Raw genomic sequence first — 72089 nt, forward strand, 5'->3', positions numbered from 1 at the left:
AACATTTTCACAAGGAACACGGGAATAATAGCACCCCAAATTTTACTACCCAACTTCTCCTGAACATGGCAGTACCCCATATGTCGTCATAAACTGCTTTTTGGGCACACAGCAGGGCACAAAAGGAATGCAGCGCCTTTTTTGCATTTTGGATGAGGATTTTGCAGAATATATTTTCTCACACCAGCTGCATTCCCACTATGGTACCAGTACAGTGGAAAAACTGTAAAAATTGCGGCATACAGTACTTCAGATTTTGCTGGAATGGTTTTGGGGTACAATTAGAAAGTTTGTGGCATACTGTACCGCAGATTTTGCTGGAATGGTTTTGAGGTATAATGAGAACTTACGGCATACTGTACCGCAGATTTTGCTGGAATGGTTTTGGGGTAACTTACGGCACACTGTACCACAGATTTTGCTGGAATGGTTTTGGGGTATAATGAGAACTTACGGCACACTGAACCGCAGATTTTGCTGGAATGGTTTTGGGGTAAAATTAAAAGGATTACGGAATGGGTTATGGGTGCCAAATTGAGGTTGGATTTTAGATGTGGGGACATATAGAAACTGCAGAGAATGGGGATAAAAAGGTGATATTAGGGTTAATAAAAGAAAAATTTAGTAACTTAGGGATTTGGGAAACTCTTTGAAACAATCTTTGATACACAATCGGGGCAAGTTTCACAGTGGAAGTGGTTTGCTTTCTGATGCCTTTTTTGTAGCAGACTCTACATCTCTTTTGGGTCCTTCCTTCTTTTCCGCTATGGGGGATAACATTGGGAAAATGTTGGCCAGGTACAATACGGTTGTACGCCGCTGATGAAGTACTGGGGCGCTCCTCCTCTTGGTCTTCAGAAATGAGGGCCTTAATAACAGTTTCTTGAAACTCAAGAAATGTCCATGTCCCACCTGCATTACGTGAGAGCACGTATGTGTTGTACAGTGCCATCTGCACAATGTGCACCACAAGCTTTTTATACCAGACCTTCGTTTTTCTCGTGGCACTGTACGGTTTTAGGACTTGGTCAGATAAGTCCACCCCTCCCATGTGTTTGTTATAAGCCAGAATGCAATCTGGAGACGGTGGAACTTGTGCCTCGTACTGGGACAGTGGAAGAGCCACTGCCATGGATGGATGTCTCTTGTCTTTGTATTTTAGCAGCAAGATGTTATTGCTGCAAAGTGCCCTGCTCTCGCCTCTTGCCAGTGGTTGCGCAATATGTGTCTTGGGGAGGCCTCGCTGGTTCTTGTGAATAGTGCCACAGGCGACAGTAGCCCTGGCAGCAAGGCACTGAAAGAGAGGCAGGCTAGAGTAAAAATTATCCATGTAAAGGTATACCCTTTGTCCAAAAGTGGGTACACCATGTCCAAGACAATTTTACCACTTACTGCAAGAGAGAGGGGGCATTCGGGGGGCTCAATAACGGAAACGTCTTTTCCTTCGTACACTCTAAATTTAAGAGTGTACCCCGATATGCTTTCGCACAGCCTATATAATTTCAATCCGTAACTTGCCTTTTATTGGGCAGGTACTGACGGAATTTCAGCCGGCCTTTGAAGTGGACTAGGGATTCATCCACACAAATATTCTTTTCTGGGATGTATGCCTCTGAAAACTTGGCAGCAAAATGGTCAAGTATTGGCCGAAGTTTATAGAGGCGATCAAAAGAGGGGTCATTTGGGGGTGGGCATTGGGCATTGTCATTATAGTGGAGGAATTTAAGAATTGCCTCAAATCTTTTGCAGAGCATAGTGTTGCTGTACAGTGAGGTGTGGTACAGAATGTCCGCACTCCAATACTGCCTAGCTTCCGGCTTTTTCACTATGCCCATGTGGAGCACAAGGCCCCAAAACTTCAGCATTTCATTAGAAGTGACGGAGGTCCAGTTTGAAAATGATGACGTGGTATTCTAGGCCAAAAATTGTTGCGCGTATCAATTGGTCTGTTCTACAATCAAGTTGACCAATTCATCCGAAATTTTTTTTTTGAAATAATCTATTTCAGTAAGGCCATCTGTATTGAATTGGATACCTGAGCTGGCCACAAAATCAGGAATCTGGACCTCATAACTTTCAGGGACTGGGGTCCAAACAGGTTCACTTCGTTGTGGTGCAGGCTCAGGCAGTGTCCTGCGGCACCTTTGTCTTGGTTCCTCATCACTACTGGAGGAGGATGAGGAGGAGGACGGCAAGAGGAATGGGGCGTATTCCTCTTCTGAATCATAGTCCGTCTCCGTATCAGAGGCAAGAATGTTGTACGCCTCTGCCACTGTAAACATAGTTTGCGCTGACTGGGTTGGTCGGGACATTATATAGGGTGGGTTTTTCAAATTTGGGATGGGGGGTATGTAATGCTTTTTTACACGTGTGGGGGGAATGTCAGGTAGGGGTGTATGTGGTGATTTAACACGTGTGGGGGATGTGAAAAATATAAGAGCTTTTTTTTGCTAAAGGTCCCTAATGCCCTACCTAAAATAAGAACCCAAACTAAACTAATTTATTTATTTTTAAAACGGACAACGCCAATTCCTATCACATAGACTAAACGTTGTCACCCTAACTGCCTATAACTGGAACCTAAACTAATAAACTAAGATGAATTTATGAAGAAAAAAAAAATGGACGCCAACTCCTATGCACCTAACCTAGACGTCCGCCACCCTAACAACCTGCCTATCCACAGGAACCTAAACTCCTAACTACTAAGATGGATTTATGGGGGGGAAAAAACGGACGCCGACTCCTATGTGCCTAACCTAGACGTCCGCCACCCTAACAACCTGCCTATGTACAGGATCCTAAACTCCTAACAACTTAACAACTTTTTTTTTATATATATATATATATTTTTTTTTTTTTACTTTTTTTAAAACTTTTTTTTCAATAACAGAGAAAGAAATCTGAAGCTGCAGACTTTGACCTGTAGGGGGAGCTGTTATAACAGCTAAACAGCAAACGCTGGACTTTTTTTATGTTCTTTACTACACGGAAGAACACAGGAAGGAGAGCAAGCTGCCAGAGCTCAACAGGCAGGACGGGGGACTCCGGTAGGACACTGGGGGCTACTGGGGGATACTGGAGCACACTGGAGGACGCTTTTCTCACAGATAACACCGCTCTGCTCAACAAGGAGAAACAGAATGAAGCTGAGCAGAGCGGTGTTTAGTATTTACATTAGGTGGTTTGGCTGCAATTGGTGCGGTCCCTCCGGTCCATCCAATCACAGCCGGACCGCCACAGAAACTTGTAATGTAAACATCGGTGGTGATTGGTGTTGTGATTTACAGCACCTAACAACACCGATGATCCCTGTTACTGGGCAGGGTAACGGGATTTTCCGCGCAAAATGCTGCAATCAGCTTGTCAGATTTGACTAGCTAATGGCAGCGATCGTGGTGAGGGGGGCGACAAAATCCCCCTGGGTTCCGAGGTTATGTGGCTGGCTATCAGTGATAGCCACCATCTTACCGGCACCAGAGCAGTGCAGCAAATAGCGGCGGGTATCCTCATGACGTACAGGTATGCCATAGGTCGGGAACACCTTCCCAGTCATGACGTACCTGTATGTCATAGGTCGGGAAGGGGTTAATGGGGTACTCCACCCCTAGACATCTTATTCCCTATCCAAAGAATAGGGGATAACATGTCTGATCGCCCCCTCCCATAGACCTGCATTAAGGGGGCATGGTGTGATGTCACGAGGGGGAGGAGCCGTAACATCATGATCCTCCGGCCCCTACATCGCCAGTCATCAGGCACCGAGCAAAGCTCGCTCCGTGCACCAGATGACAGGGGTGCTGCAGGAGAGATCGCTGGGCTTCCCTGCAGTGCGACCCCTGTGATCAGACATCTTATCCCCTATCCTTTGGATAGGAGATAAGATGTCTAAGGGTGGAGTGCCCCTTTAAACCACTGGAGATATTAGTGTGTAAGGAACTCTACTTAGTATCTTGAGATATTTCATTGTCTCAGAAACTGAGACAAACAAGTCAGAAACCAGGTGAAGGGTCATGAGCTACTAAGAGATGGATCGGGATATAATAGAACAATGGCCCGGAGCAAGAAAAAAAACACGGCCCAAGGACGATGGAGTAAGAACCAGGAGAAGAAAAGACAAACATATCACCTGCTACTGAAAGTGATCCAAACCCTAAGGCACCAACTGTTCAGACTGATGACCTACACTCCACTGACCCTCCAATGACCATCCAACAAGATAAATAAGAGCAACAGTCTCCTCCACCATCAGATGTGCCAGAGAATAATGAACCACAGGTAAAGGACACTTCAAAAGAGACTTCTTCATATTTATCAGACCATCCAAAACGGGTAGTTTATCGTCCCGTTATTTAGATAGTTATGTCATCTAAGAGGGGAGGACTTAAATTGTTATGTCTTTCACCTAATTATTGTTGATAATTAATATGATGTAACAGCACTAGTTTATGCATTTTACTGGTCACTCACTGGACTTGTTTTTACATGTGTGACAAGATACACATAACTGACCTTGCCATACTATTTCAGAACCTCTCCACTACAGAGTCATCTAGTGGCACTAGACATACATAAAAGACAATACACAACAGACAAGGCATAACATATCTGAAGCTGCATTTGCTCCTGTATTTTACATGACTACTAGCAAGTGGCAACTTAAATGCGAGAAACACCTTATAGACTTTAAAGGGGTATTTCGGGCAAAAACATTTTATCTCTATCCAAAGGATAGGGGATAAGATGTCTGATCATGATCCCTGCAGCACCCGCATTCTATGCGGGTGCTGAATCTCCAGTTTTGGAAACCTCCGGGTTTCCGATACTGGGGACGTGACATCACGCCACGCCCCCTCCATTCATGTCTATGGGAGGGGGCGTGGTGACCGTCACGACCCCTCCCATAGACATGAATGGAGGGGGTGTGGATTAACGTCACATCCCCAGTACAGGAAACTGGAGATTCAGCACCCGCATAGAATGTGGGTGTTGCAGGGAGATCGCGGGGGGTCTCAGCAGTGGGCCCTCCGCGATCAGACATTTTATCCCATATCCTTTAGATAGGGGATAAAATGTTTTTGGCCGGAATACCCCTTTAAGGGATATTAGTTTTCTGCTACCAAAGCATCCTTAAAGGGGTACTACGGTGGTCAACGTGTTTTTCAGTTTTTAACTTACCCTATTTGTTTTGTTTCATTTCTATTCTTGTTGTTTGGCCTACTCTATTTCCGTTCTTTGTTGTCTTTTTGTCCCCTACTTTGTTTTCCTATCTTTGCTTCTATTTCCTGTTTCTTGCTGTGCTGAAAACTACAAATCCCAGCATGCCACATGCCTTGCTGGTTTGGGGCGGCTCCTTTTTTTGTTTGTTTGTTTGTTCCGCCCTTTACCCACCCTACTATTTTCCCGGGTCGGCCCCCTTATACACAGCACACTAATATAATCAGCCCTGGTTGGGATACACTGTCATACACACTCAAAAGGGACTACAACTCCCAGCATGTGTCATTCAGGAGCCTTCAGTCTGTGGTATAACATCAGCATGCTGCCTCTGTAGTCTCCTGGGGAGTTGTAGTTCACCACCCCTCTATAGGGCATACACCAGTGTTTCCCAACCAGGGTGCCTCCAGGTGTTGCAAAACTACAACTCCCAGCATGCCTGGACAGCCTTTGGGCATGCTAGGAGTTGTAGTTTTGCAACAGCTGGAGGCACACTGGTTGGGAAACACTGGTGTAACATGATGTGTATGCTGAATAGGCTAGAACAGTGTTTCCCAACTAGTGTGCCTCCAGCTGTTGCAAATGTACAACTACCAGCATGCCCAAAGTCTGTCAGGGCATGCTGGGAGTTGCAGTTTTGCAACAGCTGGAGGTACACTGGTCTGGAAACACTAGCATCACTAGCATACACACACATAACAGGGACTACAACCTACAACTCCCCGCATGTGTCATTCAGGAGTCCCCCTCCCCCTTCACATATAGAGATCCAGTATGAGATTTCTTCCCCTGCAGTCTGTACATCCTCGGTCTGTGCACCTTGTAATCCTTCCCTTCAGATAACACATTTATCAGTTCTCCTGTGCAGACCTGCGTCCTCAGGAGCAGAGCAGGGGGGGGGGGAGGGGAGATAAGGAGCTGTGTACTATGGCTTCTCATGCAGAACTCCGGGAGGGGGGGGAGATGAGGGGGCGTGGCTTATTCCTGTCATGCAGACAGAGAGAAAAACAAAGCTCTGACGTCTTGTCCACAAGAGATTCAGAAGATTCAGAACATGGTGGACAACAGTAAAAGAAAATCCTCTGAACTACAGAACTTCCTGTCCAACAAACAGGTAAGAAAAACACACACATGCTGCCAAAACATATAACACATGTATATTGCAAAAAAACAAAACTTACAAAGAAGATGCCATATAGTCAAAAAAATTAACCACCAGAGTACACCTTTAAATGGGCACTGTCACCAACTTTATTTTTTGATATGTTGTAGTACTTATGTACTACAACATACCTCTAATATACTTTTTTTTTTTTTTTTATTAAAATGGTTTAATTTACATTTGAAAACCGGCCACTAGGGATCTCCCTCCTAGTGGCCGGCTGCAGCCTGGTGTGATGTCATGCCTGAAAAAGGACTGATTTTGGCCTGGCAATCAGTCCTTTTTCAGTTAGGCTGCACTCGCTCCCTGCCTGTCAATCAGACAGTCAGGGAGCGAGCGCATTGGCTCCGCGGCCACTGGCTGGGAGGCCACTCCTCCCGCACATCGCCGCTGCCGCCTCGTCATTGCCGCTGTCCCTGCACGCCCGCTGCCGGACTCTGCAATAAGTGTAATGAGGGAACGGAGTATGCGGGAGGGGAGTTTGTGATGGAGGGAACGGGGTATGCGGGGGGGGGGGTTGTGATGGAGGGAATGGGGTATGGCGGGGGGGGGACACAGAGGGAACGGGCTAGCACCGTAGCGCCACAGCGCCGCATGTAACTAACTAATAGTTTATCTACACAGGATGCCTCCAGCTGTTTCAATACTACAACTCCCAGCATGCCCTGACAGCCAATAGATGTCAGGGCAAGCTGGGAGTTGTAGTGGTGAAACAGCTGGAGGCACCCTGTATAGATGAACTAAGGGCGGAAGTCCCCCCCAGCAGGCATCAGTGATGTGGTGCATGCTGGGGAAGTCTGCCTGGTAGTGAGCATACTACCAGGCAGAAAAAAAGTTATTTTTAATATAGTAAAAATAAAAATTTAAAGCAGGGGGTAAGGGATAGATTGGCAATAGGCAGGGACAGAAAAAAAAAGATAGGATGGTAGGAGCTACCCTTTAAAGGAAACAGTGACTGGCTTTTCATTCATCTACTTGAAGACTGTAGCCTTTTAACCCTATGCCGAAGTGACTTTTTTTTATGCACTTGGATTGTGCACAGTGACTTTAAGTCATTTAGCACCACACTTACAACCCCAGGCACTATATCAAAAGTACTTGTATTTCCAGAAGTTTTATAGAGGGATCCATTAGGTTAACTAGACTACCCTGCTACATGTGACACTGTCCTACATTTGCCCACAGGTACTACCACCCGTAGCTATCTTGGACTACTCCACCTATCCTCCTCACGGGTGCCATATTACACCTCAAAAAATATCATAAGCACATCATAATAAAATATATCTAAAATAATAGCAAATATATAAATGTAAAATCTACAGTAAAACTATAAAAAAGCAGGATGGAAATAATAATTGATCCAACATAAAAAAATGTACATATATAGAGTATGAAATGAACCAAACATCACAGATATGAAAGAATAATAATGTAGAGAAAGACTTGTTCCTGATATTAGAAATATTTGAGGTCCACCAGTTACAATTTGCTGTGTGACTGCTCTGAAATGTTGTTTTCCTTTATTGCTTACTGTTTACATGAAACACATTTCATTCATCCATGTGTGAGAACAAAAAAGTTGCACTTTTAGGTTGATTGATAACATGTGACTGAAGCAGTTTGGGTTTCCTAGGAAACAATTTTCGTCGGCAATGTCCTCTGAGGACAGTACAGATTTTTAGGAGTATATTTCCAATATGCAATTTTCTGGGCAATTGTAATTTATCATTTTTATTATTTTCTTTACTTCATCGAGCATTACTATTTTATACTTCTAGAACATCCTAGGTACACACTACAGATAACATGATTTATTTACCACTATTTACACTTCAACTTCTAAACTATTTTGACTTTGCCCTATGTGATTGTGTGAGATCCTTATTTTGGGAACCGTGTGACATGTTGGATTTAATTAGGCGGTTTTACATTGAATGACAGAAGGCTAATGTCAAGCCATAGACTTTAATCTGAATGGACAGATCTGTATCAGCATTACCCATGTTGGCATTGCACTTGTTCCCCCTTTACTTTGCAAAACTGTTTAATCTCTGTCATGGGTGCTACGTGTGAACAGTAGAAATGACTCAAACTATAATACAGAATGAATAATATATATATATATATATATATATATATATATATATATATATATATATACACACACACACACACACACATATATATATATATATATATATATATATACATATCGTGTGTGTGTGTATGTGTGTATGTTCCAGCATCACGTCCAAACGGCAAAAGATATTAACATGAAACTCGGTACACATGTTACTTATATGACAACAACAAACATAGGATAAGCAATTTAACCCTTACTCACCCCCATTTGCCAGGGTCGGGGTTTTTGTTTAAAGTCCCATAAAAGTCTATGGGAAATATATGTGACTGCATAACTTCCAAAGGTCTGGAGATATTTCGATAATACTTGGTAACATGTTACTTATATGTCCACTTAAAATATAGGATAGTTAATTTAACCCTTAACTACCCCCATTTGTGAGGGTCAGGATTTTTGTTTAATGTCCCATGCAAATCAAAGGGAAATGTATGTTCCCACATTACTTCCATACGGTTGGAGATAGTTCAATAATACCTGGTACACATATTACGGGTCGGGATAGGAGGTCGAGATATGAGGTCGGGATATGAGGATGGAATATGAGGACAGGATATGAGGTCGGGATATGAGAATGGGATATGAGGACAGGATATGAGGTCTGGATATGAGGACAGGATATGAGGTTGAGATAGGAGGTCGAAATATAAGGACAGGATATGAGGATGGGATAGGAGGTCGGGACAGGAGGTCAGGATAGGAGGATGGGATGCGAGGTCGGGATATGAGGACGGTATATGAGGTTGAGATAGGAGGACGGGATAGGAGGTAGATATATGAAGTCGGGATATGAGGACAAGATATGAGGTCGAGATAGGAGGATGGGATAGAAATATGGGATAGGAAGATGGGATATGAGTAAAGGAGAGGAGGACACGATAGGAGGTCAATATATGAGGACAGGATAGGAGGTCAGGATATGAGGTTGAAATATGATGACTGGTTGTGAGGACGGGATTTGAGGTAGAGATATGAGGACAGGATATGAGGTTGATATATGAGGACTTGATATGGGGTTGGGATATGACAACAATATCAACCCTGGATGTAAGAGGCAGTACTGAAATAAAAATGGTCTTAATATTCCATCTAATAAGATAGAAGTATTACTGAGTATAGAATTTCTGCCGGACACAATGGGTCTGCCCGGAGGATCATTGAATCAAGGAATTTTTGGTGGTGAAATCTTTGGTTACACCGGTTATATATACACTGCCAAAGAATCATAAATCCCTCAATGATCCTCCGGGCAGACCCATTGTGTCCGGCAGAAATTCTATACTCAGTAATGCTTCTATCTTATTAGATAGAATATTAAGACCATTTGTTTTCAGTAATACCTCTTACATCCAGGATACAAGTGACTTCTTATCTAAAATAAGAATTGTCCATGTTCCAGAGCAGACCATCCTTGCTTCCTTGGACATCTCTAGTCTCTATACCTCTATCAGTAATGATAGAGGTATGGCAGCAGTCAAAAAGGTTCTATTGACTTCGGAATTCCCCATGGCAGACCAAGATTTTCTTTTGCAGTTGTTGGAATTGATTTTGTATAATAATTATTTTGTGTTTAAGGACAAATATTATTTACAGTTGGTCGGGACCGCCATGGGGAGAACATAGCCCCTATGTATGCAAATTTCTTTGTCGCAAGGATAGAGGGAGGCGTCATCTATCCATCGCACCACTTCAGACAATGTCTGAGGTGGTGTTGATTTATAGATGATGACTTCCTACTGTGGACAGACAGTAAGGAGGCATTACAGGAATTTCATGCATTCCTGAGTAATATGGACCCCAATATAAAATTTACAATGTTCCATTTTTCTACTGAAGTCAACTTTTTGGATGTAACTGTCACAAAAATGGGTAGACAACAGACAAAATTATTTACAAAACCGACAGACAAAAATACATTACTACATCATTCCAGCCACCATCCTAGGAAGATGGTTACCTCCTTGCCATACAGCCAAATGCTGTGGGCAAGGAGGTTGATTGAGGACCCTACTGACCTACAGACATCTCTCAATAAAATGACTCTTAATTTTCTAGATTGGGGATACCCTAAACAGATAGTAGAAAGACAAAGAAGGACAGTAGAAAACATGGATAGAGAGACAGCACTAAAGAAAAAAACAAAACAGACAAACAAACACATTCCTTTTACATCTACATATAATGCAAAGAGCAGTGAGATTGCAAACATACTCAATATACATTGGTATATTTTAAAACCAAGTTTTCCAAACATAGAGACATTTTCCTCAAATCCCCTAATGTCATACAAAAGAGGTAAAAATCTGAAAGATAGATTGGTGGGTCCACTAACCAAGACGGACAAAAGACAAGGTCAGACATTTATTGCCACAAGAAGGTTGGGTTCATTTCCATGTCTCTCCTGTATTAATTGTACATTGATAGTGAAGGGTCCAAACTTTATACATCCTGGAACAAGACGTTCCTATTCTCTCAGACACTATTTAACATGCGATTCCACTTGGGTCATCTATGTTCTAGTTTGCCCTTGTGGAAGATTTTATGTAGGTCTAACTACATGGAGTTTAAAAACAAGAATCAATAACCACCGTTACAGTATAAGAAAGAAAAAAATGGGATTCCCTGTGTCCAAACACTTCTCAGAAGTAGGACACACAGAGCAGGATCTGAGATTTGCAGCTATAGATCACGTACCTTTCCCCACCGAGAGGGACAGACCGATTGGGATTATTAAGAAAGAGAGAACTGTAGTGGATTCACCAGCTGAATTCCCTACAGCCCCATGGTCTCAATATAGAATTTAATGTAGTGTAAATATGTTGCGTAGCGTTGGTAGTGTGGGGGCTAGTGAGTTGCGGGGCCACGTGTAAAAATGCACTGTATACACAGATCTATTATTTTCACTATGAATATATATGTGTGGATATTGAGATGTCCACTATGAACATTTTGCACTTTATGAGAATGTTTGTTTACAAGATACATGCACTTTATTAGATGATTGTTTTCACTTTATGAGCACTTAATTTTGTACTGTGTAGTGAGCACTTAGTTGTGTATTTAAAGGGATACTCTGGTGCTTACACATTTTATCCCCTATCGCATTGCGCCAGAAATTCTGTCTGCGCCAGATTTTGCGCCAGAATTGAAAAAACCCAACTAACTAAACCAGGGGCGTGGCCACTGAGAAAGGGGCGTGATCTCTGAAAAGGGGTGTGTTCCCAACATTTTCACAAAAACCCAACATATTTACTAAGGTTTCCACATAAAATGTGGTGGATTTGAGCTGAGGAAAACCCCACAGATCAGAGCATGTGTAAAAAAAAGCAAAGTGTAGGGAAAGTGGAAAATGTAGGGAAACCTTAGTAAATACAGTGGCAAATAAATTGTGGGAAATTAAAACCCACAAATAAACCTACACTACACTCTTAGTAAATCAGTGCATATATATATATATATATATATATATATATATATATATATATATATATATATATATAAAGGGAAATATGCAAGGCAGCTCATTACACCACCTAATTTATATATATATATATATATATATATATATATATATATATATATATGTATATATATATATATATATATATATATATATATATATATATATATATTTCTCCAAAATGACAAGACGGCACTCCAGCATGCTTGAAAAAGACCTAACTGAGCAGGTTGAAATGTCGAAATTCACATTTGGGTGAATAAAATCACTTTTTGTATTGGATCGCTGGAGTGCCGTCTTGTCATTTTGGATAATTTTATTCATTGGGACGTGGTCAAGTCTGACGCAGGACTGAGCACCCGCCTGGATCCTGGGATATTAATCCCACACAGTGCCACTTTAACTCTGTAATTATCATATATATATATATAGATATGGCTTTAAACATTGAAATTGCAGTACCAAGAAGGAAAATTTGTATTATAGAACTATGGAAATCACAGGATTTATAGGCATATTAACCCCTTAACGACACAGGACATAAATGTACGTCCTGGTGAGCTGGTACTTAACGCACCAGGACGTACATTTACGTCATATACATAAACGCGAGCATCGGAGCGATGCTAGGGTCATGTGTGGCAGGTCTCGGCTGCTGATAGCAGCCAGAGACCCACCGGTAATGGCCGGCAACCGTGATTGCACGGATGTCCGCCATTAACCCCTCAGATGTTGTGATCAATTTGATCATCCGCGGCGATCCAATCATCCAGAAAGGCAGACGGAGGTCCCCTCACCTGCCTCCGCTGCCTTCCATGGGTCTTCTGCTCTGGTCTGAGATCGAGAAGACCAAAGCAGAAGATGACCGATAACACTGATCAGTGAAATGTCCTATGCATAGCACTGAACAGTATTAGCAATCAAATGATTGCTATAAATAGTCCCCTATGGGGACTATTAAAGGGGTTCTCCGCTGCCCTGCCTCCGGAGCTCTGCTCGCCAGCGTCCGGAAGTTTATTATTCAGAACGCTGTGTGTGGGCTTCCGTGTTCGAGGCCGCCCCCTCGTGACATCACGCCCGCCCCCACGTGATGTCACGCCCGCCCCCTCAACGAAAGTCTATTCTTTTACTTTTTTAGAATGTTAGAGGGTTTATAATTTAGCAGCAATTTTCCAGATTTTCAAGAACATTTCATAATCTGATTTTTCAGACACCAGTTTAGTTCTGAAGTGGAATTGAGGGACCTGTATGTTAGATACCCCCATAAATCTCCCCGTTTAATAAACTGCACCCCTGAAAGTAGTCAGAATGACATTAAAGAAGTTTATTAACCCTTTAGGCATTTCACAGAAATGAAAAAAAAAGTGGAGGCTGAATTTTTACATTTTATTTTAATCAATTTTTATTTCTGTAACACAGTAGGTATTGACAAAGAAATACAACTCAAGATTTATTCCCCAAATTCTGACGTATTTATAAATACCCCGTATGTGGCCTTTGTGCACTACTTGTCTCTCACATAGGCCTCAGACACGAAGGCGTGCTGTGTGGATTTAGGGGCGTCCTTTTAGTTTGTGATCATATGGCATCATATAAAGTTTCAGAGGCCTTGGGGTGCAAAAAAATTTTTGGAGACAAGTTGACACTTTTATTGGTGCCATTCTGGGGTACATGTGACACTGATCATTTTTTATTTTATTTTTTATGAGGTGGTATATATAAAAAATCTATTCTGCAGTTATTTTTTATTTAAAAAAAATAGGTTGTTTGTCATGCGGTATAAATTACATGTTAACTTTACTCTGCAGTTTGATACGGTTATGGCTAGAGATGAGCGGATCGAAGCTGGCGAACCCAAATTTGTTACGAATTTCATGAAAAATGTAATTTGCAACGAATGTGAATATCACCACAATTCTATTGCGCAAATTGCTTCATTAAACTCCATTTAGTGTGGTCCAGGCTCCAGGGCATCAAAAATGGTGGATCCATATGTCAGTACATGGGGCAAGGAATGCTGGGAAGGTGGGAAGGCAAGGCTGGAAGGGAAGTAGGTGGTATGAACCTGAATCACATGCAAGAAGCAGCCAGTCACCCCTGTGATGTCACAGCCCTATATATTCGGCAGAGAGCTGTGTGTTGCCTCAGCTGCAGAAACGTTTTCACAGAAGGGAGAAATAATTTTTTAAGGCAAATCTGTGTCTTTGTTCCACAACAACTGGTCTGCTGGTTATACTAGTCTGTAGATGGTATAATCCATACCCAGCAGTACATTCCTAATAGTATTTGAGAGAGAGTCTTTTTGCAATTTTGGATTTAGCACACAGTGACTGTGTGCTCCAGCATTGTTGTGTACTGTTGGTGCTGTGGGCAAATTATTATTTTTTTTTTGTGTACTGTAGCGCATTTTTCTGCAATAACAAGTAGTGTACTATTTTGTACCTATTAATCTGTCAAGGGCCTAGATACTGTGAAAGTCCAGGCAAAAGAAATCACTGGCTGGTGTTTTTACTCAGATACTTTTTTAAGTGTACTGTAGCTCATTTTTTTGCCCTCATAAGTGCATACCACTTAAGTGCATACCAACAAAGTAGTGTAATATTTTGTACCTGTTAATCTGTTTAGGGCCTAGATACTGTGAAAGTCCAGGCAAAAGTAATCACTGGCTGGTGTCTTACTAAAATACATTTTTTTAAGCCTACTGTACCGCATTTTTCTGCCCTCATAATTGCATACCACATACCTACATCTAAGTAGTGTACCATTTTGTACCTGTTCATCTGTCAAGTGCCTACATACTGTGAAAGGACAGCCAAAAGTATTCAATGGCTGGTGTTTTACTCCAATACATTTATTAAGCATACTGTAGTGGATTTTTCGACTCTCATAAGTGCATACCACATACCTACATTTAAATGGGCACTGTCATGAAATCAAAAAATTGATATGTTGTAGTACTTAAGTACTACAACATATCTCTAATATACTTTAATTAAAAAAGTGATTTTAGACCAGTTTAAAATCACTTTTAAATTCGGCCACTAGGGGTCGCCCTCCTAGTGGCCGAATGTATTCGGCAGGGACGTCACTACAGAATTTCGACTCATTTAAGCCTGGCAACAAGTCGAAATTCAGTCACTGCGGTGCTCGCTCCCGCCTGTCAATCAGACAGGTGGGAGCGAGCACTTTGAAGGAAGTGGATGCGCGCAGGCTCCCGGGGACAAGGTAAAGTATTCACCAATACAGTATGCCTCCAGTTTCCCCACTACAACTCCCAGCATGCCCTGACAGCCAATAGATGTCAGGGCAAGCTGGGAGTGGTAGTGGGGAAACAGCTGGAGGGACACTGAATAGGTGAACTAAGGGGGGTGGGGAGGGGGAGTGGGTTGAGCGGAGCGGCGGGGCTGGGGGGGCTGCGGGCTGCTCAGCGGGGAGCGGTATGTGCGGCCATCACAGATCTGGCGTTCACCTATACAGGGTGCCTCCAGTTGTTTCTCCACTACAACTCCCAGCATGCCCTGACAGCCAATAGATAGCAATGCCTGTAATCTGCATGTCATACTGAATAACAGTATTATTTCACTACCCCAGCACTCTCCCTATGCGTGTTAGAACAAAGCAAAGTGTTCTACACCCCTATCGAGGCTCTATGTAGGCCAGAAATAGCTGTTTTTAATATAGATCCACCGCAAATAAATTTTACCTGAACCAAATTATTTCGGAAAATTCTGCGAATCGGCCAAATCAAATTTTTGAAATACTTTTTTTTTTTTTTTATACTTATAAAAATTTCCGGAAAAAAATCACGTTTGTAAGTTGCCGTATTCTGTGAGCCATAACTTTTTTATTTTTTCACTGACGCAATTGTGTGAGGAATCTTTTTTGGCGGGACATGTTGACATTTTTGGGGGAACTAGTTTTGGGGTGTAATATATATATATATATATATATATATATATATATATATATATAATTTTTTTCACTTTTTTATTTTATTTTTCACTTTTTTTCACATTTTACTTTTTTTTTTTAACTATTATACATATAATTCAATGAGTACACATCTGTACTCCATTGAATTATGCATATGGCATAGGATAGATCAGTCCTTATGTAATGACTGATCTGTTGCCATGACAATGGATGCCACTGTCAGTCCTCCGGTTGACATGGCAACCATCGGCACTCTGCTTTCACTTTGCAGAGTGTCCATCAGTGACAGAGGGAGCTCCCTCCCTTTGTTGACTTAATAGACGCTGCGGTCACAGTGACCGCAGAGTCTACAGGGTTAACTCAGGATTGGAGCTGTGCTCCGATCCTGAGTGCTGCGGTCCTGTACTGATGGACCAATAGGAGCGGTCGCCAGATGGAGACCACTGCGATTGGTCCCTGGTTGGCTTCAGGGTGGCTTGGCTGTGCAGCAAAGCCTAGCTCAATGAACTGTCAGAGTGCCCAGCGGCACTGTGACAGTTTATTCTCATCAGGTACATGTACCTGATGATGCGGAAAGTCATCCCTAATCACCACATACATGTACCTGATTTTGTGTATTATAGCGGGTTAAGTATAAGCGCCATATGCAGAAATACATGTACTTAAATGCCATGGTCATGTGTTAAAAAATGGGTCCTCACAAACTTTGGAGAGATGGCTGTGCCACTTATTCCATGACCAAATCAATGCAATGATTAGCCATTAGTGTACCTGGAATAAAGACTAGGTGAGTATGTTGAAGAACAGTAGGCATTACAGAATTATACTGTATTTACTTGATCCAATTTCCGAGGTTTCATTTGGCTAAAAAAATGTATTTTTAATATGGCTTTTATACCGCTGAAGCCCCTACCATATGCCACAGATTGGACCTAGGTACTTGAAAGTATGATCATTTGCAGATTTTAGTGACACCAGCTTCTCAATTTGCATAACCTTACAGCTTGACCTTCTTGGTGTTGAAATTCATATATGATACAGAATTTAGATATAGAATTTTTTTTTTTTCGTCATAGAGTTACTTTCAGATTCAGCTGCGCCATAGAAGGGAGCAGATACATCCTTACTGATACATTGGGAGATGTCAGGCAGTAGCATTGAGTCTTCAGCCAGATGCCCGTCTGTGACTGATTACATATATAAAATAGGATTTTCTTAACAAGTGTAATTGTAGATATAAGTGAAAGCCAAGGTATGTAAACAAAAATAATACATTGTGGTAGATATAAAGAGAAAAAAAAAGTCTTAAAAAGAAAATGTAAAGAAAGTTTCCTTACATTGCATTTTGAGAGAGTAAACAAAAAGAAGCAGAAATATTTCTGCTAAGAGAGTGTAAAATCACTAAAGTACAGTAAGTGATAAATCAGTGGATGTCAGAAGGGTTAGACTCTGCTATAGGAAGTTGCTCAGAAATTTTAAAGGAAAGAAAAGACCAAAAGAAGTGTAAAATAGCAATTCAAAAAGGAACAAAAGTTTAACTGGGGAATCAAAAATATAATGGAAAATGTTGCAAGACGATCTGACAGAAATATAAAAAGAAATGTGATATACCATAGTTATATCAGTTATATGTCAGTTAAATACTAAGTCTTGATATTTGAAGGGGTACTCCTGTGGAAAACAAAAAAAATGCTTTCCCATGGCGTCTCTAGACTTTAAAGATTTTTTTCTGTGAATTTTACATTGAGTGCCTTTCCTTAGAACAGGCCATCAATGTCTGATCAGCACCCTCGTAGATCAGCTGTATACCTATTCACACACCTAGGTGTGTTGTGTATGTAAGCAAAAGCCAAGGCTCTGCCGAAAAACATTATAGGTGGGGGTGCCATCATTGTAAAAGTTCCAAAAAACCACTTTAAATTATTTAATTGTTTATGTGTGGGCCAATGCTGTAGTTCTAGAAAGCCTTAAAGGGGTACTCTGGTGGAAAACGTTTTTTTTTTTTTTTTTAATCATCTGATGCCAGAAAGGTAAACAGATTTGTAAATTACTTCTATTAAAAATTCTTAATCCTTCCACTACTTATTAGCGGCTGTATACTACAGAGGAAATTCTTTTCCTTTTGGATTTATTTCTTTTTCTGCCACGACCACACTCTGCTGACACCTCTGTCCATGTCGGGAACTGTCCAGAGCAGGAGAAAATCCCCATAGCAAACATATGCTGCTCTGGACTGTTCCTAAAATGGACAAAGGTATCAGCAGAGAGCACTGTGGGCGTGACAGAAAATAAATCCCAAAAGAAAAGAATTTCCTCTGTAGTATACAGCCGCTAATAAGTACTGGAAGGATTAAGAATTTTTAATAGAAGTAATTTACAAATATGTTTAACTTTCTGGCACCAGTGAATTTAGAAAAAAAAAAATAAAAAAAAAAAAGGTTTTCCACCAGAGTACCCCTTTAAGGCTTTCTAGAACTATAGCATTAGCCCATACATAGAAAATGTAATCATTTAAAGTGTTTTTTTGGAACTTTTACAATTATGGCACCCCCACCTATAATTTGTTGGCAGAGCCTTGGCTTTTGCATACACACAATGAATCGGTATACAGCTGATCTACGAGGGTGCTGATCAGACATTGATGGCCTGTTCTAAGGAAAGGAACTCAATGTAAAAGTCACAGAAAACATCTTTAAAGTCTAGAGACACTGTGGAAAAGCATTTTTATTGTTGTTGCATACATTTTCTCCATTGGTCTTTATAAAAAAAAAAAAGAAAAAGTGGCTTATTTTTGATTCTACAGTCTCAGCAGCTTGCTGTGTGAGCTGCATTTTCTTTCTATACTTGTACAAAGCTTTTATGATTTCTCTTTGCAAACTACCTTTTTTAAGCTTTCCACCTCTTTCACCAGTCTGTGTGAGCTGTTCCCAAGGCATTCTATTGTAGTATCTTAGTATCTGATCTACTTGTTACTGAAATTAACACGGTGGTTGTGTGGCTCTGTATTACTTCATCTGTGCATACTTTGTAGCTGTAAGAATGTGCAATTTGTTTATATTCTCTGTTCTGCCACTTCTGGTTGATAACACGTAAACATGTTAAAGGAAGATCACATGATCCTTCCCACATGAGCTTCTAAAAGAAGCTACTAGAAAGTTCTGTGGGAGGAGTTCCTAAGTCTCTCGCCAAATTAGTGAGAGGGTGGTCTGCCTTAGATCCTGTTCACACAATGGAATTTCCAAGTGGAATCCAACAGAAAAATTCAGCTTCGTTAGTCAATTGCAGCAGAATTCCATTGCTTTAAATGTGATCCTGCTGCACTATACATACAGCGTAAGTGTATTTCAGAAGTGAAATCCTCTGCTGGCAAAATCCTAAATCCAGCCTCTGCTGAAAGAATTGACATGTCAATTCTTTAAGTGAAATCTGCTTGGTAAAGCATTGCTATCTAAGGATATGGAACATTTCAGAGGGGGTCCTTGCTATTTGCGGAATGTCCAATGTGTGAACATGGCCTAAATGAAGCTTCTGCTTTTTTTGCCAGCACTCCTGTTGTACAGGAAGCTAGTTAGTCCTTGGTCATTAATACTGAACTTCTTGGTATATTGCAAAGAAGTACATCTACAAGCTATGACCCACTCATAGTGAATGGATACAGTATATTCCTCCAAGAGGGAGAGAACTACTCTAGTCAGAAGGGAGAAAAAAAGAACTAACTCCCTCCTACAACAAGAGGATTCCTTCACGACTTGCCACTAAATTCAAATGATTGCAGGAGATGGTCTCGGTCTCCACTGTAAGTCTATGGAGCCTATTTCCTGCAATTGGTAGAATCCAGCTTGGGGGTGAAGTGCACTGCTGCATACTTCACCCAGCTATAACTATCAATCAGAGCAAGGCTAAGCACCAAGACCAATCTAACTGTTTTGTACAGGTACATGCAGATGTGACTAAAATAGTAGACAAAATGTAACAGTGACTGCAGCTCTGAAGGACATTCAAGTAATAGACATGCTTCATAAACAGGCGTAACATACACAGGCGTTACAAATATGTATATATATATATATATATATATATATATATATATATATATATATTATCTGAGTACCCGGCATTGCCCGGTTTTTCCTTCCTAATCCTTGTTGGGGAGGAAAATCAACAAAGGAGGAAACTTTTGACTTCCTATCCCGTCCTCATATTGTTGTCATATTCCAACCCCATATCCTGACCTCATACCTCAACCTCATATCCCATCACCTTATCCCGTCCTCATATCTTGACCTCATATCCTGACCTCCTATTCCATCCTCATATCCTGACCTCCTATCCCATCCTCCTATCTCGACCTTATATCCTGTCCTCATATCCCGACCTCATATCTCAACCTCTTATCCCGATGGCGCTCCTTCTCTTCTGAGCAGTGTAGTTCGCCTGAAGAGCATTTTACGTCCTAACATGGGGTATTTCTATACTCAGAAGAGATGGGGTTACACATTTTGGGGGGCATTTTTTCAAATTACCCTTTGTAAAAATGGTAAATTTGGGGGGAAAAATGCACTTTAGTGCAAAAAAATTATTTCTTTCATTTACACATCCGATTTTAACGAAAAGTCGTCAAACACTTGTACGGTGTTAAGGCTAACTGGACCCCTTGTTACGTGCCTTGAGGGGTGTAGTTTACAAAATGGTATGCCTTGTGGGGTTTTCTGCTGTTCTGTCACCATAGGGGCTTTCTATGCCCCCCAAAAACCATTTCAGCAAAATTCACTTTCCAAAATCCCATTGTCGCTCCTTCCCTTCTGAGCCCTCTACTACGCCCGCCGAACACTTGACATACACATATGAGGTATTTCCTTACTCGTGAAAAATTGGGTTACAAATTTTATGGGGCTTTTTATCCTATTACCACTTGTAAAAATTCAAAAACTGAGTCTACAACAACATGCGAGTGTAAAAAATTAAGATTTTGAATTTTCTCCTTCACACAGGGTTAACACACTTACTGAATGTCATTTTGGATACTTTGAGGGGTGCAGTTTTTATAATTGGGTAATTTATGGGGTATTTCTAATATGAAGGCCCTTCAAATCCACTTCAAAACTGAACTGGTCCCTGAAAAATTCCGATTTTGAAAATTTTGTGAAAAATTGGAAAATTGCTGCTGAACTTTGAAGCCCTCTGATGTCTTCCAAAAGTAAAAACATGTCAACTTTATGATGCAAATATAAAGTAGACATATTGTATATGTGAATCAATATATAATTTATTTGGAATGTCTATTTTCCTTACAGGCAGAGAGCTTGAAAGTTAGAAAAATGCAAAATTAAAAAATTTTCATAACATTTTTGAAGTAATGATGCAAGTATCAATGAAAATTTACCACTACCATAAAGTAGAATATGTCACGAAAAAACATTCTCGGAATTTAATTTATAAGTAAAAGCATCCCAGAGTTATTAATGCTAAAAGTGACAGTGGTCAGATTTGCAAAAAATGCTCCCGTCCTTAGGGTCATAATGGACAGCGGCAGCAATGAGGCGGCGGCGGGGATGTGCGGGAGGAGTGGCCTCCCAGCCAGTGGCCAGGGAGCAAATATGCTCGCTCCCGCCTGTCTGATTGACAGGCAGGGAGCGAGTGCAGCCTAACTGAAAAAGGACTGATTGCCACTCCAAAATCAGTCCTTTTTCAGTAGCCGTTTTTTAAATGTAAATTAAACCTTTTTAATGAAAAAAATAAAAATAATAAAAGTATATTAGAGATATGTTGTTGTACATAAGTACTACAACATATAAAAAAAATAAAGTTGGTGACAGTGCCCATTTAAGCAAGGTTTTAGCTTTATTAACAAATTTTTAGTACTTTTTTTCCCCTATCATTTCAGTAATGATGGTGATTCCCAAAAAAAAAAAAAAAAAATATATATATATATATATATATATATATATATATATACTCACTTAATACATTTATCTATATGTGTCTCCCTCCTTCCTCAGGTCCAAGATCCACAGTGTGTGGATACAGTACTTTATGTATACATATTTCCATGAATACATTAACCCATTAAACATTTGAAGTTTGCCGGGTCTGAATGCCATTGGAGGCTGAGTAGGACATCAGCTTCCAGGGTCTATTGGTGGTATATAGGAATGAATGGGCTAGATCTATAACATTGTGATTTTTTTTGTGGTCTATGGAGCTCTTGCGGCAAACGGGGTATAAAGCTAAACAGCTGGGTCCTGGTAGTAATGTGCATGGGAAACCCTGGTGTGGGTTCTATAGCTTCTATAAACCTACCATACATAACATCTGCCATCTCTCTATGGGTATGACACAATCTCTTCTATCCACATTGGTGTCTAATTCTACCCCACCCTCCACCACCTCATCCCACTGATATATCTAACACTTAGAGAGCAGAAGGTCCAGCTGACAGATTTTTGTTTCTCTGAGTAGAAGAAAATGGATAGAGAATTTCCAAAAAATAATTTTTTTGGCACTTAGGATATAAAAAAAATAAATAAAAATAAAGTGTTCAAGTGAGCACCCAGTCCCTTTTATTGTTTTCCAAGCACACTTCTATAATTCTAGTAGTCGCTGTACCTGGTGCTGCCAGGTTGGTCACCAACATAAAATATTGATATGTTGCAGATATAGTTATGAGATTATCTCTCATAAATGCATTTTCAATTGTGGTTTTTACCTCTCTTGTCCTCTCATTGGAATGCTGCTAAAGATTGAAGGTGATTTGGTGCCTGGTGAAGCGTCTTGCCTCCTTTAATAAGCTGTTTATCCAGGGTCCCAGAAGTGGGATTCTTATTGATCTGATATTGATAGACCTCTGGCAAAGAATTAGACTTAAGTGAAAATAAGTCTTCCCCCTTTGGCATTCTTAAGGCCCCACCATTAATTGCTCTGAGCTTTAGCAATGGAATACATAGCAGACAACAGTAAAATATTTTTTTTCAAAACTGGCAAGCCAGCAAAGACAAATTTCCACCCATATTAAATAGTAATACAAATGGTAATGGTCATATAATGTGTAAACACAGAAGACTACAGTATGATACACTCATATGGTCATACACACAACCCTCATCATGACGATTATCATTTACAGGCTTTTATATTAATCTTAAATGTTTTTGTTTTGTTTTTTTTATCTTGCAAAGTTATCACCTGTCCATAAATATCTAGGTTCTTTACATTTTTTTGAATATTTAATAAAGAAAACGACTCCTGAAAATCCCACCACTAGGGATCCCTATACCTACCGGAAAACTAAACAGTCTTTCAGCAGCATCAGGCTTGTCCATGAGTCATGGACAAGAATTGTGTTAATGGACAAGGCTGCATGAGCATACGGACCAATCACCTCCCACTACCACAAAGGAGGGACACACCCCCTTCCCCTGAAACCATTTCTAACACTGTGCACTTATAAAAAGAGGTATTTTTTATTAAATAAATAAAAAATAGGTGATAGAGGCATAGAAATTAGATATACATGGTCAAGGATAGGTACTGAGTAACATATATAACTGAGCACAGCATTTGGCTATCTTTGCATCTCCCATAGAGGATAAATAGAGAGGTGGTGTGCATGCCTGACCTGCCACTCTGTTCTAATGGAATACTTGGACCCTATTCTCAAGTTCATGGAGTTCCGACGACTGAGGCCCCCACAAACTCGAGGATGGGGACCCAGTCTCCCATTACAATGGAATGGTGGGAAACCATGACATTAGTGGGTCATGCATGCGTACCCCTCTATGAGAGAAATGGAGACGGGATAGGGGAAAAACAGCAAATAAAATAGAATCACTACTATAGATTTTATGATCATGTTTACTTCAATGGTCAATCTAAAGCTACCCATTCTACACCACTGTGTCCATTAAAGAATATATATGCATTAGGGAAAGAATCATAAAGTGTTTTGAAAATCTTACTGTCAAATTCTTTAACCCCTTAAGGACACATGACGTTCTCATACGTCTCCATTTCCGAGTCCTTAAGGACACATGACGTATGAGAACGTCATGTGTTTTACCGGCCCCCCGCAACCATTTGGAGCGGAGCCGGTGCCCGATGCCTGCTGAAATCGTTCAGCAGGCATCGGGGCATATCGCCCAGGGGGGTCATGATGACCCCCCATGTCGGCGATGGCCGCAGATCGCTGGACAATTCAGTCCAGCGATCTGCGGCGGATTCCTGGTCAATCGGGTCTCCAGTGACCCGGAATTATTGGCTGATAGCCAGCAGGGGTAAGTTGGCACTGGTGCCACCTCACGATCGCCCTGGTTCGTCGGCCGGATTACCGGCCGACCAATCAGGGTGCCTGCTGCGGGTGTCACTCCCGCAACCCGCTCCGCCCCTCTTCCGGAGGACGTGAGCGGGTGTGGGACGTGCACCCCGGGTGCTGGGGACCCTGATCCCCGGCGTCCCTGTTGGGATCGGGGCCCCAGGAGCAGCGACGGCGACGACGAGGGACTGACCTGATGCGGCTGGATCGTTGGAGGTGAGTGACAGCCTCCTGCTGTTGCTTAGCAACAGCTGCCAGCATGCAAAAAGGGCATGCTGGGAGCTGTAGTTATGCAACAGCAGGAGGCAGACCACCACAACTCTCAGCATTCCCTTATGGGCATGCTGGGACTTGTAGTTTTGCAACAGCTGGAGGCACATTCTTTCTATGGAAAAGTGTACCTTCAGCTGTTGTATAACTACAACTCCCAGCTTGCACAATCAGCTAAAGTGCATGCTGTGAGTTGTAGTAGTGCATCTGGTGGTTGCATAACTACAACTCCCAGCATGCCCGTTGGCTGTCTGACTGCTGAGAGTTGTAGTTTTTCAACAGCTGAAGGCACACTGAGTTAAGTAGCAAACCAGTGTGTCTCCAGCTGTTGCATAACTACAATCCCCAGCATCCCCAGCCAAAGTAGTATGCCTCCAGCTGTTGCATAACTACAAAACCCAGCATGCCCTTCCGCTGTCCGTACATGCTGGAGGGAGTTTGTTACCAAACTCGGTGTTTCACAACCAGTGTGCCTCCAGCTGTTGCAAAACTACAACTCCCAGCATGCACTGATAGACTGTACATGCTGGGAGTTGTAGTTTTGCAACAGCTGGATGTCCCGTCCCCCCCAATGTGAATGTACAGGGTACACTCACATGGGCGGAGGATTACAGTAAGTATCCGACTGCAAGTTTGAGCTGCGGCAAATTTTCTGCCGCAGCTCAAACTGCCAGCGAGAAACTACTGTGAACCCCCGCCCGTGCGACTGTACCCTAAAACACTACACTACCACAAAATAAAATAAAAAGTAAAAAACACTAAATATACACATACCCCTATACAACCCCCCTCCCCAATAAAAATGAAAAACGTCTGGTACGCCACTGTTTCCAAAACGGAGCCTCCAGCTGTTGCAAAACAACTACTCCCAGTATTGCCAGATAGCCGTTGACTGTCTAGGCATGCTGGGAGTTTTACAACAGCTGGAGGCACCCTGTTTGGGAATCACTGGCGTAGAATACCCCTATGTCCACCCCTATGCAAGTCCCTAATTTAGGCCTCAAATGCGCATGGCGCTCTCACTTTGGAGCCCTGTCGTATTTCAAGGCAACAGTTTAGGGCCACATATGGGGTATCGCCGTACTCGGGAGAAATTGCCTAACAAATTTTGTGGGGTATTTTCTGCTATTACCCTTTTTAAAAATGTCAAATTTTTGGGAAAACAAGCATTTTAGGTAAAAAAAATATATTTTTTTTTACATATGCAAAAGTCGTGAAACACCTGTAGGGTAAATGCGGCATGCACCCAGAGCAAAATTTGCTTTCAAAAAGCCAAATGTGACTCCTTCTCTTCTGAGACCTGTAGTGCGCCAGCAGAGCACTTTTCACCCCCATATGGGGTGTTTTCTGAATCGGGAGAAATTGGGCTTCAAATTTTGGGGGGTATTTTTTGCTATTAACCTTTTTAAATTAGTAAAAATTTTGGGAAACCAAGCATTTTAGGTAAAAAAATATATATTTTTTTACATATGCAAAAGTCGTGAAACACCTGTAGGGTATTAAGGTTCACATTACCCCTTGTTACGTTCCCCGAGGGGTCTAGTTTCCAAAATGGTATGCCTTGTGTTTTTTTTTTTTTGCTGTTCTGGCACCATAGGGGCTTCCTAAATGCGGCATGCCCCCAGAGCAAAATTTGCTTTCAAAAAGCCAAATGTGACTCCTTCTCTTCTGAGACCTGTAGTGCGCCAGCAGAGCACTTTTCACCCCCATATGGGGTGTTTTCGGTATCGGGAGAAATTGGGCTTCAAATTTTGGGGGGTATTTTCTGCTATTACCCTTTTTAAAAATGTAACATTTTTGGGAAACCAAGCATTTTAGGTAAAAAATATATATATTTTTTTAAATATGCAAAAGTCATGAATCACCTGTGGGGTATTAAGGTTCACTTTACCCCTTGTTATGTTCCCTGAGGGGTCTAGTTTCCAAAATGGTATGCCATGTGTTTTTTTTTTGCTGTCCTGTCAAATACAAGTAAACATTTTCTCCTTTTTACCCCTTGCAAAAATTCAAAAATTGGGTCTACAAGAACATGCGAGTGTAAAAAATGAAGATTGTGAATTTTCTCCTTCACTTTGCTGCTATTCCTGTGAAACACCTAAAGGGTTAATACACTTACTGAATGTCATTTTGAATACTTTGGGGGGTTTAGTTTTTATAATGGGGTCTTTTATGGGGTATTTCTAATATGAAGACCCTTCAAAACCACTTCAAAACTGAACTGGTCCCTGAAAAATAGTGAGTTTGAAAATTTTGTGAAAAATTTCAAAATTGCTGCTGAACTTTGAAGCCCTCTGGTGTCTTCCAAAAGTAAAAACTCATAAATTTTATGATGCAAACATAAAGTAGACATATTGTATATGTGAACCCAAAAAATATATATTTTGAATATCCATTTTCCTTACAAGCAGAGAGCTTCAAAGTTAGAAAAATGCAAAATTTTCATTTTTTTCATCAAATTGTGGGATTTTTCACCAAGAAAGGATGCAAGTTACCATAAAATTTTACCACTAAGTTAAAGTAGAATATGTCACGAAAAAACAATCTCGGAATCAGAATGATAACTAAAAGCATTCCAGAGTTATTAATGTTTAAAGTGACAGTGGTCAGAATTGCAAAAAACGCTCCGGTCCTTAAGGTGTAAAATGGCCTGGTCCTTAAGGGGTTAAACATATAATGGCAGCCTATCCATGATTAAAAATAAGAACAGATCTAAGGCTGGAAAAAATAGACTGGTAATGATAAGTCTTACTCAAGAAATCCCTCGGTTTCCCCTAAAGCCAAGAAGCACAAATTAGGATGTGGCATTTAGGAAGATGTGTATGCTGATCATTGAAGTGTATTCAGTCTACACCACACAAGAATATAATTGATAGTGTTCAGGCAATATGAAGCCGGAGAAAAGAGGGAAAATGCTGGCTTAGGACATGACCTCTTCTTTGTAGGAATTAAATGTTCCTCCCTGACCTGTGGTTTAACACAAGTCTCGTATGTTACAAAAATACAGAGATCTTTCCTGGCCATTTTGCCTTCCCCAGTGTTTGCATGTTATTTCACCCAGATCAGAGAGGCCTGGTGATAAAATGGATTTGTTCAAGCAGAACGTCAAGCTTTGATATGCTGAGGGATAAGATGAAACAATTTCAGATGGGTTGCCATGAAGATGGCTGTGTCCGTGATAAGATTCTGTATTTATTTGTTGATATTTTAGCAATATCAGTGCATTAATCTTGACAGCTGAAATGTCTGTTTTATATGTATGCATCATCATATAGATAGACGTCAACATTATAATAGTTCATGTTTGCTTTTTTTTTATTCCAGTCTTTTTAGTGCACATGTAGTAAAGAAATGAGGACAAAAGAGAAAAAACAGCTGACCTCCCTCTGTTGTGGTGCACGGATTCACACTCAGCCAGGGTGCACACAATCCAGCACTTAGCAATAAGGCAACTTTATGACAATATTGCAAGGCAATACATAAAATTGCACCTGCACAGAAACGCCCGTACTCATCTTGACATGTTTCGGGCGCATGCGCCCGAAACGCGTCAAGTAGAGAACGGGCGTTTCTGTGCAGGTGCGGTTTCATGTAATTTCTTGCAATTTTGGAATAAAGCTGCATTCGTGCTAAGTGCTGGATTGCCTGTCTTTTTTACAAACAAGTAAGGAAATGAGAACCGTACTGTGTATGATACCTTTTATTTATAAGCAGAACAGTGGCTCAACTGTTATTGTGTTACAGTATCAGGATTCTTGAGGGCAATGCCTGCTCTTGTGTCCTGTCCCGGTACAGGACCTTGTCCTTGTTACGCTGAGCGCTCCGGGTCCCTGCTCCTCCCCGGAGCGCTCGCGGCGTTCTCCTCTCTGCAGCGCCCGGCCAGACCCGCTGACCAGGAGCGCTGCACTGACACTGCCGACGGGGATGCGATTCGCATAGCAGGTCAGACCCGCTCGCGGATCGCATCCCAATCCACTTACCTGTCCCGGTCCCCGGCTGTCACGTCCTGGCGTGCGCGGCTCCGCTCTCTAGGGTGCGCGCGCGCCAGCTCTCTAAGATTTAAAGGGCCAGTGCACCACTAATTGGTGCCTGGCCCAATCAGTCTAATTAGCCCCCACCTGCTCCACGCCTTTATAACCTCACTTCCCCTTCCCAGCATTGCCGGATCTTGTTGCCATTGTGCCAGTGAAAGCGTTTTCTGTGATTGCCATACCAGTGTTTCCAAACCTTCTGCTATTACCATTGACTACGAACCTTGCCGCCTGCCTTGACCTTCTGCTACGTCTGACCTCGCCTCTGTCTAGTCCTTCTGTCCCACGCCTTCTCAGCAGTCAGCGAGGTTGAGCCATTACCGGTGGATACGACCTGGTCGCTTCCGCCGCAGCAAGACCCTCCCGCTTTGCGGCGGGCTCTGGTGAATACCAGTAGCAGCTTAGAACCGGTCCACCGGTACGGTCCACGCCAATCCCTCGCTGACACAGAGGATCCACATCCAGCCTGCCGAATCCTAACAGTCCTGTCCCTGTCTATGGTCCCCTCAGCCAAAGTCCCTCCATTTCCATGGGTCTCTCCTGCAGGGCTTACCCCTGGTCACCTCATATAAATGATGTTGATATATTATTTAATGTATAGGAAATATAAATGTATAGGACATTTCCTGGGTCATGTGATGTACAGTTGTGATGTATAATTGTTTAAGAAACTTACTGGGTCATGTGATGTGCCCAGAGTTCACTGGATTTCGGACTTACAGGTTTGTTGACCAATAAGCTTAGTCCAGCCCCCTGTTATATAAAGGGCTGTAGTCACTAAATTCTCTCTCTTGTTCCTGCACTCTCTTAGTTCCTGCTCTTAGTTCTGGACTATCAAGCAAGCACAATCAGCATAACTTCATTCAATTCATCTAGGCAAAAGTGTGAAAGAACCAGATGCCACTAAAACCGTGAGTTATTAAGCTCAATCTATCAAATCCTGTGTGACTACTACCAGCTAAAATCTTATAATTAGTAGCACAGTGACCTGCATAAAAAAGCTCCTTATTTCAAGTCCCAGCAAAACCTGTGAGGAACCTGCATCCCGGTTCTCCCCGAAAGACTGCATAACTGTAAAGACTGTTGCATATCAGTTAAAGTAAAGTTTGCCGGTTACTTCATAAAATCTGCTGTGGACATTCTGTTTATTATCCCTGCCATTTGCAGGCTGGTTGGCGGCAGGAACTTTACTATTAAGCAAACCTCACCCTGGCGTCACAACAACTAAGGGTTAATGCCACCAGACCCTGTAATACTATTCCAACACCTCTACACTACAAATCTTGAGGACCACCACACTGCTATATAGAATAATCTTATCACACACTCCAAAAATCTATTATTGATACTATCTAAAAGATGCAAAGAAGAGAGAACACAGAGAGGCAAAAAATGTGCCATTATCTCTTGCTAAGATGTATACATAGCAGAGGTAACGTGCTCATCCTTTATGTGTTGCACCATAGGAAACACTGATGTAAGCCTGATGGGAACCGCCTGCATCCAAACTGTTTTCCAGATCCTGGGGCAGTGAAGAGCATTATAACATGGAACAAATCCTGATGTGCAGAAAATGGATGCTTCTTTAGCACTGACCCTCAATGAAAAGTTAGCTGTAACTGTGATATTGTGCGGGTAAAGACCTTTTTTCAAATGAAAGGTCACTTTGCTCTTTTTGGTGGCTTCTGTGCAGAGTTCAGACTGTTTATTCTTTTATCCATATTGCGCTCCAGCACGCATTGGAGGCGGGGAGCTCCCCTGCCTCACCAATATTCATTCCCTGACCAGCCCCCTTTTGTGATATGAAAACTAGCAAAGGGGGAAGGGGATGCTCTAAATAGAACATAGTCTATTTGTGAATATTTTTAGTCTACTTCACTGCAGTTTACATTTTATTTGAGGACTAGAATAGTGTAGGCTATTCAGCAAATTCACTGTTCTTTATTTATATTTTATATAACAGCTTCAAATGAGAAAATCTGCTTACTGAAATTCTAACAGTTGGACATGGAAAGGGTGGATTGCCTTGGGAAAAAGATTGTTTTTCCCTGTAGTTAAAATCATGTTCTTTACTCAAGACTGGCTTATCTTGTCAAATGGGAGATTTATAGGTTTAGCTTTGTAATATATTGAATGTTGGAGGTGTATTGACTCTTCAGTTTCCACATAGATTTTCTGCAGAAGACAAAACAAACAGCAGTAGGGCTGTAGGAAACACAACATTTTTGTTTCTAACCTGATTTTGATGCATGAGGCCTGCACTTGGGTGCTTTATACTATGTAGGCTCATGCTACATTGTAGTTATGTCTTGAGCCCTATAACTCTTCTACCACATAATAGAACAGCAGCTACCTATTCTACTTGTTATCAATAATCTATGATAGTTTGAGGGGTCCTGTTATAGATTTTACATTATAGGCTTCAAGGTACACGTCTGTTCAAGTACTGACAGGGAGAATAACTAGTTTAAATAAACTACTGTTTAAATAACGCTATGAGATGTCCTACTAAAATAGCTGATCTTGTGATATTGCACTTTAAGTTGTCTTCAAAAGCATAAATGGGACAGATTAACTAATACTGTCAAATGTGCCAGATTTATCACAGTGGCTCCGTTTCTTTGATAAATGCTTGGACTGTTTAGTCCACCTAAGTTTACACTACTTTTAGGTGTCTTACATGCAGTATGGCAACATTTTGGTCACTCTCAGGCCATATGCCTTTCCTACCTAACCCATGTCCCTTTCTTATTGAAGTGTAAAAATATAAAAACCACATAGTAATCATGGTGCAAGGCATGTACATCAGAATTTAAGTTCAAATTGCTCCAGAAATCTGGTGCATTTGCAAAATTAGATCTGTCCCACTAAATTAAAATTGACGAAATGGTCTTCTGGTAGGTAGAAGTTTTAATAAAATAATGGGCCCCAGAGATCCAACACAAGGCAATCCTATATGACATTTGACATTGGTACAAATACCTTGTCAATACCTTATAGTAAGATTCACTACTAACCTTAACCCCTTAAGGACCGGAGGTTTTTCCGTTTTTGCATTTTCGTTTTTTGCTCCTTGCCTTTAAAAAATCATAACTCTTTCAAATTTACACCTAAAAATCCATATGATGGCTTATTTTTTGCGCCACCAATTCTACTTTGTAATGACATCAGTCATTTTGCCCAAAAATCTATGGTGAAGCGGGAAAAAAAATCATTGTGCGACAAAATGGAAAAAAAAACGCTGTTTTGTAACTTTTGGGGGCTTCCGTTTCTACGTAGTACATTTTTCGGTAAAAATGACACCTGATATGTATTCTGTAGGTCCATACAATTAAAATGATACCCTACTTATATAGGTTTGATTTTGTCGGACTTCTGGAAAAAATCATAACTACATTCAGGAAAATTAATACGTTTAAAATTGTAATCTTCTGACCCCTATAACTTTTTTATTTTTCCGTGTATGGGGCGGTATGAGCACTCATTTTTTGCACCGTAATCTGAAGTTTTTAACGGTACCATTTTTGCATTGATAGGACTTATTGATCACTTTTTATTCATTTTTAAATGATATAAAAAGTGACCAAAAATGCACTATTTTGGACTTTGGAATTTTTTTGCGCGCACGCCATTGACCGAGCGGTTTAATTAATGATATATTTTTATAATTCGGACATTTCTGCACGCGGTGATACCACATATGTTTATTTTTATTTACACTGTGTTTTTTTTTTATTGGAAAAGGGGGGTGATTCAAACTTTTAATAGGGGAGGAGTTAAATGATCTTTATTCACTTTTTTTTTTTCACTTTTTTTTTGCAGTGTTATAGGTCCCATAGGGACCTCTAACACTGCACACACTGATCTTCATCATTGATCACTGGTTTCTCATAAGAAACCAGTGATCAACGATTCTGCCACATGACTGCTCATGCCTGGATCTCAGGCACTGAGCAGTCATTCGGCGATCGGACAGCGAGGAGGCAGGAAGGGGCCCTCCCGCTGTCCTGTCAGCTGTTCGGGATGCCGCGATTAGCCGCGGCTATCCCGAACAGCCCGACTGAGCTAGCCGGGAACTTTCATATTCACTTTTAGCCGCGCGGCTCAGCTTTGAGCGCACGGCTAAAGGGTTAATAGCGCGCGGCGCCGCGATCGGCGCTGCGCGCTATTAGAGGCAGGTCCCGGCTTCACTATGACGCCGGGCCCACCATGATATGACGCGGGGTTACTGTGTAACCCCGCGTTATATCAGAAGAGCAGGACCAAGGACGTACCGGTACGTCCTTGGTCCTTAAGGGGTTAATAATACTAGGTACAATACATTTATAAAGATAACTGCAAAGATTACAATGCCATTCAACCCCTTCCCTCTTTGGCAATTTTTCATTTTTGAACTTTTATTTTTTCCTCCTCACCTTCTAAAATTCATAACACTTTCAATTTTCCCCCTAAAAATCCATATGGGGGCTTGTGCTTTGCGCCAACAATTTTACTTTGGCTTCCGTTTCTACACAGTGCAGTTTTTGGTAAAACTTGCACCTTATATTTATTCTGTACGTCCATATGGTCGCAAGGATACCCAATTTATATAGGTTTGATTTTATTTTACTAAAAAATTATAAAAATTATAACTACATGCACCAAAATTAATATGTTGAAAAATTTCCTCTTCTGACCTCTATAACTTTTTTATTTTTCCATATAAGGGGCTGTATGAGGGCTAATTTTTTTGTGCCGTGACCTGTAGTTTTTATTGGCATAATTTTTGTTTTGAGTTTTTGATCACTTTTTATTCATTTTTTTATGGTATGAAAAGTGACCAAAAATATGCTATTTTGGAATTTTGATTGTTTTTATGTGTACACCATTGACTGTGCGGTTTAATTAATGATATCTTTTTCTAGGTCGGACATTTATGCACGTGGAGATACCACATATGTTTATTTTTATTTACACAACTTTTTTTTAAATGGGAAAAGGGGGGTGAATAGGGAAGGGGTTAAATCACATTTATTAACTTTTTTTTACACATTTTCTTTTTTGCAATGTTATAGCCCCCATAGGGGACTGTAACATGCATTACACTGATCTCTTACACTGATCAGTGATATGCCATAGCATAGCATTGATCAGTGTTTCTGCCACTTGATTGCTCCTGCCTGGATCTCAAACACGGATCAGTCATTATACAATCGGACAGCGAGGAGTCAGGTAGGGATCCTCCTCGCGTCCTGCAAGCTGTTCGGTCCTGAATAGCACCCCTGAGATAACTGGCAATGTCTACTTTCGTTTTAGATGCTGTGATCAAGTTTGATCACCACGTCTAAAGGGTTAATGATGGACATCAGCCCAATAGGTGATGTCTGGCATTAGCCGTGGGTCCTGGTTGCTTATAGCAACCGGGACACCTGGGTATGAGCGCGCGTCATACCTCAGGAGCCGCTAATGGACATGAATGTACATCCATTTGCCACAAGGAGTTAAAGTGAACCTGTAAATGTCCAGTATAGATGGTGGGTTGGTTGCCAACATCATTTTCTATGATGGGTCCAAGGAACATCAGTTTAAGATTGTTTACATGGTATTGTGGCACTCTTTGTAAAAGCATATTACTCAGGAAATTAAAAGGAACATGTTATCATTTTCATGCTGCCCAAAAAATTTGTCATTGGTCTACAATGGCTTTTCCCTGCACCACCAGCCTTGATTGATATATCTCACCCTATACCTAAACAAGGAGAGATCTATCAATCAAGGCCAGTGGAGCAGAACAAAGTCACCGAGGACCACCCCGATGTCTTGTAGTTTGGCATCATGAAAATTGAAATGCCATACTTTCCTCCAACTACAGGTATTGGACTTCAGATGTCTTGTTTAGAGATGAGCGAACTTACAGTAAATTCGATTCGTCACAAACTTCTCGGCTTGGCGGTTGCGGACTTTTCCTGCATAAATTAGTTCAGCTTTCCGGTGCTCCGGTGGGCTGGAAAAGGTGGGTACAGTCCTAGGAAAGAGTCTCCTAGGACTGTATCCACCTTTTGCAGGCCACAGGAGCACCTGAAAGCTGAACTAATTTATGCAGGAAAAGCCATCAACTGCCGAGCCGAGAAGTTCGTGACGAATCAAATTTACTGTAAGTTCGCTCATCTCTAGTCTTGTTGTTTACCCCCACAGCATGGAAATGATCGAACTCTTTAACCTGTGTGACTTTGTATACTATATATATAATGCTTTATATTGCTGATTTAAATGAAGTTTGTCCTAGACTAACAGTTATTTCTAATGTAACTTAAAATACAACAGTTTCATAAATGAACATTACCACGAACACTAAAAAGCATGTCATTTATCTATAATCCATTAACCACACGTTGACATTATGATGGACCCTCTGTACTACTAGCAACACAGTCAGGGATGTAAGTGACATAATCAGTTCCCCTTCTTTATAAATTCTGCTCAAATACATTTTCACTTATCAGTAAATGACATGCCTGACAAACAATGATGAATACTGAATGGCAACAACTCTAAATCCAAAATATGAGACCTTGTTGTGACCTTCAACAAGTTTAGGAAATGAAAAAGAATTATTACTGACATCCTGTGTGTGTCAATGTAAGAACTCATTATTCTCGCCTCTGTACCACTCCTTTCTCATTTTATTTTATCAGATACGTTCTAAATTTACAATGTGGAATAGAAATAGAACGGCACGCATCTACTTATCACGTTTTATTCTGGAGTTTGATTGTGACCAAATCTCACTTTTACTTGTGTTAAAAGATGCAGTGTGAATCCTTTGCTGTATATTTTTAATTATAGCATATTCAGGCGTTTTAATGGAGGTGATATACTGTATATTTGGCTGTATGTGCTAACATATTTACAGGGTGATATAACTGGAGCAAACCAATGTTTCCTGGTAATAAAAACCACTTTGTTTAGCTTTTACTGGCTGTTTAACACACACACACACACACAATATATATATATATATATATATATATATATATATATATATATATATATATACTGTATTTATGTTTTATTTTATTTTACATGTATTTATTTTGTTGAAAAACAATAACAAACAAAAAAAATCTACTCACACACCTTATCAGCATACAAATTACCAGCAAAAACAAAAGGATGGTAGAAAAAAGCATATAAGTACATGCAGCTGTAGCAAAATTTAAATATTCAAACGGTGACATTTTTCTTTTAAAGAGAACTTTAAGTGCCCTTCCTTAAATTGTGTTTTTACTTTCTTGGTACAACCTCCCATTTCTCTGCATTTTTCCCTAAATTGTCAAATGGGGAGGAACTGCAATGCAAAATTGCGTATGAAAGCCAGATCTTCATATGACACCCCCTGAAGATAAGTCACACCCTAAACATGATTCACACCCTATTTTACAATTAAGTTCTCAACCATTTGACCATTCAGTTATATAGGTTATATGCTGGCTTCCAAATTGCTAGTTAATGAGCTGCACAATTGTCATGCCAAGCTCAACCCGCAGCAGCTACCTGGTAGAAGAAACTGGTGGATTTCCAGACTAACTCATCTATAGGACTCTGAAAGCTTGATGCCCAGCTTCTATCTGTAAAGTACTGTACATAGACTTAAAACTATGTTAGTCTAACACAGTGAATTGTTGTGTACTTTTTGTCTAGCATGTTTTTTTGTTGTAAAGAAAAAGCTGTGTAGCTAGAAGAGAAAATACTGTCCTCTGTAATTTGGAGACACTGTATCAATGTTTCTTTATGTATATAAACCCACCCATTTTGTACGGTGCTGGATGTCCCAGACCTTACAAGCCTAGTAACTGACTGCTCAAAAGCACATTTACAGTGAAAGGCCTGTCCCAATGAGGTAACTTTATCATGGTGGGATAGTACACACTCTTTGACCAAATGGTAAGCTAAGCACCTCAATTTTCATTTTTCATTATAGCAATATAGCATTTCATATTTCATATATCTTTGTGCTGCTGCTTTCTCCTGCTCGTGTATAGCAGGGAGAGAGCTAGATAAATAGATATTGCATTTAAAGGGAAACTGTCAGATGGATCTAACTAAAATGAATGTATTCCTTACACAAATCTGTTTAGCCGTTCCTCTAATATAGCACAACCTTGCAATATGTAAATTAAGTCTTACCTGTGCTGGGGGCGGGTTTAAAGACTATTTGCATCTTTAACCCCTTCACTTGGATCACATTCATGCCACCGTGCTAATCAAGGAGGAGATTAATACTGATGAGCCGGGCAAAGCAGTCAGAGGTGCAGATAGTCTGCAAACCTGTCCCTAGTGCAGTTAAGAGTTCATTAGCATTTTGCAAGATTGTGTTATATTTCAGGAATGGCTGAATGGAGTGGGGTAGGGAATACATCCTTTTAATCAGGATCACATACTAACAAACTGTATATTAAGGTTAGTAGGGTTGATCCATATGTCAGTTTCCCTTTAAAGTTTTTCTAAATATGTACTGTGGGCTACCTCCATTAATCCTGCTGTCTGTAGAAATTAGACAGTATAAACAATTTTAAGCATATCACAATCGGTGTCTGCCTGGTGTCTGAAGTTTACAGGAAACCAATGGCTGTCTAAACAAAGCTTCTTTCATCCAAAAGGACAGGTTGTGTGTGGTATTACAATGTGGCTCCATTCACTTTAATGGAACTGACCTGTAATACCACACGCAACCTTAGGATGGATGTAGTGCCATTTCTGGATAGAAAAGCAGCTACTTTTTTTTCAGGATTAATGATATACAGAGTTGCAAGATCTGAATTTTGGTGAAAATAGGCTGCAATGTTTATTAATATATAATCAATTTACAATAAATTACAATAATAATCATAATAAATACTCAAAAGGAGCTTAAACCCCATCAGTTCACTCTGGCCAAATAGTCCCTTTCTGGAAATGTATTTTGTACATTATTACCCCCACAATAGCAAATGACATAAGGAAATATAGATGTATAATGTCAGTAAAATTGTGGCAAATTGCAGAATGTCATAATTTTACGTGATTTAGCCACAATGACAATAATAAACCACAATTTTTCTGCACCATGTGAATAGATCCAAATAGTAAACTAGTTGACTACAGATATGGTGGGAGATTGAAAGTTTTTTGAAGAGCCCCGGCCTACATTGCACTTAACCCAAAAATTATTGTAGATGGAACAGTTAGAAAAACAAACCAGAGCACAAAAATATTCTGTAAGTACCCAAAGCCTTAATGCTAACAATTCTGAAGCTGTTATGTGTTTTTTTACTTTAAATATTTGGGAAGCCATCTCTTAGTACATGCAATGTCTAGTATATTACAAATGAGTTATCTTTATGTCTAATATGTATCCATATTCATTCTATTCTTTTAACTAGCCCCAAAGGTTCTGTTTAGTTAAAACAATCAAATGGATTCTGCCTCCTTTCTTCATTAATCATAATCACATAAAACACTGTTTCATGCTGTCAACTGATAGGTATGGAAATAGGTCAAAGTCAAATGTAAGTGCTTTCTGGCATGAAGCAGGTTGCAATTTTGGTTTACTACACTGCTCAAAAAAATAAAGGGGACACTTAAACAACACAATGTAACTCCAAGTCAATCACACTTCTGTGAAATCACACTGTCCACTCAGGAAGCAACACTGATTGACAATCAATTTCACATGCTGTTGTGCAAATGGAACAGACAACAGGTGGAAATTATAGGCAATTAGCAAGACACCCCCAATAAAGGATGGGTGGTGACCACAGACCATTTATCAGTTCCTATGTTTCCTGGCTGATATCTTGTTCACTTTTGAATGCTGATGGTGCTTTCACTCTAGTGGTAGCATTAGATGGAGTCTACAGCCCACACAAGTGACTCAGGTACATACACAGGACGTAAATGTACGTCCTGGTGCGCAAAGTATCGCCAAACCAGGACGCGCATTTACCTCCGTGGTCGTTCAGGGGTTAAACATGCCCATCCTGTTAAATGCAAAATGTTCCGGAAATTGTCTTCATTCATCTCCAGTCTATTATACAGTCAAAGGCTGCTCCACCATTAATAAACTTTGGATAAAATCATAAGGTATATACTATAGCTGCAGATAAGCAAACATTGATCTAGAACTGGATTTCTGTCAGTTTCCTGTCGGCTTACAAATCATATAACTTGAGGCTGTCTGTCATTTTCTTACTGCTTATATAAGCAGCAGAACATAAATAGCCACAGTTCACAATGTATTTTTCATTTGTTTCTGGTAAAAGGGTTTTATGCATCCGAGGAAAAAAAGAGACCCTATTCACATTATTCATAAATGTGATAAGAAAAGCTGAATCGTCATTCATTGAATTGCTCTCTAATACTTTTTTCAGTGACTACAACACATCTTGTTCAGGCGGGTGGATAAGCTGGTAAATTAAAGTATAAAAAAAGCTGGTTATAATTGAATCTCCAAGTGCTGCATAGTAAGGATTTCAACACATTTTCTTTATCCAAGGTATTTCCTTTACCGATGACAATTCTTGTAAAATCAGCGGTAGAATTTCTTTGCCTATCACTGTCTGTCTCCATGGTTTCCAAGGATTTGAAGCCAATTATTGTGAAGAATAAAAATACAGAATAGCAAGAAATGGAAAGCAAATAGAAAAATTGAAAAAAAAATGTAGAGGACAAGTGATTTCCCACTTTGTTATAATTTATTCTTAAATATGTTACACTATAAACCTTTCTATGTTCACTGTCATGCTGCAGTATGGCTGCCTGCTGACAATTGTCCAAGGACATTACAATTTTTTTTTTTTTAAATAGAAAACTTGAGTGAGTATATTTCTTCAATGTATCACTGTCTATAGGTATAAATACATATTTGTAAAAGCTGGATCACCTTTATCCTTTAACATAAAGTAGAGCTAAGATTGGGCCGACTTGAGCTAGTAGCACAGTAGAAGCAGAGACCGCCTCTATAGTTCATAAAGATTTAGGCTAAAACATGTATTTCATGTGCACAGCTATTTATATGATGCTTGAGTTGCTGCATTGCCCAAACTAACAGGTTGGTATAATTTTGTAGAGCATTGGATCCTGTCTGATTGTTTGCAGTCAGCAACACTGAAGCTCAATAGGACTGTAAAATAATGTTAAATAATTACTATAATTGCTGCATTTATGTAGTGGATAGTTAAGATATTCTAACAGATCTGCGATGTTAATCTCAATTGCACATGCTATATCTTGGGAGCATTGGGAAGCTGTTAAAATAGATTGTCCCTCAGTTTTGTCCAAGCAGGTATTTCTGCATTAGTATTTTGTTGTGTGTGAGTTGTATTGTGAGTTTTATTTGCATTTTCAGAAAGGAATCTATACTGAATATATGAACAATAACTGTGCTTATAGAGTACCTGTCACAAATATACTTTTCTAAACTAACTCAGGCTATGTTCACTAAATACTCTTCCCACCCTTAAAAAAAATTCAGAGCTTTAAAAAGCTGTGCATCATACCTTTCTTCTTCCTCACATCTCCCAGCAGGAGCAATCTCCCAGCAGGAAAAAGTGGACATTTCTCAGCAGGCATGACATCACTTAAGACTGCTGGGGGGCCACTTCCACCCTCACATGGTTGCAGCGCTGTGATGAATAGAATATATCAAGCTCTGTGTGGCAGCTTTTATTCTGTGTATCTTTCAGTGAGGCTCTTTGCAGCTTTCAGTCTGTGTAGCTTTCAGTCTGTGCAGCTTTCAGTGAGGCTCTTTGCAGGTGTCAATTAAGCTCAGTGCAGAGAAACATTTCCTGAGCTTGTTCTTCTGCCATTACAAGCAGGAGATTAAAGTATTAGATTTTGACCCGACAGAATGTGTTCTGGCCAAGAAGGGAGACCCCTGGTGGCTAAAAGTATACAGCATAAAAACTAACAAAACATTATCATTTTTTTTTAAATTGAAGTAAATTCCAAAAGTCATTTATTTGGCATAAGGAATAACATATTAAAAATAATGTTTAATGACAGTGTCCATTTAAATGTTCACTGTTCCCTCCATTTGATTGTTTGTATATTTTCTAAATGTTTGAAAGCCACATCATTTATCAAAAACAACTTCTTACCAGAGAAAGAAAGACCTGAAGGTTTGGCCACTAGGTGTCTCACCTTTTTACAAACTGACCTCCTCTGTTTGAATTCCATCTCTATCAGCTGATACCCCAAGTTGGAACACAGGGATAGGGTTGAGGCTTATCTTATGTTCTGCAGTGGAAAAAGCTTGGTCTGTGTGCATGTATCCTAAGCCTTTCTGTCTGCTTCAGAGGGACAATGCTGTGCCTTAAATGTAAAACAAGGCTTGCGTCTTACCAATGACAACTCAAAGAAAGTTGTCATATTGTGTAAATATTAATGTTTTTATGTCTGTATGTATACAACACTGTTTCCTGAATGTTGTCCCTTTAGTCTGCAGATTTGTCACCTTTATCATCACCAGCATCATAGCAAACTGTTTACATTGACCCATACAAAAATGTACACAGCAAGATCCGTTGTGTAAGTTTTTGTACTTGTACAGTGTTGTGTGTTTTTTTGCCATGCACAAAGCCAATGTCAATGGAAACAGTTTTATTTATTTTTATTTTTTAATTTTATTTTGGAAATATTTCAAAGACAAAGTACATTACAACAATAAAGTGTCAATACAGATTATAAGACACAAGTATCAAAGCATACAGTAGAGTAATGGAGGTGTTACATCACACCAGCAGAAACAGGCCTACGGCCTAGAACAGATTCCACACTATAAGATGCAGAAGCACAAACAAAATCTGACAGAAGACAAACAGGCAAAAAGGGGTCAACCCACACGATCCCCAGAACACAGGATAATGTGGGCTCGAGATCCAGCTGTCCCAAAGATTAAGGAATTTAGCATGTGTGTTATGTGCTAGTGAGAAGGTACATTCATAGTCACACGTCAAGTTAACAGTGTTTATTACTTCACTTAACCCCTTAAGGACCGGGGTTTTTTCCGTTTTTGCATTTTCGTTTTTTGCTCCTTGCCTTTAAAAAATCATAACTCTTTCAATTTTGCACCTAAAAATCCATATGATGGCTTATTTTTTGCGCCACCAATTCTAATTTGTAATGACGTCAGTCATTTTGCCCAAAAATCTACGGTGAAACGGAAAAAAAAATCATTGTGCGACAAAATTGAAAAAAAAACGCAGTTTTGTAACTTTTGGGGGCTTCCGTTTCTACGTAGTACATTTTTCGGTAAAAATGACACCTTATCTTTATTCTGTAGGTCCATACGATTAAAATGATACCCTACTTATATAGATTTGATTTTTTAAGACTTCTGGAAAAAATCATAACTACATGCAGGAAAATTAATACGTTTAAAATTGTCATCTTCTGACCCCTATAACTTTTTTATTTTTCCGTGTATGGGGCGGTATGAGGGCTCATTTTTTGCGCCGTGATCTGAAGTTTTTAACGGTACAATTTTTGCATTGATAGGACTTATTGATCTTATTGACTTATTATGGAATTTTTTTGCGCGCACGCCATTGACCGAGCGGTTTAATTAATGATATATTTTTATAATTCGGACATTTCCGCACGCGGTGATACCATATATGTTCATTTTTCTTTTTATTTACACTGTGTTTTTTTTTTTATTGGAAAAGGGGGGTGATTCAAACTTTTAATAGGGGAGGAGTTAAATGATATTTATTCACTTTTTTTTTTCACTTTTTTTTTGCAGTGTTATAGGTCCCATAGGGACCTATAACGCTGCACACACTGATCTTCTATGCTGATCACTGGTTTCTCATAAGAAACCAGTGATCAACGATTCTGCCGCATGACTGCTCATGCCTGGATCTCAGGCACTGAGCAGTCATTCGGCGATCGGACAGCGAGGAGGCAGGTAGGGGCCCTCCCGCTGTCCTGTCAGCTGTTCGGGATGCCGCGATTAGCCGCGGCTATCCCGAACAGCCCGACTGAGCTAGCCGGCCACTTTCGGTTTCACTTTTAGCCGCGCGGCTCAGCTCTGAGCGTGCGGCTAAAGGGTTAATAGCGCGCGGTGCCGCGATCGGCACTGCGCGCTATTAGAGGCGGGTCCCGGCTTCACTATGACGCCGGGCCCGCCGCGATATGACGCGGGGTTACTGTGTAACCCCGCGTTATATCAGGAGAGCAGGACCAAGGGCGTACCTGTACGCCCTTGGTCCTTAAGGGGTTAAGGAGGGTATCCTGGGTGTCTTCCAGTTCCTGGTAATGTGCAATTTAGCAGACATAAATATGTGGGCAATCGGAGTCCTTATCTCAGGGGGCAAGGTATCAATGTCAATCAACAGTAAAGTCAAGGCAGGATCTAGGGCAGAGTGAATGTGAGATAAACGTCTGGTCAGCAGGCGAACCCCATTCCACAAAGGCATCAACTTGGGGAATTCCCACAATATGTGGTAGAGAGTCCCCACCATTCCACAGCCCCTCCAGCATAGGTTAGAACACTTAGGGTCCAAGAGGTGGAGTCTGGAGGGGGTGTAGTACCACCTGTATATGGTTTTAGCTATTGCCTCTTGGTAATTTACAGCGCGAAACAGAGATTTAGCCAGAGAGAACGTACGTGTCCATTGGTCAATGGAAATTTCTCGTCCCAGGTCTGATTCCCACTTAAGCATAAAATCCTGTTTAGTCACAGTCTGCTTGTCGTGTAGGAGATTGTAAAAGTAGGATATCCCTTTAGAAGCTGGGGAGTCTTTGTTAATGAATGAGCTAACGTCTCGTGGAATGGTATATGACTGAATGAAGTCAGGGGTGATCAAATGTCTGAGTTGGAGGCTTTTAAAGAACTCCCTATGGGGCAGTTGGAATGTCTCCCTAAGGGACGGGAAGTACACGTCCCCTTCTGGCCCGACCAGGTCCTGTACTGTATAGATTTCATACGTTTTCCATACAGTTAGATTTAAATCTGGTATAAGGTTCTCGAAATAAGTGAGCGGGAAGTTATGTAATGGGTAGGTGATTTTAGAAGGGCTATGTTTAAGAGCATACGACCAGGCTTTCTCAGTCGAAGTGATGGCAGAGAGGTGTGATGGTGGGGGTTTGAGTCCACGCATCAGAAAAAGTAATCGGGATTTGAGTGCAACAGGTAGTGTGCTAACAGATTCAAGGTCGACCCAAAGTTTTCCGGCAGCGGAGACCACCAGTATTGTGTTTGGTCCATTAGGCTAGCGACATAGTAGTCCTCTAGATGAAGGAGACTTAGCCCACCCCCAACCTGTATTGTGACATAACTTGTCGTGCTACCCTAGGCCTCCTATCAGGCCAGATGAACTGGGAGAGCTGTTTGTTGAGGGTGTTAAAGTAGGACTTGGGGAGGACTATGGGTATGGTTCGGAATAGGTAGAGAATTTTGGGAAGAAGCATCATCTTAAACACCGCTAGTCGGCCAAACCAGGATGGGGTCAGCTTGGAATATTGTTGCATAAGATGAGCCAAGGGTTTGGACAGGGGAACAAAATTATTGGCAAAAAGGAGGGGGGGGATGGATAGGATAAGTGGATGCCTAGGTATGGTAGCGAAGAGTCCCGCCAGTCTAACGGGAACTTTTGTTTGAGCGGGGAGATAATTGCGTTAGATAAAAAAAACGGGTAGTAGTTGAGATTTGGTCGTGTTTAGTTTATAGTAGCTAAGGAAGCTAAAGTGAGCTAATGTGCTAAATAGTGAGGGTAGGGAGGTATCAATTTCGGTCAAGGTGAGGATAACATCATCGGCAAATAATGACAGCTTATGTTCTGTAGGGCCTATAGTGATTCCTTTGATCAGATAATTTTGTCTGAACTGGTCAGATAGCACACCATTAGTAAATACTTGCACAGCTGGATTGGAGTAAAGAGCCCCAATCGCCGAAATGATAGGGCCAGAGAAGCCGGACGCACGAAGCGCTGCAAAACCATACCGCCAGCTCACCCTGTCAAAGGCTTTCTCCACGTCGAGGGTCAGGAATGCAGCTGGCGTCCTGTAGTGTTCGCAGTGTTGGATTAATGAGATCACCCTTCTGGTGTTATCAAGGGCCTGTCTACCTTGGGTGAAGCCTACTTGGTCGGCATGGAGGAGTTTCGGTAAAAAGGGCATAAGATGGGCGGCCATAGATTTTTACATCCCCATTCAGTAAAGAGATAGGTCGAAAATTGGATGTCTGATCTGTGGGTTTGCCCGGTTTAGGGATAGTGGGGATTAAGGCTGAAAGCATTTCTTGTGGCAGACTCCCAGATTCCATTGCCAAGGAAAAAACTTTTAACATATGGGGCAGCAGGACCGGGGTGAATCTGGAGTAATATTCATTTGGTAGGCCATCAGGGCCAGTGGATTTATTGGACGGAAGTTTCTTAATGGCCTCAAGAACCTCCTGAGCCATGATCGGTAAGTTGATTGATGCCAGGGCAGGTTCAGAGAGTCGTGGCAGGGTAGGAGAGGATAGGAAGTCTTCTATTTTGAAGGGGTCTGGCTGTGGCATGGTAGGGTCCCTGTTCAGGTTGTAGAGATTGTCATAATAATCTCTAAATGCATTGGCTATGGCCCTAGGGGCCAATTCTGGGCGGCCAGTAACTGGGTGGTGAATTAGGGGGATATGTTGTTTGTAGTATGCTGGTTTAAGTTTTTTGGCAAGGAATGCAACCGTTTTATTGTCCTGTGCGTATTATTTAAGCCGCAATTTTTTAAAGCTCTTTTCACATTGATTCAAAAGCAACCTGCGAAGATTCAGACGTTCTGCTCGAAGTGCTGACAACGCCCCTTCATTAGGAGAAGCCTTATGAATGCCATCAAGTGTGGCAATCTTCGCAAGGGACTCAATGAGGAAGGTACACTGTTTTTTAAGTGTCGTGCCTAAACGTATAAAGGTTCCTCTAATGACAGCTTTATGGGCCTGCCATAATCTTATTGGACTAATATCAGGGGTGGAATTCAAGGTAAAGTATTCAACTAGGGATTCTCTAAGTTGCTTAGAGTGCTCAGTGTGATTGATTAGATGAGTATTGGCCCTCCAGACAAAGTCATTGTGCTTTGGAATGGTGTCAGTCAGTGTTATTGTCACCGGAGCATGGTCACTCCAAATAATGTCGCCTATGTCTGAATCCCCGACCCTGTCAATGAGACCTCTACTGGTGAGTATCATGTCCAGTCCGGAGTACATCTTAAAACGAGGTGAGAAATAAGAGTAGTCCCTTTCCGTGGCATGTTGCAGTCTCCATATATCGTATAGACCTCTGTCATTGAGAAACTGGTTCAGTAGAGACTGTCTCCTAGCACTTCCGTCAGATAAGTCCAGCAATGGGCTGATAACTAAGTTAAAATCGCCACAAAAGATAAGTTCTCCCTGTCTGTGTTTGTCAATCAAGTTGGAAACCTTCTTGAGAAACCGTATCTGTCTGATATTGGGGGCGTAGACATTCACAATGGTGTATTCCACCTCGTCTAATTTGCACACTAGTATGATGTAGCTACTCACTGGATCTACAATTTGGGTAATTGTTTGAAAGGCAACATCAGAACCTATAGCAACGAGAACCCCTCTCTTCTTGGATTTGTAAGTAGAGTGAATCACATGCGGATAGCTTTTGTGGCGGATACTAGGAGTGTTGAAAGAAGATAGGTGAGTCTCTTGGACACATGCAACAGAGGCCCGTTTTCTCTCCAGCTCATGCCACAAAAACTGTCTCTTATAGGGGCTATTAAGCCCATTGGCATTAAGTGAAAGGACTGTGATACCCATGCCTACGATGTAGGCCAATCAGTGCACAATCAGGGGGAGTGTGGAATTAGGTCCCCAATGAATTAAAAACCGGACTGGTGTCTTGAAGACACCAGACAGGGATGTCACACAAACAACTAAATAGCAGTAGAAAAAAATGCAAAAAGAAAAAGAGAAAAGGAACAATAAGACAACTAGGCTGAAGACTTAGCGAGCCAAATATCAGCACTCAAAGGCATGGTAAATTAGCAAACAACATGACAATATCATAAGACTGCATGGCACCATCATATCTCCTAGATCTCAATCTTCAGGACTACTGGAGCGCTGCGGTCTGCTATATGGGTTGTGGCCCCTCCGAGGGCCTAAGTCGCCATCTTCCTCTCCCAGCATACCCCAAGAACGCAGAACATCCACTCCCTCTTCCACTGAAGAAAAAGCATGATTCTTTCCGTTTCTGGAAACAAGGATCTTCGTGGGGAAACCCCACCTATACGGCAATTCCAAGTCTCTCAGCAAAGACATAAGAGGACCAAAGTCTCTCCGAGCCTGAAGAGTAGCTGCTGACAAGTCCATATACAACTTTACATCCTCACAGGGAGTGGGGAGCAGCGGGTGTCTCCTGGAGAATTGCAGCAATTGATCCTTGGTCTGAAAGAAAGTGAAACTGGCCAGTACATCTCTGGGTACATCATCAGGTAGCGTGCGGGCCCGATCAACACTGTAGTCATAGGTCTCCAGGTCAGGCAGCAAGGATTTGGTTAGATCCGTAACATATTTCAGGAGCTGGAACTTTGCCACTGACTCAGGGATGCCCCTGAATTTAACATTATTGCTTCTATTAGTGTCTTCAGAGTCAATTAATTTAGCCTGCAGGTTCAGCATCTTTTCTTCTAGGTCCTCATGAGCATCAGCAAGCTCATTATGAGTGTGCGCAAATTTCTCCATGTTGGATTCTGCGTGCCCCATTTTATGCTCCAAGGCAGCTACGGAGGATTTAAGTGGCGTAAGCAGCTGGCAAAAGTCCTTTCTGAGGGTGCTGCGCAACATTTGGAGCATATCATTTAAGGTGGTATCTGAGACCACAGTGTCAGTGGTCGTGTCGGTATTAAATAAGTCAGTATCTGTGAGTGGCAGAGTATCGTCTAGGTCACCCGATTCACAATGGGAGTCAGGGCCACTGAGTCTGGGCCTTTGTTTCAGAGGGCTAACATGGGGAGAGCCTGCATGAGAGGGAGAGCTGTGCAGGGCTTGTCCTTCTCCATTATAGGCTTTGGAGAGGTGCGGGCCGTCAGCGTGCGTGAGTGAGGGAAGTGACTCACCGGGTAATGATGCCTGGGCAGCGGAGGGTCCATCCTGAGACTCCGGAGCTGAGAGTGAGATTCGGAGCCTGTGCCCCGAGTGTCCCGGGAGGCTGAGCTGCTGTGTCCCCCCTCTGACAATCTCCCGGAGTGCTTCACAGTCTCATAGAGCCGCTCATGAGAGGGAGGTGAGTGAGCGCGCGGACCGGCGCCATATTTGTCAGGGTGCCGGGACGGGGGAGCCGTGGTGAAAAATTGCTGAAGCGGCTTGTGGCGACCAGGTCCTGAGTTTCGCTTCCTGCCCTGGGTCGCCATGGTCCTGTGCCTGACTCCTGGAGTAGTCTAAAGTCGCTGGCAGGTATGGTAAAGCGCTGGAAAACTGTGTTACTGCAGGAGCTCCTCTTCTAAGCGGCCATACTGAACGGTGGCCAAACCACGCCCTGATAGAAACAGTTTTGAGCACACAATCACATATAGTTTTGTCAGTTTTTGAGGAATACGTTTTCCAAAACAAAACTGATACAAAACAGTATCACAAAATCGTGATATGAATGTAGTCTTACCCAGGAAGTGGCTTTCCTTTATTATAGTAAGGAACCCAGTGGCAGGGACTGATCAAAATAGCAAGTAAAAATAAACAAAAAACAAAGTCCAAAACACATTCGGGGACATTTATCATTGTTTCTTTGGTAAGCAAGTTCTGTAGGCCTTGTTTTCTTGCTTTTGGTTTTGCTTATGTGGGACATATTTATTATACTATTTATTGTACTATTATACTGCTCAAAAATAAAGGGAACACTTAAACAACACAATGTAACTCCAAGTTAATCACACTTCTGTGAAATCACACTGTCCACTCAGGAAGCAACACTGATTGACAATCAATTTTGCATGCTGTTGTGCAAATGGAACAGACAACAGGTGGAAATTATAGGCAATTAGCAAGACACTCCCAATGAAGGAGTGGTTTTGCAGGTGGTGACCACAGACCACTTCTCAGTTCCTATGTTTCCTGGCTGATGTTTTGGTCACTTTTGAATGTTGGTGATGCTTTCACTCTAGTGGTAGCATGAGACGGCATCTACAACCCACACAAGTGGCTCAGATAGTGCAGCTCATCCAGGATGGCACATCAATGCGAGCTGTGGCAAGAAGGTTTACTGTGTCTGTCAGCAAAGTGTCCAGAGCATGGAGGCGCTACCGGGAGACAGGCCAGTACATCAGGAGACATGGAGAAGGCCGTAGGAGGGCAACAACTTAGCAGCAGGACGGCTACCTCCGCCTTTGTGCAAGGAGGAGCAGGAGGAGCAATGCCAGAGCCCTGCCTAATGACCTCCAGCAAGCCACAAATGTGCATGTTTCAACTCAAGTGGTCAGAAACAGACTCCATGAGGCTAGTATAAGGGCCCAACGTCCACCGGGGGGTTGTGCTTACAGCCACACACCGTGCAGGACGTTTGGCATTTGCCATAGAACACCAAGATTGACAAATTTGCCACTGGCGCCCTGTGCTCTTCACATATGAAAGCAGGTTCACACTGAGCACATGTGACAGACATGACAGCGCCTGGAGACGCCGTGTAGAACTTTCTGCTGCCTGCAACATCCTCCAGCATGACTGGTTTCGCTATGGGTCAGTGATGGTGTGGGGTGGCATTTCTTTGGGGGGCCGCTTCTCGGCCTTTTGGCTAAGATCAAGTGTAGTACCTTTCCTGTTAGTTGGCGGTGTGGAAGACCCCCAAGGCAGGATGGGGAACCACACAGTAGGACGGGTGTACCAGGGATGGCTGTATAGCACAGCAGTCATCCCCGATGAGACCTGTTCCCTGCTGGATCTGGCCCTAAGGTCCGGGTAGAGTGAAGGCCGAGGTGCACAAGTGCCCTGGGATTGGTGACCCCAGGGTGCCGAAATTCACTTGGGATTGGCAACCCCACTTGAATGAAAGCACATAGCACGCACTTTTTCTCTCACTCTTCTGGGCACTCACCCTTAGTATCCCGGCCTTCCGGCTAGGATCGGGGAATTTTTATAGATCCGGTCGGATGTCCGGGCAGTATTACACACTGCGCACATCCACTTATTTATTTATTTTGTCACTGTGTCCACTTTTTGTGTTCGTTTGTTCACTAGGATTTGGTAGGGTGCGGTAGCCCTTCTGGGTGTCCCTCCTGCCGGTCTAGGGGAGGTGTGTGTGGCCATTAGGTTCCTCACCTCCCTGCTATACTCCGTGGCATCCTGTTTCGGCAGGATGCCAAACCGGTTTTACTGGTTCCTTGGTGACAACCTGGCTAACGCCTAGTTGTTTGCCGGGAACACTTTCGGTCACTGAGTAGCTTCGGCGAAAGGGGACATCGAACCTGGAACCTTGCAGGTGCCTTTAAGCCCGGAGGCGAAGGGTTTGGTTTGTTGGGGGCCTCTCTCCTTTCGGAGAAGGGCTTGCGATAGACGGCATCCTTGTGCACGGTTTTTTGTGTGAACACTTGCACTTTTTACTTGCACTTGGGTGATTTGAGAGCACGTACCTCGGATTTCAATAGAAAAAAAAAAAAAAGAAACAGCTGTCCAGACCTGCGAGGACTTCGGCAGAGCTTCAGGGGCAAAAGTCAACTGCGGGAAGTCGGAAGCCATGCTCTTCGGTAAATGGCACCTGGCTTCTTCCGCTCCCTTCCCCTTTACTGTTAAGCCGGACTTCATTCAAATTCTTTGAGTCTGGTTCGGGAAGGAAGGAGCGACCCTTAAGTCTTGGCAAGACCGACTAGGAAAGATGGACTCTAAGATCGGACTGTGGAGCTCCAGAAAGCTCTCGACTGAAGGCAAAGCACTTGTCCTGCAGAGTGAAGTTTTGCCTGTGCTCCAGTATACCGCACAGGCCTGGCCTCTCCATACCACCATTTGCAAGGCCATCACCCGGACAGTGTTTCGCTTCATCTGGGGCAAAATGGACAGAGTCAAGAGGACTGTGATGTACAAGGAGCCCTGCAAGGGTGGGAAGGGAATACCCGATATCCCCACTCTGCTGAGGGCCTCCTTTGCATGTGTCAGCGTGCAGCGGACTCTTGTTGAAAAGACTGGCTCAGCCGGCAGGTCCATGTCTCGCTTGTTTCTCATGCCCCTCTGGAAACAGCTGGGCTGGGACAGGTGAGACAGCTCCATCCCTTACAACTGGAACGCTCCCTGGTTCTATGGGGATGTTGTCCGGTTTGTGAGGGGGCACCAGCTGGAAAGACTGAAACCTGACCTATGGAAGCCGAAGACAATCTACAAGCTCTTCCGAGCTAAGGACTTGATTGAGCTGGTTCCGGGACTCCCCGCAGCCACTGCAGAGACAGTTTGGACTAATGTGGCCTCAAAGCAGCTTACCAATGGACACAAGGACTTGTCGTGGATGGCCGTCAAGGGAGGACTCTCTCTCAGGTCGTTCATGCATGCCTGCAACCTGTGCACAACCCGGTACTGCCCCCGATGCCCCTATGTGGAGGAAACATCTTTGCACGTGTTTTGGCAGTGCCCCTTCGCACAGGGTCTGTTGGACGCCCAGGAACATGAACTCAGAGACTCTGTACCCAGGAACTGCCTATCGTACCATTCGGTGCTTTACGGTCTGTTCCCTGGGACCCACGACGTGGAGGCCATCCAGGAGGCCTGGTGCCTTATGAACTGTTTTAAGGACGCAGTGTGGCTTGCCAGGAACCGCCTCGTGATCAACAGGGAGAACATATCCGTCCGGGACTGCCGCAGGTTCATCAAGAGCCTGCTTAGAGACTATTCCATCTTGGACAGCCCGGCCGTCGATGAGGAAGAAGAGGAGTGAAGACCCCTCTCCTTCTCCCATGTCTTCTTGAAGATACAGCCCAGCAGTTTGGCCCTGTGATCCACCCCCACATAGTCGCCCACGCCCCCGCCCCACAGCCCATTCCCCTACCCCGATCACAGATTGTATTGTTTTGTTATTCAATCTCTTGTGCTTTTCTATTACACGATTGAGCAGAGTGTTAGAGTAGCATGATGTGCGATGTATAGCTTAGGGAACCTTTGTTGTGTATTGTACTGTCATGCTCTGTGTGATTGTAATTTATTGTATGACTTGTAATGACTGAACGGACAATAAAGCTCTTTCAATAAACCCATGAAACAGCTGTCTGCAGATGGGTAGAAACTTCCCTTTTGGGGAGTAGTCTGGCTTGGCATAAAATCCCGATCAGCTTTTTATATTCCTTAACAGGAGCTAAGCTAAGCTGATACCAGGGAACATTACCTGAAAAGGTGTTGTAATGAGCTGCTTTGCATATTCCCCTACATATATATATATATATATATATATATACATATATATATATATATATATATATATATATACACCATTTATGTGAACATGAGCACGTTTTAAATATTCCTCTTTGGATGATCTTTATCAACAGCTGGAGGCACCAGCCGCTCACCGGCCCCCCGCCCGCACCTACAACCCGCCCGCTAGCTGTTGCAAGATTACAACTCCCAGAATTACCTAACAGTGAGGACATGCTGGGAATTGCAGTCACAATGGCTGGCGGGCTAGTGGTAGGTGTGTGCTGGTTGCCGGGTTGCGGAGCCGGCCGGCTCCCAGGAATATGAATCTACACTGTAATTTCATATTTCCAGGATGGTGCCATGATTGGCCGGTTGTCTCGGCCTATCACAGCCCAGGCCGGGAAATATGAAATTACAGTGTAGTTTCATATCCCTAGAAGCTGGCCGGCTCCGCTCCTCGGCCACCCGCCCCGCACACCCGCAAATACCAGCGGGCGGCGGGGGAGAGATGGGCAGTGGCGGTGGAGAAGAGATAAGCAGTGGTGGGGGGGAGATGAACGGGGGCAGTGGGGGAGAGATGGACGGCAGCGGGAGGGGACAGGTGAGCGGCAGAGGAGAGATGAGGGGGGGAGATGAGCATCGGCAACGGTGACTTTAAATTTGCTCACGTACGGGAGTTTTGTGCTCCAGGTCAGACCTGGAGCAGACTTGCAACTTTTTAAATGAGGTTTGCGAATTGTGAAGTTTTTTTTTTTTTGCCTACGTGTGACTTTTGCACATCATAAATACCTGACCACTGCAAAGTGAAAACTGAAATTTGCTTAGGTAAGGCTGTTTTTAACATTTTGCTTACCCACAAGAGTTGCACAAAAAAGTGCTTAGGCGCATGTGCGACTTTTTGCACGACTTTTGTAAGCAAAAAAAGTTCTAAGTACCTTGATAAATGTCCCCCATAATCTATTGGGGCAGGGAATAATCCAGGTCAGTCCAAATCTGAATTCAGTGCATGTACCACAGGTGCACAGTCAGAAGACAAGCCAAAGGTTGCAATTCAAATGGTCCAAGAGTATGGAAGACAGAAACAGGGAACGTGGAAACAACAGCTTAGTCTAGTCTACAAGGCAACAAAATATCTAAGCACACGGAGAGATTTATCAAAGGATTTAGACTATTTTTTCCTGTCTAAATTTGTCGCACAGAAAGTCACAGTCTGAATATGTGCAACTATTCTTGATTTAGAGGATTTTTAGAACATGATGCATTCTAGTCTATTTTAGACGGAAAATGCATCGGTGCGGAATTTATCAAAAGCGACTTTTCAGCGACAAGTCGCATCAGGGGAAAGTACCCTGAAATGTCAGACCATGCCGAAGCAGGTTTAAATACAGTCTAAAGAATAGATCCTGAAAACCGTGTGCGGAATTTATCAAGAGCCGTGCACCTTTTGATAAATCAGGCGCACAATAGACCGGCCTAACGCTCTGTAGTTTGGTCTATATTGATGCGGGACATAGACAACTTTGATAAATCTCCCCCACTGACTTTGAGAACTGGCCTGGTATTTAAGCCCACATGAGCCATGAATTTCCCTGTAGATGAGGCAATACATGTGTGACTTGTTCTATAGGATATGTTTCTTTAGGATATTCTGCTGGCAGGTGTGTGTCGCTTAGACATTCCCTATGGTCTACAGGTGCAGAACACGTGCTCTGGAAGTCATGGTGCCCACACATGCCTGTTTGGGCATCTGCACCATAGTAAACGTGAGTTCTAAACAATGCAGTAAGAGCACTAAGGTCACCTTTTTACAACTCTGTGAGGTTAATCTAACAAAATATGCAGGTTTTGCAATATGGACGCTTTATAAATTATTTTTAAAGTAAATGTCTTCTTTTTAACACTATATGGTTTTTAAATCCAAAAATCAGTTCTCTGTTCTCTACCTTTCTGAGTTCATGATTCCTTTAAGTATCTGTGCACCACTTGAGGATTTAGAAGCTTAAAGGAATACTCTGGTGAAAAACTTTTATGTTATCAACTGGTGCCAGAAAGTTAAACATATTTGCAAATCACTTCTATTAACCCCTTAAGAACCAGGGTCCTCACTTTTAAAAAATCATAACTCTTCAAATCTTGCACCTAAAAATCCATATGATGGCTTTTTTTTTGTTCCACCAATTCTACCTTGTAATGAAATCAGTCATTTTACCCAAAAATCTACAATGAAACTGAAAAAAAAAACATTGTGCGACAAAATTGAAGAAAAACCACAATTTTCTAAATTTTTTGGTCTATGCAGTAAATTTTTCTGTAAAAATTACACCTTCTCTTTATTCTGTAGATCAATACGATTAAAATAATATGTTTTTTTATTTTGTTGTACTTGTGGAAAAAATCATAACTACATGCAGGAAAATGTATACGTTTAAAATTGTCATCTTCTGACCCCAACAACTTTTTTAATTTTTCTGCGTATGGGGCAGTATGAGCACTCATTTTTTGCGCCATGATCTGAAGTTTTCACCGGTACCATTTTTGTATTTATTGGGCTCTTTGATAGCTTTTTATTCATTTTTTCATTATCTAAAAAGTGAGCAAAAATACACAATTTTGGGCGTTGGAATTTTTTGGAACGTACGCCATTGCCCGTGTGGCTTAATTAATTATATATTTTTATAATTCGGACATTTCCGCATGCGAAGATACCACATTTTATTTTTATTTACACAGCTTTTTTTTATTATTTTTTTTTTTAATGGGAAAAGGGGGGTGATTCAAACTTTTATTAGGGAAGGGGTTAAATGATCTTTATTAACTTTTTTTCACTTTTTTGGGAAATTTTATAGCTCCCATAGGGGGCTATAACACTGCATACACTGTTCTTTTACATTGATCAATTGTTTCTCTTAGGAAACCATTGATCGATGATTTTGCCGCTTGACTGCTCATGCCTGGATCTCAGGCAATGAGCAGTCGTTCAGCGATCTGACACCAGGAGGCAGGTAAATGGACCCTCCTGCTGTCCTACAGCTGTTTGGGATGCTGAGATTTCACTGCGGTGATCCTCAACAGCCCGATGAGCTAGCCGGGGGTAGTTTAGTTTCACTTTAAACGCGGCGATCAACTTTGAACGCCGCATCTAAAGGATTAATAGAGCCCAGCACCGCAATCAGAGCCACACACTATTAGCCACGGGACCCGGCCATTGTTACAGGCTGGGCCCAACCCGCGTGGCCCCCGCGTTATAGAACGGGAGCGGACTCAGGGCATACAGGTACACCCTTAGTTCCAGTACTTATTAGCTGCTTAATACTACAGAAGAAATTATTTTCTTTTTGGAACACAGAGCTCTCTGCTGACATCACAAGCACATTGCTCTCTGCTGACATCTCTGTCCATTTTAAGAACTGTCCAGATTAGGAGAAAATCCTCATAGCAAATATATGCTCTGGACAGTAGCAGAGAGCACTGTGTTCCAAAAAGAGAAGAATTTCCTCTGTAATGTCAGCAGCTTATAATTACTGGAAGGATTCATATTTTTTAATAGAAGTAATTTACAAATCTGTTTAACTTTCTGGCACCAGTTGATTTAAAAAAAAAAAAGTTTTCCTCCAGAGTACCCCTTTACGTGTCTACATAATAGTTACAGATGCGAGCAGCCAGCATTTCACTTTGTCTATGCATGGGATTTTGCATTCAATATAAAAATGGGAGAAAAAAATCAGCAGGAAAATACATTAAATAATTACTTCATTGAAAGTCAGTAACACTGACTGTTATTTTAACAAATGCTTTAATAATATTTTGGGACGTTGGACACATAGCATAAAAACCATATATATTGTAGAACAGGGCCCTTAAAACAGTCTTGTCAGCAAGCAAACAGACCAAAACATCCTGGTGTCACAGCTCAGTAGTTTGGATATCTTGCAATAATTCACACATAGCAATGGGTTCCACTTGCAGCATGCATTCCATTGTTAACATACATAGATGTAAGGCTTCTGCCCTAAACATGGCAGGTCTAGTACCAAAGTCTTTATGATACCATGTAGTAGTATCCAACATAGCCCAGACTAGTAAATTTTGCTTTAAACCAGCTTCATTCTGCTGCCCTCTGGCAGTGCTTACACACCTGTAAGATCAGGTTCAGGACTGCATCTACCCTACAGAACTGGAGTATGGGAGTGATTTTCTGATCAGAACCTTCAGTCACTCTCAAAACCTGGACCCAATCTCCAGTCTTATTTATTAGTCGATGAATTGATCAGCTGCTTTCTTACGATATATGTGTGTGTATGTGTGTGTATATATATATATATATATATATATATATATATATATATATATATATATATATACAGTATATTTACCTGTTTTCTCCATTATGAAGTAATACATACCATAAATGAAAGAAATGTCAAAAACCATGTCTCCACGTGAAGTCAGGATCAGTTCTCAGTTCACTGAACACTAACTACAAGGAAAAGTGTTCATAGATTATTTTCACCAGGCCCTAAAACATGTTCAATACTCCTATAATTTATTCACAAGAAGCTTAATAGCATTTATTGCTGCTCCTGTAGACAACACATTTGTAATGCAGTGACACAAAAAAGAGAGAATATAACAGCTTAATCATCCATGCCCCTATTTCTATTACTGTAGACAAAGATGAGAATAGTTCTCAATTAAAGGGGTTATCAGATTACCATAATACTGTGGCTAGATTCCCTCCCACACAACAGCCACCCCACCCATTGAAACATAAATGAGATGCATCCATTCAAAAGACATGTGGTTTTCAATCAGGGTGTCTACAGCTGTTGCATTAGTTGCAGATTGATCGCTCCACCTATTGAAGCAGACAGGCTTCCTGTTATCAGCTGACTAGTGAGTCAGGTCTTGGCCACATTGCAACCTGGGAAAAATATGAGACAACAGTAATTTTCTTTGCTGTTAAAAATAAATATTGGGGTGAAAATCACAGAAGAATTGTGAGAAAACCATCACACACAGGTACAGACACTATATTATGAACTACACTAACTTTACAGCCCCTGTAGCATAGTCAAATAAAAAAAAAATCCTTGAATACCCCTTTAAGGTGTTGTAAAACAATGCCCAGGGACACTGAATGTAGAGCAAATGCAAGTTGATTAACAGAAAACACTTGGATTTTAAAAGGGTATTCTGACATAACTCACAAAATAAACTGTTCTCAACTACCTCAGGCTATGTTCCCTAACTACACTTAACACCCCTCCTGCCCTTAAAAACAATTTCAGAGCTTTAAAAAGCTGTGTATCAAACCTTTCTTCTCTATTGCATTGTTCTGTTTGCCAGCGGGAGAAAGTGGGTGTTTCCCAGCAGGCATGGCATCCCTGAAGCCTGCTGAGGGACCACTTCCGCCCTCCCATTGTTGCAGTATAGTAATGAATAGAAGACCTCAAGCTCTGTGCATGTTTCAGTCTGTGCAGATTTCAGTGAGGCTCTCCTGCAAGTTTCAGTCTGTGCAGCTTTCTGTGAGAATCTGTGGAGCTTTCACTTTCTTTGCAGCTGACAAGCTCTCTGCAGCGAAACACTTCCTGAGTTTGTTTTCCTGCCAGGCCGGGAGGAGACCAAACTCGCTGTATTAATTGTGGCAGGGAACAGAACAGAGCCACCTAGTGGCTTTTTTTTTATATTACATTTTAACCCCTTAACGACGCAGGACGTATATTTACGTCCTGCACCGGCTCCCGCGATATGAAGCGGGGTCGTATCACATCGCATCGCGTCGGTCCCGGCGCTCATCAACGACCCACGGCTAATACCACACATCGCCGATCGCGGCAATGTGGGGTAATAACCCTTAGAAGTGGCGGTCAAAGCTGACCGCCGCTTCTAAAGTGAAAGTGAAATTATCCCGGCTAGTCAGTCAGGCTGTTCGGCACCGCCGCGGTGAAATCGCGGCATCCCGAACAGCTTACAGGACACCGGGAGGGTCCTTACCTGCCTCCTCGGTATCCGATCGATGAATGACTGCTCCGTGCCTGAGATCCAGGCAGGAGCAGTCAAGTGCCAATAACACTGATCACAGGCGTGTTAATACACGCCAGTGATTAGCATGAGAGATCAGTGTGTGCAGTGTTATAGGTCCCTATGGGACCTATAACACTGCAAAAAAAAAGTAAAAAAAATATGTTAATAAAGGTAATTTAACCCCTTCCCTAATAAAAGTTTGAATTACCCCCCTTTTCCCATAAAAAAAAAACAGTGTAAATAAAAAAAAAATAAACATATGTGGTATCGCCACATGGGTAAATGTCTGAACTATAAAAATATATCATTAATTAAACCTCACGGTCAATGGCGTATGCACAAAAAAATTCCAAATTCTAAAGTCCAAAAAAGTGTATTTTGGTCACTTTTTATACCATTATAAAATGAATAAAAGTGATCAAAAAGTCAGATCAAAACAAAAATCAAACCGATAAAAACTTCAGATCACGGCGCAAAAAATGATTCCTCATACCGCCCTGTACGTGTAAAAATAAAAAAGTTATAGGGGTCAGAACATGACATTTTTAAACGTATAAATTTTCCTGCATGTTGTTATGATTTTTTCCAGAAGTACGACAAAATCAAACCTATATAAGTAGTGTATCATTTTAACCGTATGGACCTACAGAATAATGATAAGGTGTCATTTTTACCGAAATATGCACTGCCTAGAAACGGAAGCCCCCAAAATTTACAAAATGGCGTTTTTTCTTCGATTTCTTCGATACAATAATTTTTTTTTTTCGCTTCGCCGTGAATTTTTGTATAAATGACTAATGTCACTGCAAAGTAGAATTGGTGACGCAAAAAAAATCCATAAAATGGATTTTTAGGTGGAAAATTGAAAGGGTTATGATTTTTAAAAGGTAAGGAGGAAAAAACAAAAGTACAAAAACTGAAAAACCCTGAGTCCTTAAGGGGTTATACATTTATGTTGATAATTTTAAAAGCAAGTGAATGGGAAAATGTCTGCTAATTACACAAGGAACATTATATTAAAAGTTTTATTTGGTGACAGGTACTCTTTAAAGGGGTAGTCCAGTGGTGAAAAACGTATCCCCTATCCTAAGGATAGGGGATAAGTTTGAGATCGTGGGGGGTCCGACCGCTGGGGCCCCCTGCGATCCCTCTGTATGGGGGCCAGGCTCTCCGGCCAGATAGCGCGTGTCGACCCCCGCACGAAGCGGCGGCCGACACGCCCCCTCAATACATCTCAATGGCAGAGCCGGAGATTGCCGAAGGCAGCGCTTCGGCTCTGCCATAGAGTTGTATTGAGGGGGCGTGTCGGCCGCCGCTTCGTGCGGAGGTCGACACGCCCCCTTCCGGCGGGCTGTCGGGGCTTAGGATAGGGGACAAGTTGTTAACCACTGAGTCACCACTGGACTACTCCTTTAAATGATGTTATCCTAAAGTGGTCAGATCCCTAATCTCCTGATTGGCATCCTGATTTCTTTTGTTTGCAGGGAGCAGCGGGCCAGCACAAGCGGAGCTGCTCCATTCAATGTTTATGGAGCACAAGGGAGCCGACAGTTGAAATACAAAGTGTCCAAATCTTATCTCTCTTGACATCAACTGTAAAGAATCTTAAAGGGGTATTTCTGTTATGAAAAAAGTATCCCCTATCCACAGAAATGGGGAAAGTGCCTGATTGTGGGGGGTCCAACCGCTGGAACCCAGAACAGGGGCCCCCACCTCCCTCCCTCCTAGCCTTGGTAGTGACAGCACAGTCAGCTAATCACTAGTAGGACACCGCTGCAGCTGGTGATTGACTGAGCTGCCTGTCACTGCTCTGAATAGTTTGTCTCCGAAGGTGGGGGACGGAACGGGGAGCAATCAGCCCAACTTGGTGGTGCTCGGCAGGTAACAGCATGCATCAAATCTTCAATAAGTCCCAGAAGATGTGCAGAGTAAACCAGTTGCCCATAGCCACCAATCAGATGGCTTTTTTCATTTTTCAGAGTCCTGTTTTAAAAATTAAACAAGTGATCTGATTGTTGTTATGGGCAATTGGTCAAATTAACCTTTGCGGAGGCTTTGATAAATCTCCCTAATAGTTGTAAATTAGAAGTAATATCTGAAAGCATTACTGAGAGGGTAGTGGATGCATGGAATAGCCTTCCTGCAGAACTGATAGCTGCCAATACAGTGAAGGAATTTAAAGGGGTACTCCAGTGGAAAACAAATCTTTTATATCAGCTGGTGCCAGACAGTTAAACAGATTTGTAAATTACTTCTATTTAAAAATCTTAATTTATCAGCTGCTGTTTACTCCATAGGAAGTTGCATAGTTCTTTCTAATTTGACCACAGTGCTCTCTGCTTCCACCTATGTCCATGTCAGGAACTGTCCATAGCAAACCCCTCCTACTCTGGACAGTTCCTGATACGTACAGAGGTGCCAGCAGAGAGCACTGTGGTCAGACCAGAAAGAACTTAACAACTTCCTCTGTAGCATACATCAGCTAATAAGTACTGGAAGGATTAAGATTTTTAAATAGAAGTAATTTACAAAGTGGTTTAACTTTCTAGCACCAGTTGATATGAAAACATTTATTTTTCCACCAGAGAACCCCATTGAGTATATATGGGCTAGGCATAAGGCTATCTTTCATATAAGAAAGGGCCAGTGATTATTGGTAGTATTTAGGATAGTGAGTAAAAGGTAGAGAAAGGAAGATCAGCTCACCACAGTTCAATTAATAGGAGGATACCCAGGTGTGAATGCTGGAAGCACGGATGAGGAGCCGCCTCTCCTTGTAGACATAAAGCAGAAAATTAATGGAATCCAGCTCCCAGGAAAAAATGATGAATAAAACTTAACGTTTAATACTCATGTTAAAAACAATTCGCCATAGAGATGGCAAGTGACATGTCACTCCTAAAAACGGGTGAACGCCAATGCGTTTCGAGCATGAAGCTCTTAGTCATGGCACCGGTGACCTGCATCACGGAGGTTTAAATAGCTAATGGGACATATTCCCAAACCTCTATGAGAGAAGTACCTCCCCGCCTACCAGAAAGGAAATGACGGGCTTCAGCCAAAAGACAGGTGTAGCATAATGAAATTAATAGGGTTGGTTCAGAGTATAGGAAACAACCTAGTATCATGAAATCGCGAATACTGAAAATTAAAAAATCTATGTATGTGAGAGTTGCAACCCTGAACCATGGGCCTACGGAGAATGTACAATGCTGCTTTACAGAGAGAAGAAAAAGTATAATAAATAAATAACTATATTGCGAAGTATTTTCTCTAGAAATGCCGCAAGACAACTATCATAGTGTGAATAGCGCTCAAAATGTTATACAATATAACACATAGAAATAAATAAAATCCTGTTACAAACCTGTGAGTGCAATATCCAGAGAGCACACAAATGCATACAGAATACAATATTAAATGCAAACATAAAAATACCATAAATATGAGGTAATTCAGAGGTAATCTGCAACATACAAAATGCGGCGAAAAACATGATCATGAGGCAAAATGCACCCAGTGTTTAAACACATGTCCTCACAAAGGAAACATGAAAGTCCAAAACAAGAGAACGCATCATATGAACAGAACATCACAAAGAATAAATAGTTAGTGATGTGCACCTCATGGTTAGACTAAATAAAGTAAATGTGAAGACACATGTAAAAAACACTGCAACTTACAACAGGTTGAAGGAGAAACAAAGAAAATGCACAGAAAAACCATATAATGTGAAAATGGAGGAATAAATGCCACCTGGCACATTATACAACACACAGATAATAATGCACCACACAACTGAAATCAATAGAAATACATAAGGTCGTTTCTGAAATTTAGACCCATTGGAAATCTTGTGTCCATTCTGAGGATCCAAAATGCTTCCCTTGTGCGAAGGGCATGTAACCAGTCTCCCCCACGCTTGGGCTGGTGGACCTTTCCTATGCTCTGCACATATATCATGTCGCTTTTACCCTCATGTTTTTCCATTATGTGTCTGGTAAGCCCAGACATACAACGGGAAGAGAAGCCAGTATTAGTGGATAAGTGTTCATAAAACTGTTGTTTCAATTTTCGACTTGTGCAGCCTATATACTGTAAATTGCAGATTCTACAGGTTGCACAATAAACCACATGTTCACTGTCACAATTTATGAAATTTTAAACCGGATAGCTAGTCCCTGTGACTGCAGATGTTATCTTTTTGGAGGGCAGCATTATGCTGCATATATTGCAGTGAGATTTGCCACATGTGTGGTTACCAGTGGTGTGAAGCCAGGTATTAACTGGCTTATTAGCCGGAAAGTCACTGGGGGACAAAATGCCACCCAGCGATTTAGCCTTTTTGGCTACACACCTCACTCCTCCTGAGAGCAGACATGCCATATTCTCGTCCTGCAACAAGACAGGTATGTGTTTATTTATGATTACTTTTATTTGATCAAAGTTTCGGCTATAAGGAGTGGTGAATGTGGGGACATAAGTAAACATGGTAGGGGTTGTTGTAACGGGAATATTCAGATACTGCTGTCTAGTTTTAGAATCTGCTATTGATTTTGCTCTCTTGAGGATGGCATTACTATAACCTCTATCCCTCAATCTTTTTGTAATGCCAATACTAGGTTGTTTCCTATACTCTGAACCAACCCTATTAATTTAATTATGCTACACCTGTCTTTTGGCTGAAGCCCGTCATTTCCTTTCTGGTAGGCGGGGAGGTACTTCTCTCATGGAGGTTTGGGAATATGTCCCATTAGCTATTTAAACCTCCATGGTGCAGGTCACCGATGCCATGACTAAGAGCTTCATGCTCGAAACGCATCAGAGTTCACCCGTTTTTAGGAGTGACATGTCACTTGCCATCTCTATGGCGAATTGTTTTTAACATGAGTATTAAACGTTAAGTTTTATTCATCATGTTTTCCTGGGAGCTGGATTTCATCCATTTTCTGATTTAGGATAATGGGCAGACTAGATGGGCGAAATGGTTCTTATTTGCCAACACATTTTATGTTTTTGGTCCAGCCAAAGTTGGTGGCGTCAGTCGATTTTTCACTTATGTGTACAGAGGAGCTTTGTGAACTGGTCCTGCCAGAAACCCAACTTGGCAGAGAATTTGGCTTTCTTTCTAGAGGTCCAAGAGTTCTTCCCGTTTTTGATATACTATGGGAAAGTTGGCAAGCATGACTGGAGTATATAAATACCTTGTATGTAAATACTTTTCCCTGTCATTACATGATGATTATGTCAAGATGATAAAGTAAAGACAATGCTAGAACATTTCATTTTGTACAAATGGAATGTGCATCTTAATAGAACAAATTCCTTTCATTTTTCTTACATCCAATCTGCGCGATCAGAATGTGCTGAAAAATAAATCAATTAACACAAAACCCAGAAAAAGTACGGCAAGATAATTAGCAGTGTGTTCCCAAAACTGGCATTCAATGGCGTGCAGCAGGAAAGAACTGTACAAATAGTATTCCATCAACAACACAGAGAAGTAGATTGAATTAACTGAGCTTAGCCATTTAAAAAACATAGAAAATGGGATATTTCTACGCTTAAAAAAGGCAATAAAGCACAGACGAAGCACATCTTCCCTACTCCCCATAGTAGCCAACCAGCTTTCATCATACAAAATAAAGTATGTGATTAGTGTTGCTCGCGAATATTCGCAATTCGAATTTTATTCGCGAATATCGCATATTCGCGAATTCGCGAATATTCGCGAATATAGCGCTATATATTCGTAATTACGAATATTCATTTTTTTTTTGTTTTTTTTTTATCACAGTACACATCACAGTGATCATCCCTCTCTGCTTCCAGCTTATGTGGTGTAAGAAGGCTCTAATACTACTGTGTGAGACTGGTGTGCGAATTTTCGCATATGCGAAAAGTTGCATATGCTAATTTTCGCATATACGAATTTTCGCTTATGCAAAATTTTGTATATGCAAATTTTCGCATATGTTAAGTTTCGCACACGCGAATATTCGCATATGCGAAAACAAAACGAGAATATTACGACTATGTGAATATTCGCGAATATGACGAATATTCGTCCATATATTCGCGAATATTCGCGAATTCGAATATGGCCTATGCCGCTCAACACTATATGTGATCTTATGGGTTCCTGTGGCTAGCAATGCCTCCTTGAATAGCATGACCTGGCACTTGCTGATTATTTGGGGGACCGTATCAAGAAACCCCAAATGCATTTACATTTTATTTTCCTATGGACCTTTCAATATTTAATTTAGCAGTTGCAAAATTACAACTCCCAAAATGGCCAGACAGCTAAAGTTGCAGTTCTGTAGGCACCCTGATTCTGAAACACTGCCATAAACGCAGCGATCTGGGTCTGCCTGCTAGGGTCAGAGCAGAGAAAAAGCATAAGAGGCAAGCCGTGCAGCAGAAGAACAGAAGACTACAATGACTAAAAATTAACATCTGTCAGGCTACAAAGGTAAAAAGGAAAAAAAGAATGCATACCATAATATAATAATAATATACACAGTGATATCACAGTACAGGGAGGATAGACACAATGATGTCACAGTACAGGGATGATATACACAGTGATGTCACAGTACAGAGATAATACACACAGTGATGTCACAGTACAGGGATAATCCACAAAGTATTGTCACAGTACAGTGATAATACACAGTGACATCACAGTACAGGGACAATACACACAATGATGTCACAGTACAGGGATAATACACAGTGATGTCACAGTACAGGGATAATACACAGTGTTATCACAGTACAGGGATAATATGCACAGTAATGTCACAGTACAGGGATAATACACCCAATGATGTCACAGTACAGGGATAATACACACAATGATGTCACAGTACAGGGATAATACACTCAGTGATGTCACAGTACAGGGACAATAAACAGTGATGTCACAGTACAGGGATAATACACAGTGATATCACAGTACAGGGATAATATACACAGTGATGTCCCAGTACAGGGATGATACACAGTGATGTCACAGTACAGGGATAATACACAGTGTTATCACAGTACAGGGATAATATACACAGTAATGTCACAGTACAGGGATAATACACACAATGATGTCACAGTATATGGATAATATACACAATGATGTCACAGTCCATGGATAATATACACAGTGATCTCACAGTACAGGGATAATACACACAATGATGTCACAGTACAGGGATGATACACACAGTGATGTCACAGTACAGGAATGATACACACAGTAATGTCACAGTACAGGAATAATACAAACAGGGATATCACAGTACAGGGATGATTCACACAGTGATGTCACAGTTTGGGGATGATACACACAGTGGAGTCACAGTTTGGGGATTATATACACAGTGATTTCACAGCACAGATTTAATATACACAGTGATGTAGTACAGGGATATTACACACAGCGATGTCACAGTATAATGACCTGAATAACCCCTTTAACCTCTTACGGACTCAGCCCATTTTCACCTTAAGGGCCCTTTTTTGCAATTCTGACCACTCTCACTTTATGCATTAATAACTCTGAGATGCTTTTACCTTTTATTCTGATTCCAATAATGTTTTTTCGTGACATATTCTACTTTAACATGCTGGCAATTTTTTTGTCGTTACTTGCATCCTTTCTTGGAGAAAAATCCCAAAATTTGATGAAAATTTTGAAAATGTAGCATTTTTCTAACTTAAAAACTTTCTGCTAGTAAGGAAAATGGACATTCTAAATAAATTATATATTGATTCACAAATACAATATGTCTACTTTATGTTGGCATCATAAAGTGGACATGTTTTGACTTTTTGAAGTCTTCAAAGAATAGCAGCAATTTTCCAAATTTTCAAGAAAAATTCAAAATCTGAATTTTTCAGGGACCAGTTACATTTGAAATGGATTTGAGGGGCTTTTCTGTGAGTGGCTGATGTGTGGGAGGGAGGAAAATGGAATTGTGGGATTTGTAGTCAAAAAAAGAAAAGTCAAACAGGAAATACAAGTTCACAAAAAGCTAACCACAGTTATGGTAATCTCATGAGATAGTCATTTAGCCCATCCTTCCTAAGCATATCCATTACTGTCTGCCAGGTATGTACTAAAATCACAATATGGTGGATAACCCCTTTAACTCAGTGTTTTGCAACCAGTGTGCCTCCAGCTGTTGCAAAATTACAACTCCCAGCATACAGCATATACGGTCTATCAGTGCATGCTGGAAGTTGTAGTTTGCAACAGCTGGAAGGACACTGGTTGCAAAACACTGATTTAGGTAACAAATTCAGTGTTTTGCAACAAGTATGCCTTTAGCTGTTGCAAAAAGCTACAACTCTCAGCATGCAGTGACAGCCGAAGGGCATGCTGGGACTTGTAGTTATGCAATAGCCGGAGGCATACTACTAATACTCCCAGCATGCCCTTTGGTTGCTCATGCATGCTGGGGGTTGTAGTTATGCAAAAGCTGGAGGCACACTAATTGCAAAACACTGAGAGTTTGTTACTTAACTCAGTGTATTGCAACCAGTGTGCCTCCAGCTGTTGCAAAACTACAACTCCAAGCATATATGGTCTATCAGTGCATGCTGGGAGTTGCAGTTTGCAACAGCTGGAGGCACACTGGTTGTGAAACACTGAGTTAGGTAACAAACTCAGTGTTTTGCACCCAGTGTGCCTTCAGCTGTTGCAAAACTACAACTCTCAGCATGCACTTACAGCCAAAGGGCATGCTGGGACTTGTAGTTATGCAACAGCTGGAGGCACACTACTGCAACTCCCAACTCCAAAAATGTGCCTCCAGCTGTTGCATAACTACAACCCCCATCTTGCACAAACTATCAAAGGGCATGCTGGGAGTTGTAGTTGTGCCTTCTGCTGTTGCATAACAACAACTCCCAGCATGCCCTTGTGTGCCAGCCTTACCTCCTGCTACTGTGCAGTGAAGCCGCCTGCCTTTGCCGCCGTTGTCTCCTCTGCTGTGGCCCCAATCCCGCTGCTGATGCCTGGGGGACACCCCCTCAGCAGGCATCCTGATTTGTCGGCCGATAACGGCCGAAGAATCAGGACGAGCGTGAGGTGGCACCTCACTCCTGCTGCTAAGGGATGAAAGGTGCCATCTCGGACGGCAACTATCATCCTTTTTTTCCGGGTCCCGGTGACCCGGAAAAAAAGGATGATAGGTGCTGTCCGAGTTTGCACCTATCATCCCTTAGACGGCACCTATCATCCTTTTTTTCCGGGTCACCGGGACCCGATTGACCCAGAATTGCTGCAAATTGCTCATCTGAATTGATCGGTGATTTGCGGCAATCGCTGATATGGGGGGGTTTCAGGACCCCCCCCCCAGGCGTTGTCAGGGGATGCCTGCTGAATGATTTCAGCATGCATCCCGGTCCGGTCCCTGCCCAGTGAGTGACACAGGTGAGTGTACAGGTACGCCCTGAGTCCTTAAGGATCAGGGATGCAGGGTTTATGCATACTCCCTGTGTCCCCAAGAGGTTAAGCCCTTCTTACCTTAACATTGTTTCATATCTGTGATATTCTTTGAATTAGATATTTATATGGCTGTACTGTGCTCAGACCAAATGTTTCTCCAGGAGACAAATAAGCCCAATTTAGTTAACTCTTGGTTCTACTTTCTAGATTTTGTTGTTTTACTTATTTCATAGAAATATTTACAAAAAATCTAGTATCAAATACAATTATTATTATTATTAGAGAGGAGCTAATTGAATCTGACGAATCCGAATTCATTACAAATTTCAGGAAAAATTAGATTTGTAACGAATGCAAATTTCACTGTGATTCGATTACGCAAATCGCTTTATTAAACTCCATTTAGTGCAGTCCAAGCTCCGGGCATCTAAAATGGTGGATGCACGTGTGAGGACATGGGGCAAGGAATCCTGGGAAGGCGGAACAAGGGTCGGCAGGATGACCCTGAATCACATTTAGGATGCAGCCTATCAGCAGCCAGGCACCCCTGTGATGTCACAGCTCTATTTAATCAGCAGCCATCTTGCGGCCAGTCACATCAGCATTCTATTACAGAGAGAGAAGGACAGAGAGCAAAGTGTTGCAAAGAAAAGCTTTTTTACAGCAGCGATTCACCTCACACCCAAATCCAGCCTAGAAGCACTGATAGGGAAGAGAGTGAGATTGAGAGAGAGAGAAAGAGCAATTTTGGGTGTAGTATACAGCAACTGCATGCTGTAGCACTGGTGTGTACAACAACTGAAAAGCTAACAGTAGCCTGCCAGTCAGGGTGAGCAGAGCACCAAAAGCATATTCTCCTCTATTAAGTGTAACCTGTGCGTACATTGACGTGGTGTACCATTTTGTTCCTTTTAAAATTCTTAGGGCCTAGATACTGTGAAAGGCCAGCCAAAGGTACACACCTGCTGGTGTTGTAGACAAATACTTTTTTAAGTGTAGTGGAGCGTATTGTACTCCTTTCATATACGCACTAAGTATGTCAGGCAGAGAAGTGCCAGGACGTGCACAGAGGAGTGGCAAAGGCCTAAATTCATCAGGTAGAGGTCGAAGCAGACTAGGGGCGAGTGGCAGCAGAAGTCGCAGCGTGAGGCCTGAGCTCCCGGTATCAGCCAGCAGTCATGTCTGGACCAGCAACCCATCTGCCATCATTAATTGTTGAACTCGGTCATCCACTTCATCCCAAGTGACATCTGACACTCCCAGTCAACAGTCAGTGGGTTGTATAGCAATTATTTGTTTAACCCCTTAAGGACTCAGGGTTTTTCTGTTTTTGCACTTTCGTTTTTTCCTCCTCACCTTTTAAAAATCATAACCCTTTCAATTTTCCACCTGAAAATCCATATTATGGCTTATTTTTTGCATCACCAATTCTACTTTGCAGTGACATAAGTCATTTTTCCCAAAAATGCACGGCGAAACAGAAAAAAAAATCATTGTGTGACAAAATCGAAAAAAAAAACGCCATTTTGTAACTTTTGGGGGCTTCCGTTTCTACGCAGTGCATATTTTGGTAAAAATTACACCTTATCATTATTCTGTAGGTCCATACGGTTAAAATTATACCCTACTTATATATGTTTAATTTTGTCGCACTTTTGGAAAAAATCATAACTACATGCAGGAAAATGTATATGTTTAAAAATGTCATCTTCTGACCCCTATAACTTTTTTATTTTTCCATGTACAGGGCGGTATGAGGACTCATTTTTTGTGCCGTGATCTGAAGTTTTTATCGGTATGATTTTTGTTTTGATCTGACTTTTTGATCACTTTTTATTCATTTTTTTAATGGTATAAAAAGTGACCAAAATACGCTTTTTGGGACTTTTGAATTTTTTTGCGCGTACGCCATTGACCGTGCGGTTTAATTAATGATATATTTTTATAGTTCGGACATTTACGCACGCGGCGATACCACATATGTTTATTTATTTATTTTTTACACTGTTTTATTTTTTTTATGGGAAAAGGGGGGTGATTCAAACTTTTATTAGGGAAGGGGTTAAATGACCTTTATTAACACTTTTTTTTTTTTTTAATTTTTTTTTCAGTGTTATAGGTCCCATAGGGACCTATAACACTGCACACACTGATCTCCTATGCTGATCACTGGCGTGTATTAACACGCCTGTGATCAGCATTATCGGCGCTTGACTGCTCCTGCCTGGATCTCAGGCACGGAGCAGTCATTCGTCGATCGGACACCGAGGAGGCAGTTAAGGGCCCTCCCGGTGTCCGATCAGCTGTTCAGGATGCCGCGATGAAATCCGAACAGCCCGACTGAGCAGCCGGGTCACTTTCAGTTTCACTTTAGAAGCGGTAGTCAGCTTTGACCGCCACTTCTAAAGGGTTAATACCGCACATCGCCGCGATCGGCAATGTGTGGTATTAGCCGCGGGTCCCGGCCGTTGATGAGCGCCGGGACCGCCGCGATATGATGCAGGATCGCGGCGCGATCCCGCTTCATATCGCGGGAGCCGGCGGAGGACGTAAATATATGTCCTGCGTCGTTAAGGGGTTAAATTATATTAAAGGGGTTATCTAGCATAAGGTGATTTTAGTACTTACGTGGTAGTCAGTAATGGACATGCTTAGGAAGGATCTGCGCTTGTCTTGGGCTAAATGGCTATGTTGTGAGATTACCATAACACTGTGGACAGCTTTTTGTGAACTTGAATTTCCTGTTTTCAGTTTTCTTGTTTGCCTACAAATCCCATGATTCCATTTTCCTCTTTCCCACACATCAGCCACCCCACCCATCGAAACATATGAGCTGCAGACCTGTGTTTTTCAATCAGGGTACCTCCAGCTGTTGCATTACTTGCAGATTGCTCTCTCCACCCATTGAAGCAGGCAGGCTCCCTGTTATCAGCTGACTAGTGAGTCAGGTCTCGACCGCATTGCAAGCTGGGAAAAATCTGAGACCGCAGTCATTTTGTATGCTGTTAAAAACAAATATTGGGGTGAAAATCACATAAGAATTGTGAGAAAACCGTCACACACAGGTAAAGACACTATATTATGAACTACACTAACTTTACAGCCCCTGTAGCATAGTCAAATAAAAAAAATTACTGGAATACCCCTTTAAATATTATGCAGATTACAGGCGTCTTTATTAGAATCACTGCCGCAGAGCTTCTGGATGTGGCAGCAGGGTTCGTAGACCATATGGCGTCACAATTGAAGAGATTAAAGAGATTTTTTAATTTCATTTTAATTTATTTAAAACATTTTTTAAATCCTTTTTTGAGGATCCATTGGAGGGCAAGTCTGGTGCCAGCAGCCACGGTTATTCCAGATCCAAGTAGTGGAAATGTTAAGATTTTTAAGTAGAAGAAAATCTGGAAAAAATTGTTTTGAAACCAACTGATGGCAAAACATTAATCTCAGAGTTCCCAACCAGGGTGTCAGAACACTCTGGTGGAAAATATGGTGCTTACATTTTTTTAAATATGACGCTTACATTTTTTGATTTTTCTGCCCAGAAATGTGCACCTGTGAGTCACAGGCATGCAGGCCAGACAGGAGGGAAGTCTATGTGCAGTGCCGGGACGGGTGATGCTGCAGCTCCAATCCTTATGTATCCTCCCTCTCCTGTGAAGCAGCCCTGGACTCTGTATTCTCCCTGGTCCCTCAGCAGAATGATGTGGAGGGAGGGAAGGAGCAGGGGCAGCATTGACAGATGCCTATTCAGCTTCAGGTAGGGCCATCGCAGACCAGAGCAAAAGACCCGTGGAAGGCAGTGGAGGCAGGTGAGGGGACCTCCGTCTGCCATGCTGGATGATTGAATCGCCGCGGCAGCGCTTCGTGCGATCCGATCATCCATTTTAGTGTCCGCAATGCTGCAGATGCCGTGATCTGTATTGATCATGGCATCTGAGGGGTTAATGGCGGACATCCGCCTGATCGCGGATGTTTTCCATTACCGGTGGGTCCCTGGCTGCTATCAGCAGCTGGGACCTGCCGCACATGACCCCAGAATCGCTCCGATGCTCGCGGTTATATATAGTACGTAAATGTACGTCCTGGTGCGTTAAATACCAGCTCACCAGGACTTACATTTATGTCCTGCATCGTTAAGGGGTTAAATATAATTTATAATTTATGAAAAGTGACTTGTTCATTTTTGAATAATATTTAATATAATTTAAATAAATAATTGCTATACATAAAAGCCAAGTAAGAAGTCCAAAACGAAAGATAACTCTTGTCACTACATTCTCATGGGATTAAAGGAGTAATCTGGTGCAGACTACTCCGGCTCCGTCCTGCCCGGGCTGCAAAAAAAAATGAAAATAAACCATCACTCACCTTCCTGGGTTCCCGCGGAGCGCCACTACAGCTGATCGGTCCTCCGGTCCATCTTCTTCATACTTCCGCGTGAACGAAGCGTCACATGGCGCTCAGCCTATTATGGGCCGAGGCAGAATATCGCGGCGGACGGCGATAGGCTGAGCGTCATGTGAAGCTTCGTTCACACGGAAGAATGAAAAAGATGGACCGTAGGAGCGATCAGCTGTAGTGGCGCTCCGCGAGAACCAATAAAGGTGAGTGATGGTTTATTTAAATTTTTTTGCAGCCCGAGCAGGACGGAGCATGGGAAGTCTATGTGCAGGAGGGAAGTCTATGTACAGTGCCGGGACGGGTGATGCTGCAGCTCCAATCCTTGTGTATCCTCCCTCT

This window comes from Hyla sarda, chromosome 3, assembly GCF_029499605.1.
Source record: "Hyla sarda isolate aHylSar1 chromosome 3, aHylSar1.hap1, whole genome shotgun sequence".
Taxonomy (NCBI): Eukaryota; Metazoa; Chordata; class Amphibia; order Anura; family Hylidae; genus Hyla; species Hyla sarda.